The sequence below is a fragment of the Bufo bufo genome, chromosome 1, assembly GCF_905171765.1.
Source record: "Bufo bufo chromosome 1, aBufBuf1.1, whole genome shotgun sequence".
Lineage (NCBI taxonomy): Eukaryota > Metazoa > Chordata > Amphibia > Anura > Bufonidae > Bufo > Bufo bufo.
The window spans coordinates 732651624-732723712 of NC_053389.1; the positions used below are offsets into that span (position 1 = coordinate 732651624).

Genomic DNA, 72089 nt, shown 5'->3' on the forward strand with positions numbered 1-72089 from the left:
CCCCATTCAACCTCTGGGTCTCCAAATTGTCCACGTGGCCAGAACTAGCCTTTTATGCCTTGGAGGTGCTGGCCTGCCCGGCGGCCAGCGTTTTGTCTGAACGTGTATTCAGCACAGCAGGGGGCGTCATTACAGACAAACGCAGCCGCCTGTCTACAGCCAATGTGGACAAGCTGACGTTCATAAAAATGAACCAGGCATGGATCCTACAAGACCTGTCCATCCCTTGTGCAGATTAGACATTAACTACCTCCCCTTAACAATATATTATTGTACTCCAGGGCACTTCCTCATTCAATCCTATTTTTATTTTCATTTTACCATTATATTGCGGGGCAACCCAAAGTTGAATGAACCTCTCCTCTGTCTGGGTGTCGGGGCCTAAAAATATCTGACAGTGGCCTGTTCCAGTGGTGGGTGACATGAAGCCTGATTCTCTGCTATGACATGAAGACTGATTCTCTGCTGACATGAAGCCTGAATCTCTGTTATGGGACCTCTCTCCTCTGTCTGGGTGCCGGGGCCTAAAAATATCTGACAGTGGCCTGTTCCAGTGGTGGGTGACATGAAGCCTGATTCTCTGCTATGACATGAAGACTGATTCTCTGCTGACATGAAGCCTGAATCTCTGTTATGGGACCTCTCTCCTCTGTCTGGGTGCCGGGGCCTAAAAATATCTGACAGTGGCCTGTTCCAGTGGTGGGTGACATGAAGCCTGATTCTCTGCTATGACATGAAGACTGATTCTCTGCTGACATGAAGCCTGAATCTCTGTTATGGGACCTCTCTCCTCTGTCTGGGTGCCGGGGCCTAAAAATATCTGACAGTGGCCTGTTTCAGTGGTGGGTGACATGAAGCCTGATTCTCTGCTATGACATGAAGACTGATTCTCTGCTGACATGAAGCCAGATTTTTCTGCTATGGGACCTCTCTCCTCTGCCTGGGTGCCTGGGCCTAAATATGTGACAATGGACTGTTCCAGTGGTGGGTGACGTGAAGCCTGATTCTCTGCTATGACATTAAGACTGATTATCTGCTGACATGAAGCCTGAATCTCTGTTTTGGGACCTCTCTCCTCTGTCTGGGTGCCTGGGCCTAAATATGTGACAATGGACTGTTCCAGTTGTGGGTGACGTGAAGCCAGATTCTCTGCTATGACATGAAGACTGATTCTCTGCTGACATGAACCATATTCTCTGCTATGGGACCTCTCTCCTCTGCCTGGGTGCCTGGGCCTAAATATGTGACAATGGACTGTTCCAGTGGTGGGTGATGTGAAGCCTGATTCTCTGCTATGACATGAAGACTGATTCTCTGCTGACATGAAGCCTGAATCTCTGTTATGGGACCTCTCTCCTCTGTCTGGGTGCCGGGGCCTAAAAATATCTGACAGTGGCCTGTTCCAGTGGTGGGTGACATGAAGCCTGATTCTCTGCTATGACATGAAGACTGATTCTCTGCTGACATGAAGCCAGATTCTCTGCTATGGGACCTCTCTCCTCTGCCTGGGTGCCTGGGCCTAAATATGTGACAATGGACTGTTCCAGTGGTGGGTGACGTGAAGCCTGATTCTCTGCTATGACATGAAGACTGATTCTCTGCTGACATGAAGCCAGATTCTCTGCTATGGGACCTCTCTCCTCTGTCTGGGTGTCGGGGCCTAAAAATATCTGACAGTGGCCTGTTTCAGTGGTGGGTGACATGAAGCCTGATTCTCTGCTATGACATGAAGACTGATTCTCTGCTGACATGAAGCCAGATTTTTCTGCTATGGGACCTCTCTCCTCTGCCTGGGTGCCTGGGCCTAAATATGTGACAATGGACTGTTCCAGTGGTGGGTGACGTGAAGCCTGATTCTCTGCTATGACATGAAGACTGATTATCTGCTGACATGAAGCCTGAATCTCTGTTTTGGGACCTCTCTCCTCTGTCTGGGTGCCGGGGCCTAAAAATATCTGACAGTGGCCTGTTCCAGTGGTGGGTGACATGAAGCCTGATTCTCTGCTATGACATGAAGACTGATTCTCTGCTGACATGAAGCCTGAATCTCTGTTATGGGACCTCTCTCCTCTGTCTGGGTGCCGGGGCCTAAAAATATCTGACAGTGGCCTGTTCCAGTGGTGGGTGACATGAAGCCTGATTCTCTGCTATGACATGAAGACTGATTCTCTGCTGACATGAAGCCAGATTCTCTGCTATGGGACCTCTCTCCTCTGCCTGGGTGCCTGGGCCTAAATATGTGACAATGGACTGTTCCAGTGGTGGGTGACGTGAAGCCTGATTCTCTGCTATGACATGAAGACTGATTCTCTGCTGACATGAAGCCAGATTCTCTGCTATGGGACCTCTCTCCTCTGTCTGGGTGTCGGGGCCTAAAAATATCTGACAGTGGCCTGTTCCAGTGGTGGGTGACATGAAGCCTGATTCTCTGCTATGACATGAAGACTGATTCTCTGCTGACATGAAGCCAGATTCTCTGCTATGGGACCTCTCTCCTCTGTCTGGGTGCCGGGGCCTAAAAATATCTGACAGTGGCCTGTTCCAGTGGTGGGTGACATGAAGCCTGATTCTCTGCTATGACATGAAGACTGATTCTCTGCTGACATGAAGCCAGATTTTTCTGCTATGGGACCTCTCTCCTCTGCCTGGGTGCCTGGGCCTAAATATGTGACAATGGACTGTTCCAGTGGTGGGTGACGTGAAGCCTGATTCTCTGCTATGACATGAAGACTGATTATCTGCTGACATGAAGCCAGATTCTCTGCTATGGGACCTCTCTCCTCTGTCTGGGTGCCGGGGCCTAAAAATATCTGACAGTGGCCTGTTCCATTGGTGGGTGACATGAAGCCTGATTCTCTGCTATGACATGAAGACTGATTCTCTGCTGACATGAAGCCAGATTTTTCTGCTATGGGACCTCTCTCCTCTGCCTGGGTGCCTGGGCCTAAATATGTGACAATGGACTGTTCCAGTGGTGGGTGACGTGAAGCCTGATTCTCTGCTATGACACGAAGACTGATTCTCTGCTGACATGAAGCCTGAATCTCTGCTATGGGACCTCTCTCCTCTGTCTGGGTGCCGGGGCCTAAATATCTGACAATGGCCTGTTCCAGTGTTGGGTGACGTGAAGCCTGATTCTCTGCTATGACATGAAGCCTGATTCTCTGCCATGAGACCTCTCTCCAATTGATATTGGTTAATTTTAATTTATTTTATTTTTATTTTAATTCATTTCCCTATCCAGATTTGTTTGCAGGGGATTTAACTACATTTTGCTGCCTTTTTGCAGCCCTCTAGCCCTTTCCTGGGCTGTTTTACAGCCTTTTTAGTGCCGAAAAAATTTGGTTACCCATTGACTTCAATGGGGTTCGGGTTCGGGACGAAGTTCGGGTCGTGTTTGGATCCCGAACCCGAACATTTCCGGGAAGTTCGGCCGAACTTCTCGAACCCGAACATCCAGGTGTTCGCTCAACTCTAGTTATTACATTTAGTACAGCCAACAATAAGTGAAAACTACACCAAAACACTGGGCAGTGCTCCAAATTATCTGTGAGTGATAATGTGATATTAAGCATTAGGGTTCAATACGTTTCCATTTCTTTCTTTTTTCACATGTTTGCAATTTATTTGGGGGGTTTATTTAAACCAGCATATAGGTGATTACTACAGTACACCAATACACAGGGTAGCGCATAAAATTATCTGTGTGTGATAACACGATATTAGACGGCAGGCCTAAATACATTTACATTTATTTCTGTGTCCACACGGTTCCAAATCTTTAGGGAAATGTTGAGTTTTTTTAAAACCAGTATACTGTGTATGAGAACACTACACCAATACAAAGGGTAGCACACAACATTTTCTGTAAGTCTCCACATGGTTCCTATTTACTTTTTTTTGTAGGAGGGTTGAATTTATTAAAACCATCTAAAAATAAACTAGCTTCAATTATGAGGGTAATATTAACTGAAGTATTACTTCCAATTTCTGTAGAAATTCATTCCAATGGTTAAAGAGTAACCCTCACTGGAATTTTATTCCATAAATTTCTCCACTAATCAGACGACCCTCTTTTAATGGCTTGTTCACATCACCATTATGTATTCTGTCATTGTTTTCCGTTATAACACGGTTATAACGGAAAATAACAGAATCCATAAGACAGAAGTCAAAATGGAAGCCTTTAAGAGGCATTCTATTTTGATCCTTCATAATACAAGTCTATGGGCAGCATAACTGATCCGTCCTGGTTTCCATTATGCAGTCCAGTCCTGCATAACTTAAAATCAGGATGGATCCGTTATGCTGCCCATAGACTTCTATTATGACAGAATGCAAAACAGAAGCATTTAAAAGGCATTCCATTTTGCTTTCCGTCATAATAGAAGTCTATAGGAATCATAACGGATCCTTCTGGTCTCCGTTATGCAGAACAGAAAAAAAAGTCCTGTCGACAGGACTTTGTTTTCCGTCTTGCATAACGGGAACCAGACAGATCCGTTATGATTCCCATACACTTCTATTATGACGGATCAAAATGGAATACCTCTAAAGGTTTCCTTTTTGATTTCCGTCTTATGGATTTTTTTATTTTCCGTTATAACCATGTTATGATGGAAAGCCATAACGGAATAAATAATGGTGATGTGAACAAGCCCTTAAACACTGTTAAAGTAAAGGATTAGTGTCCAAAGTAAGATGCCACCCCAGGGATCCAGAGTTTAAAGGGGTTCTGCACTTTCATTTAACTGATGATCTATCCTCTGGATAGATCATCAGCTTCTGATCGGCGGGGGTCCAACACCCGGGACCCCCGCCGATCAGCTGTTTCAGAAAGCAGCGGCGCTCCAGTAGCGCCGCGGCCTTCTCACTGTTTACCGCCAGGCCACCGGCCCACTGACGTCACGACTAGTATCAACTAGCGTGGGAGGGGCTAAGTTCCATTCAAGTGAACAGAGCTTAGCCCCGCCCACGCTAGTTGATACTAGTCGTGACGTCAGTGGGCCGGCGGCCCGGTGGTAAACAGTGAGAAGGGCACGGCGCTGCTGGAGCGCCGCTGCCTTCTCAAACAGCTGATCGGCGGGGGTCCCGATTGTCAGACCCCCGCCGATCAGAAGCTGATGATCTATCCAGAGGATCGATCATCAGCTAAATGAAAGTGCAGAACCTCTTTAACCCCTTAAGGACCGGGCTCATTTTCACCTTAAGGACCAGGCCATTTTTTGGAAATCTGACCAGTGTCACTTTAAGTGCTCATAACTTTAAAACGCTTTGACTTACCCAGGCCGTTCTGAGATTGTTTTTTCGTCACATATTGTACTTCATGTCACTGCTAAAATTGGGTCAAAAAATTTAATTTTTTTGCATAAAAAAATACAATTTTTACCAAAAATTTTGAAAAATTAGCAAATTTCAAACTTTCAGTTTCTCTACTTCTGTAATACATAGTAATACCCCCAAAAATTATGATGATTTTACATTCCCCATATGTCTACTTCATGTTTGAATTGTTTTGGGAATGATATTTTATTTTTTGGGGATGTTACAAGGCTTAGAAGTTTAGAAGCAAATTTTGAAATTTTCAGAAATCTTCAAAATCCCACTTTTTATGGACCAGTTCAGGTTTGAAGTCACTTTGTGAGGCTTAGATAATAGAAACCTCCCAAAAATGACCCCATTCTAGAAACTACACCCCTCAAGGTATTCAAAACTGTTTTTTCAAACTTTATTAACCCTTTAGGTCTTCCACAAGAGTTAATGGCAGATGGAGAAACAATTTTGAAATTTCTATTTTTTGGAAAATTTTCCAATATAATCAATTTTTTCCAGGAGTAAAACAAGGGTTAACTGCCAAACAACACTCAAAATGGGTTGCCCTGATTCTGTAGTTTGCAAAAACACCCCATATGTGGTCGTAAACTACTGTTTGGCCGAACGGCAGCACATAGAAGGAGGGGAACACCATATGGGTTTTGGAAGGCAGATTTGGCAGGACTGGTTTTGTTTATACCATGTCCCATTTGAAGCCCCCTGTTGCACCCCTAGAATAGAAATTTCAAAAAAGTGACTCCATCTAAGAAAGTACACCCCTCAAGGTATTCAAAACTGGGTTTACAAACTTTGTTAACCCTTTAGGTGTTCCACAAGAGTTAATGGCAGATGGAGAAACAATTTTGAAATTTCTATTTTTTGGAAAAGTTTCCAATATAATACATTTTTTCCAGGAGTAAAACAAGGGTTAACTGCCAAACAACACTCAAAATGGGTTGCCCTGAATCTGTAGTTTGCAAAAACACCCCATATGTGGTCGTAAACTACTGTTTGGCCGAACGGTAGCACATAGAAGGAGGGGAACGCCATATGGGTTTTGGAAGGCAGATTTGGCAGGACTGGTTTTGTTTATACCATGTCCCATTTGAAGCCCCCTGTTGCACCCCTAGAATAGAAATTTCAAAAAAGTGACTCCATCTAAGAAAGTACACCCCTCAAGGTATTCAAAACTGGGTTTACAAACTTTGTTAACCCTTTAGGTGTTCCACAAGAGTTAATGGCAGATGGAGAAACAATTTTGAAATTTCTATTTTTTGGAAAAGTTTCCAATATAATCAATTTTTTCCAGGAGTAAAACAAGGGTTAACTGCCAAACAACACTCAAAATGGGTTGCCCTGATTCTGTAGTTTGCAAAAACACCCCATATGTGGTCGTAAACTACTGTTTGGCCGAACGGTAGCACATAGAAGGAGGGGAACGCCATATGGGTTTTGGAAGGCAGATTTGGCAGGACTGGTTTTGTTTATACCATGTCCCATTTGAAGCCCCCTGTTGCACCCCTAGAATAGAAATTTCAAAAAAGTGACTCCATCTAAGAAAGTACACCCCTCAAGGTATTCAAAACTGGGTTTACAAACTTTGTTAACCCTTTAGGTGTTCCACAAGAGTTAATGGCAGATGGAGAAACAATTTTGAAATTTCTATTTTTTGGAAAAGTTTCCAATATAATCAATTTTTTCCAGGAGTAAAACAAGGGTTAACTGCCAAACAACACTCAAAATGGGTTGCCCTGATTCTGTAGTTTGCAAAAACACCCCATATGTGGTCGTAAACTACTGTTTGGCCGAACGGTAGCACATAGAAGGAGGGGAACGCCATATGGGTTTTGGAAGGCAGATTTGGCAGGACTGGTTTTGTTTATACCATGTCCCATTTGAAGCCCCCTGTTGCACCCCTAGAATAGAAATTTCAAAAAAGTGACTCCATCTAAGAAAGTACACCCCTCAAGGTATTCAAAACTGGGTTTACAAACTTTGTTAACCCTTTAGGTGTTCCACAAGAGTTAATGGCAGATGGAGAAACAATTTTGAAATTTCTATTTTTTGGAAAAGTTTCCAATATAATACATTTTTTCCAGGAGTAAAACAAGGGTTAACTGCCAAACAACACTCAAAATGGGTTGCCCTGATTCTGTAGTTTGCAAAAACACCCCATATGTGGTCGTAAACTACTGTTTGGCTAAACGGCAGGACATAGAAGAAGGGGAATGTCATATGGTTTTTGGAAGGCAGATTTTGCTGGACTGGTTTATTGACACCATGTACCCTTTCAAGCCCCCTGATGCACCCCTAGAGTAGAAACTCCATAAAAGTGACCCCATCTAGGAAACTATGGGATAAGGTGGTTGTTGTTTTGGGACTATTTTAGGGGTAAATTAGATTTTTGGTTGCTCTATATTACTCTTTTTAAGGCAATGTAACAAAAAAATTAAATTCTAAAATTGTTTCTACATTCGCTATTTAGTTTTGTGGAACACCTAAAGGGTTAACGTAGTTTGTAAAGTAACTTTTGAATACCTTGAGGGGTGTAGTTTCTTAGATGGGGTCACTTTTTTGGAGTTTCTAGTCTAGGCTACATCAGGGGGGGCTTCTAATGGGACATGGTGTCAAAAAAAAAACTGTCCATCAAAATCTGCCTTCCAGAAACCATATGGAGTTCCCTTCGTTCTATGCCCTGCCGTGCGGCTATATAGCCATTTACGACCACATATGGGGTGTTTCTGCAAACTACAGAATCAGGGCCATAAATATTGAGTTTTGTTTGGCTGTTAACCCTAGCTTTATTACCGGCAAAAAGGATTCAAATGGAAATTTTGCCCAAAAATGGGTGTTTTGGCACCGTTTTTATTTTATATTTTTAACACCGTTCATCCGAGGCGTTTGGGCAAAAGTTATTTTTATAGCGACGACTTTTACGCACGCGACGATGCCCAATATGTATGGCTCTCAGACTTTGGAGACACTAAGCAGGCATCCTAAAAACTGCGGCCCTCCAGATGTTGTAAAACTACAATTCCCACCATGCCCTGCTGATGGCTGTAGGTTGTCTGGGCATGCTGGGAGTTATAGTTTTACAACATCTGGAGGGCCGCAGTTTGAGGATGCCTGCACTAAAACTAATATTTTTTTGGGGAAAAAAAAATGTTTCCGTGTCTCCAAAGTCTGAGAGCCATAGTTTTTTATGTTCTCTAGTGGACTGTTGGGGATTATAAAAATTTAGTACTCCATGGAAGTGTGATACTCCCTGAAGCAATCGATAATGCAGAGGCCCGGATGATCGGGGCACGTGTCACACTGAGTGGTGGTGTCCTTCCGTATCCCCCTCTTGTGACACACTCTGCACTTTTTTTGGGTTCGTCCCTTCTTTCCAGTATGGGGGACCACACCTGGAAAGTGTTGGCCAGGGACGATCCGGGCGCCTCCAATTCCCGAGGTACTCCGGCCTGCTCTTTCCCGGTCCGAAAAGATCAGGGCCTTGAGGACTGCCTCATAGAATTGGAGGAATGTCCCTGTGCTGCCAGCGCTTCGGGATAGTACAAAAGAGTTGTACATGGCAACCTGTACCAAGTAGACCGCAACTTTTTTGTACCATGCCCGGGTTTTGCGCATGGCGTTATATGGCTTGAGGACTTGATCAGAGAGATCAACTCCTCCCATATACCGATTGTAGTCGACGATACAATCGGGCTTGAGGACCGTTGCCGCGGTACCTCGCACAGGGACTGGGGTGGTGCTGTTACTGTGGATTGTGGACAGCATAAGGACATCCCTCTTGTCCTTATACCTGACCAGCAACAGGTTTCCACTGGTAAGGGCACAGGTCTCACCCCTGGGGATAGGTACCTGGAGGGGGTAGGCAGGGAGGCCGCGTTGATTTTTCCGCACGGTCCCACAAGCGAACGTGGATCTGGCGGCAAGGGACCTGAACAAGGGGATACTGGTATAAAAGTTGTCCACGTACAAGTGGTAACCGTTATCCAGCAGTGGGTACATAAGGTCCCACACGAGTTTCCCGGTAACACCCAGAGTGGGGGGACATTCTGGGGGTTGAATACGGGAATCTCGCCCCTCGTACACACGAAATTTGTAAGTGTACCCTGAGGTACTCTCACAAATTTTGTATAGCTTCACGCCATACCTCGCCCGCTTTGTGGGAATGTATTGGCGGAAACTGAGTCTCCCCTTGAACGCAACGAGAGACTCATCAACCGCGACCTCCCTTCCAGGTACGTAGGCCTCCATGAATTTGGCCCCAAAGTGATCGATGACCGGCCGTATCTTATACAGCCGGTCATAGGCAGGATCACCTCGGGGTGGACATGCTGCATTATCGGAATAATGCAGACATTTCCGGACGGCCTCAAACCGGGAGCGTGTCATGACCATACTGTACAGTGGGGTCTGGTATAGGACGTCCCCACTCCAGTATTGCCTGACACTGGGTTTTTGGACTAGACCCATATGCAGCACGAGGCCCCAAAATGTCCTCATCTCGGCTGCACTGACCGGCGTCCAGCCACCGGGTCTAGCCAAAAATGAGCCTGGGTTTTGAGCGACAAACTGTTGGGCGTACAGATTCGTCTGCTCCACCATCAGATTCACCAGTGGGTTACTGAAAAAAAAACTAAAATAGTCAATTTCAGTAAACCCCACTGTGGGAATCTGGATTCCAGGATTGCCAGCAAAATCCGGAATCTCAGGCTCAAAGTCCACTGGGGGACACCAACTAAGTTCATCGGCAGGGGGCTCCGGTGGACTTATTTGGTGGGCCGGGAAACCAGTACGAACCCCAGGGCGGCTCGTACTAGGGTGGGCCACAGGATCCCTAGCATGTGGGGCCCCTGGCTCCGCCTGGCGGCGTCTCCGCCGCCTCGGTGGCTCATCATCATCCGATGATGATGAGGAGGATGCGGATGACAAAAGGAACGTGGGGTCATCCTCATCCTCACTGGGGCTCTCAGAGTCGGAGGCAATCTGGGCGTATGCCTCCTCGGCCGAGAACATCCGGCGGGCCATGGGTGTGTGTGCGTGTAAGTGTGCGTGTGTGGAAACCTTTATTATATGTGCGTGTGTGTGGGGGCAACGGGTGTTCACGTACTAAAAAAGGCAAAAAAAGAAAGGGCAAGTGTTAGGAAAAAAAAGTTCAAATTTGCTGATCAGCGGTACAACGGGGGGGGGGCTGGTGGGGGAAGGGGGGCTGGTGGGGGGTGGGGGGCTGGTGGGGGTGGGGGGGGGGTGCGGGGCTGGTGGGGGGGTCTGGGGTCTGATGGATCAAAAAAAGTTTTGAAATAAAAGAACTTTTTTTTTTTTTCTAACTTTTCCCTTCTTTCCCTGCCTAACGGTGCCTCTCCCTCACTGACCCTAACCTACCTGGGTGGCGATGGGTGCAGGAGGGTGATGGATGGCGATTAGGGAGACGCAGGAGCGGGTGCCGAACGGTGCTGCACGGTCAGGGTGCTGGACAGGAAGAGGAGGGGAGAGAGGAGCGCAGGAAGTTTGAATCTCGCGCCTCTCTCCCCTGCTCCAATCAGCACCCTGGACAGCGGCGTTCAGCACCAGGGCCAGCAACGCCTCTCCAAATCCTCGGACTGCGATAGGTGGTGTATAATTACGCCACCGATCGCAGTCTTTTTCCGGTTCATCGGGTCACAGGACACCCGAATGGACCGGAAACGCAGAAAACCGCAGGTCTGAATTGACCCCCCCCTGCATTGTTACGGGATGCCGGCTGAATGATTTCAGCCGGCATCCCGTTCCGATTAACCCCCGCGGCGCCGGAATGCCGATTTTAAGTCAGGACGTACCGGTACGTCCTGTGTCCTTAAGGACTCGGGAAATAGGGCGTACCGGTACGTCCTATGTCCTTAAGGGGTTAACTGTTCTGTTCTAATTGTTTGACTGTAGTAAAAAAATGAATGATTAAAATCTGTGTACACCATTTGGGAATATGTTGGTATTATGTAAGTATTCCAAAGTAAAATTCTTCTTCCAGTGAAGTAACCACTTACAGTTTTCATAGGCGCAATTATTTTTAATGATCTAACCATAAACAATAACCAATTATCACTACCTATATAACATTAATATGATTGGCAACAACAGTCCAGGCGCTTAAAATGTTATCATGCTTTTCTTCACCTTGATTAATTGTTGGTACTTGCAACTAGTACGGTATAATATGTATTTAGGGGGTCAATAGCCATAATTTACTGTGCAGCACATTGAACATACTGGTTAGAGATGAGCGAATTTCCGCTTATGAAATTTGTTCACACTTCGTTTGTTGGTAAAAGGTGAATTGCGTTATGGATTCCGTTACCACGGAATGCATAACAGAATTCTTTTAGAGGCATTCAGTTATTCATTCCGTCATAATAGAAGTCTATGGGCTGCAAAATGGATCCGTCCCGTTTCCGTTATGCAGGAGAGGACTCCCCTGCATAACGAAACGGGACGGATTAGTTTTGCAGCCCATAGACCTCTATTATGACAGAATGAATATTAGAATGCCTCTAAAAGAATTCCGTTATGCATTCCATCATAGAATTGCGTTATGGTCCGTGGTAACGGAATCCATAACGCAATTCATCTTTTACCAACAAAGTGTGAACGAATTTCAAAATGTGAAATTCGCTCATCTCTAATACTGGTCATTGAGTCTGAGCCAGCCTTCAATCAGGTTTAGAATTGTTCATATAGAATGAATAATTGTTTTATTTAGGAGAAATCAGTAAATGCAAAACTTTATCAAAAATACTAATTATTATACAAATTAAGGCCTCTTTCACACTACCGTTTTTTTTTTCCATTTTGCGGGCCGTTTTTTGCGTTCCGTATACGGTCCGTATACGGAACCATTCATTTCAATGGTTCCGCAAAAAAAACTGAATGTACTCTGTATGCATTCCGTTTCCGTATTTCCGTTGAAAGATATAACATGTCCTATATTTGGCCGCAAATCACGTTCCGTGGCTCCATTAAAGTCAATGGGTTTGCAAAAAAAACTAAACACATACAGAAATGCATCCGTATGTCTTCCGTATACGTTCCGTTTTTTGCGGAACCATCTATTGAAAATGTTATGCCCAGACCAATTTTCTCTATGTAATTACTGTATACTGTATATGCCATACGGAAAAACGGAACAGAAAAACGGAAACACAACGGAGACAAAAAAACGGAACAACGGATCCGTGAAAAACGGAACGCAAAACACTGAAATCGACATACTGTAGTGTGAAAGAGGCCTAAATCAGTTTAAGATTAAACTGAATAAACTGCTTGACTCCGTGTCTACTTTTTTGCACTTTTTTGAGTGGATGTTACTATCTACCTCTCTAGAATCTACTCTGGAGTCATCCTAATGGACTCAACTTTATCATTATTGAACAATCTGAATACCCTGAAAAAGTGGTCTCATATATATATATACTGTAAATGTATACATTTATAAATATATATTTTTTAAAAGATGAAGGGGCAGATTTATTAAGACCAGAATTTTAGACACCGGTCTTAATAAAGCCCTAAAGCTGGCGGAGGATCCACCAAAGTTATGAAGAGGCGCAGGTCCAGTTCTAAATGTAAGACAGCTTTTTTGCTGTCTTACATTTAGACTATTTTCTATGCCTTAAACAGCCAGCCAGTCCTCTTTCCCACCAACACCACACCCACAATTTTAGACCTGGTGTGAGTGGGGAGAAGTCGCAGATAGCGGCACAGCTAACCATTGCACCACAATATGCACCTGAAATGCACCTAATTTCAGTATAATAAATGACCCTCTAAGGCTCCATTCACACGTCCGCAAAATGTGTCCGCATCCGTTCCGCAATTTTGCGGAACGGGTGCGGACCCATTCATTCTCTATGGGGTCGGAATGGATGCGGACAGCGCACAGTGTGCTGTCTGCAGCCGCAAATTGTGGAGCGCGGCCCCGATTTTGGGTCCGCAGCTCTGCAAAAAGATAGAGCATGTCCTATTCTTGTCCACAGCTTGCGGACAAGAATAGGCATTTCTATGGGGGTGACGGGCTGGTGTGTTGCGGACCCGCAATTTGCGGGTCCGCAACACACCACGGACGTGTGAATGTAGCCTAAGTCTATGGCTCCCAACAATAGATGGCTATAGTTACAATTAAATTAAAATTAATCTTTCCCTTCCACTACAAAGAGATTGGTATGAATGGAAGGGATTAAACAATTTAGTAAGATATAAACTGATTGATAATGAATTATGTTTAACCCCTTAGTGACCAAGCCTGTTTGGGCCTTTATGACCAAGCGTTTTTCTTCCTTTTTTTATGGTCTCGTTCCAAGAGCTATAACTTTTTTATTTTTTCGTCTATATAGCTTTATGAGGGCTTGTTTTTTACGGGACAAGTTGTAGTTTTTAATGGCGCCATTTTGGGGTACACATAACTTTCTGATTAACTTTTATTAACTCTTTCTGGGAGGGAGATGGGGAAAAATAGCAATACTGCCACTGCGTTTTTACATTATACATTTTTTGGCGTTCATTTTTCGGTGCAAATAACATAATATCTTTATTCTCTGGGTCAGTACGATTACAGTGATACTAAATACTTATAATTTTGTTTACGTTTTACTACTTTTTTTTGCAATAAAACACCTTTTATTAACCCCAAAAATTATTTTGCATTGCCACTTCACAAGACCCATAACTTTTTTTAATTTTTTTATATGGAATTGTGTGAGGGCTTGATTTTTGAAAGACGACTTGTATTTTTCATGGGTATGATTTTGGAGTAAATGCCGCTTTTTGATCGCTTGTTATTACGTTTTTTTTCGGTGGAAACTAAGAATAAATTAGAAATTCTGTCTTTTTTTTTTTTTTTTTTTTATGGCGTTCACCATAGGGGATAATTTATGTAATATTTATGTAGTCCCGGTCGTTACGGACGCGGCAATACCAAACATATGGGGGATATTTTCTTTTTGCAATTTTTTTCATTGAAAAGCGTATTTTCAATGGAAAAAAAGGCATATTTTTTTATTTTATGGAATTTTTTTTATTTAATAAATGTGTATTTTTTTTCTATTTTTTTTTACTACTTAATAGTCCCACAAGGGGACTATAATATACAGTATTTTGATTGCTTTTAAAATGTAATGCATTATCTCTATAATGCATTGCATTTCAATAGCAATGCTATTCGAACATTGACCAGCAGGCTGCGCCAGAGAGGCACAGCCTGCTGGAAGTAACTGAAGACAGGCTCGGGCCCTCATCGGAAGCAAGGTAAGCTTCCCAGCACATCAGCACCCCGCGATCGCATTTTCGGGGTGCTGATGGGAGACAGAGGGAGTCCGCTCCCTCTGTCATCACTTTACATGCAGCGGGCGCCATTGCGCCCGGCATGTAAAGGGTTAAACAGCCCGGATCGGCACTCCTGCCGTTCCGGGCTGTTAGAGCAGGGACCCGGCTCTCATGTGAGAGCCAGGTCCGCGCTCCCCGCTGCACGGGGGAGCTGCGCGGCGCTTAAACTGTGCCGCCATAAAAACGCGGCGGCCCAGCCTAAGGCCCCTTAGTGACCGCCGTAAAAACACGTATGGGTGGTCACTAAGGGGTTAATTATATCAGAATTTTGGAAATAAAATAAAAACATTTTTTTTTTATAATTATTGTTTATATGCATCTTATGAATTTGATCAGGCAGGATAAAAGTCTAGGTTTAATTTCCATTTATTTTCTATAAAACTACTGCTTATAATTTTAATAATATGTCATTAATATATTCTGATTACTTTTAGGCCCCTTTCACACGGGCGAGTATTCCGCGCGGATGCGATGCGTGAGGTGAACGCATTGCACCCGCACTGAATACCAACCCATTCATTTCTATGGGGCTGTTCAGATGAGCGGTGATTTTCACGCATCACTTATGCGTTGCGTGAAAATCGCAGCATGCTCTATATTCTGCGTTTTTCACGCAACGCAGGCCCCATAGAAGTGAATGGGGTTGCGTGAAAATCGCAAGCATCCGCAAGCAAGTGCGGATGCGGTGCGATTTTCACGCATGGTTGCTAGGTGACAGTCTATAAACTGTATTATTTTCCCTTATAACATGGTTATAAGGGAAAACAATAGCATTCTGAATACAGAATGCATAGTAGGTGATCAATTGAGGGTTAAAAAAAATTAAAAAAATTAACTCACCTTCTCCTCTTGTTCGCGTAGCTCCCGTCTCTTCTTTACTTCTCAAAAGATGAACTATCGGCTAAAGGACCTTTGGTGACGTCAGATCACATGCTCCAATCACATGGTACATCACCGTGGTGATGGACCATGTGATTGGAGCATGTGATCTGACGTCACCACAGGTCCTAGCCTGTAGTTCATCTTTTGAGAAGTAAAGAAGAGACGGGAGCTACGCGAACAAGAGGAGAAGGTGAGTTATTTTATTTTTTTTTAACCCTCAATTGATCACCTACTATGCATTCTGTATTCAGAATGCTATTGTTTTCCCTTATAACCATGTTATAAGGGAAAATAATAAAATCTACACAACACCGATCCCAAGCCCGAACTTCTGTAAAGAAGTTCGGGTTTGGGTACCAAACATGCGTGATTTTTCTCACGCGAGTGCAAAACGCATTACAATGTTTTGCACTCGCGCGGAAAAATCGCGGGTGTTCCCGCAACGCACCCGCACATTTTCCCGCAACGCCCGTGTAAAAGAGGCCTTATAAAGCCTATTGGGCAGGATAAACTACTTGTCTCCTCCCTGTTTAAACTCTAGGAGCAGCTTAGCTGAATTTGAGGGGTTCTTATTAAGTACACTGACATTTTGATGAACAGTTATCCTACAGATTAATGCATTGGGTATACAGTTTTATTGGAAATCTATTATTTAAATTATGGTGTCAATTATTTGAAATTAAATCTCTGCCAAAATACAATCAAGTATTAGTTAATTTCCATTGAAGGGGGTCTTTTTATGTAGACATGTATGTAAATACTATATTAATATTAATAATGTCAGTGTGACTTTTTTTTAGGTTATCAAAGAGGAGCAAAACATTACAAAGATTGGTGTGCCACAATGGAAATGCAATTGACAATATATGGCTAAACCCTCACTCTGATTTTAAAAATGAGACTTTCACCAATATATTCTTATGTCAAGAACATACCGGAGCCCGCTCACATCGCCAAGGTCTCTCATAGTGGCACAAGGCCTAACTCTAACGTACATGTGCCAGTGGGCAACTACAGGGGCCGTAAGAGCAATTACAGGGGCATGAGGTCCGACACACAGCAAACAGCTCCCAGGTTACGTCCAGCGTGAAATCACACATACAATTGGAAGATGGATGAGGCTGTGAGTCCCACTGATCACTGACTCAAGCGGTGCAGGGCACACAGGCACACCTAAATAATACAACCTGGACTTCAACACCTCCAGGTACACATATGCAAACAAACTAACTAAATGACATGGTCTTAACTGGCAGAAAAAATGCTCAAATATCCCAAATGCTGTTACATATTTCCAGAGGGGGGGAGCAAATTCCGCACATGTGATCCGTTGCTAGTAGGGCTGAGCGAACCCGAACTGTAAAGTTCGGGTTCGTACCGAACTTTAGGATTTTGGGAACCCGGACCTGAACATTTCAGTAAAAGTTTGGGTTCGGCGCTTTCTTGGCGCTTTTTGAAAGGCTGCACAGCAGCCAATCAACAAGCGTCATACTACTTGCCCCAAGAGGCCATCACAGCCATGCCTACTAATGGTATGGCTGTGATTGGCCAGAGCAGCATGTGACCCAGGCTCCATATAAGCTTGAGTCACGTAGCGCTGCACGTCACTCTGCTGTTACAAGTGTAGGGAGAGGATGCTGCTGGACTGGTGATTTCAGGGAGAGAATAGGAGAGAATCTAACTCAGCGATCTACAGACAAATAGCTGTGTGGGTGCAGGGCACAATCGTTTTACCCTCCCCTGGGCTCATTGACAAAAAAATACTAACTTTTAGAATTCTGTTCGTTAGGTGGGTGGCGGCGTCGGCCATTTTATGCAAGCTCAGTGCACCAGCACTGCATCTGAGCTTTTGGGACATTGCAAATCACCATTTTTTGGGGGCAAACTACAACATCTGTATTAGTCAGTGTGCAATTTAAGGTAGAAATACACCCATCATTTTCTGGGGTTTTAAAAACACACTTTTTCTTCAAAAAACTGAATTTTCCAGATCTGCAAGTGTTAAATTCAAGTTTAGTATATACAGCTTTCATATTCTGTTAGCAAAAAAAGACTTTTTTGGAAATCTACAACATCTGTATTAGTCAGTGTACAATTTAAGGTAGAAATACACCCATCATTTTCTGGGGTTTGAAAAACACACTCTTGACGAAAAACACTATTTTCAGGCCTTGCAGCATCAGCACGTGTGAAATTACAGGCTTATATACTGCTGTCAAATTAAATTTTTAACCAAGCACTCATTTGAGCACAAAAAATTTAGTTGGCAGCCTTTGATGCAGATGTCATTGTGAGATAGACCCTTAATGCATTTGGGTTACATTCAGAGATTTTAAATACGGCCATTTGGTGCACCAATATTGAATTCAGGCCTACACTGGTTCAGGCCCTGTGAAATACCCCCTCTACATACAGGGGTTTGAATTAGGCATTTAAAATACAGCCATTTGAAATACAGCCATTTTGTATATATTTACTGCAGGCCTACACTGATTCACACTAGCGTTCGGGGTTTTTCTGAGCTATGGTGCAGACGGATCCATTTTGAGCGGATCCCAACGTCTGCATTGTGGGAGCGGATCCATCGGTGCAGACACCAGACGGATCCACTCTGAATGCAGGTGTGAAAGCGGCCTTAAATGTGCCACCGCGGTCGTGTGCCGCATCACGTGACTAAGGCTTGCCTGCGTTGCCGGGGTGGGGCATCCACCACTGCTTGTGGTGTTGCAGTGGGGGCGTTGCCTTGGCGGCGCCCGTGACATTGCGGTCACGTACTGTGTCACGCGATCGCCGCATCACTATCCCCCCGCCCCTTGGAGTTTGAGGCCTCATGTTTTGTTGGTGCCGCTGTCACTCAGACGTTTGGCCGCACCTACTGCACTGCCCCCGGTTCCTCCTCCATATGACTACATGGGCTACTGATTGGCTTTCCTGGCATGGTCAGGGCGTGTCTTATGATGCACCTCTGACACTGCGGTCATGTGCTTGCTCGCTCTGTCAGCTTAGTCCTGCCCCCATTAGTACTGGGGCTCCAATTCCATTGGTGCTGACGTCATTCAGGTCCTGCAATCTTAATTATCTTCCACACACCTGTGTGGGCACTATATAGGGCAGATGTTTTTATGTGTTTCCGTATCCCCGGAAGAAGCCAGATCTACTGGTGAAACGGCGTTGGGTCAGGAGTTGGCCGAGAGATCTTTGCACCATTCAGGGTATGTTTAATTGTGTTCCTTTGTGTTCCTTCCATCTTAACCTCAGTCTCCACAATCGCCTCTGTTGCATTGTGTTTGGGGCGTTGCTGCTATGAGACTCTGAGGTATGCTTTTTCAGCTAGTATTCTTTTTCCCTGTATTTTTTTGCACTGATCTCCCGGCCTCTCCTTGGGTCCTGCTCCTCATCTGTGTGTCCCGCCTCGTGCTGCCTGTTTTATAATACATGTATGTACTGTTTACATATATTTACAAAAGCTTTTTGGATTTTCATACATACGAAAGTTAGTTTCATTTTTTTTTGGTGACTATACATACAGGGGTTTGAATTAGGCATTTGAAATACAGCCATTTTAAATACAACCATTTTGTGCAAAGAAATATTTACTTCAGGCCTACAGAGGTTCAGTACCTCTGAGATACCACCTCTACATACAGGGGTTTGAATTAGGCATTTGAAATACAGCCATTTTGTGCAAAGATATATTTTCTGCAGGCCTACACTGATTCAGGGCGTGTGTGTCATCCCCCCTATACATACAGGGGTTTGAATTAGGCATTTGAAATACAGCCATTTGAAATACAGCCTTTTTTGTGCAAAGATATATTTACTTCAGGCCTTCACTGGTTCAGGGCGTGTGTGATCCCCCCTATACATACAGGGGTTTGAATTAGGCATTTGAAATACAGCCATTTAAAATACACCCTTTTTGTGCAATTATATATTTACTGCAGGCGTACAGAGGTTCAGGCCCTCTGATATACTACCTCTACATACAGGGGTTTGAATTAGGCATTTGAAATACAGCCATTTTGGCCAAAAAAATCTTTTTATTAAGGCCTAGTCTGGGTCAGGCCTTGTGAGATACACCCTTTGCATACTGTCGCTCTATTCTACTATTAATTAAACACCCATTTAGGGCATGATCCTAAATTTTAAAAATATGAGGAGAGCGTCAAATAATGGACATGGCCCAGGTTGTGGTGCTGCTGGTGGAGCTTCTGTTGCAGGGAGAGGACGTGGTCGATCTGTGCCAGCTACACGCAAAAGTGAAACCCCTTTCTCAGGTGCGAGTAGGCGACAAAACCTGCAGCGGTATTTGGTCGGGCCTAATGCTGCTCTACGAATGGTGAGGCCTGAACAAGTACAGGCTATAGTAGATTGGGTTGCTGACAGTGGATCTAGTTCCTTCACATTGTCTCCCACCCAGTCTTATGCTGAAAGACCACAGTTGGCACCTGCAGCCGATGTCCATCAGTCTTTCACCTCACCCCCTTGCAAATCAGCCAAGCAGTCTGAGCCCCAAATCATGCAGCAGTCTCTTCTGCTTTTTGATGACTCTGTTAGCAGGGTTTCCCAGGGCCATCCACCTAGCCCTGCCCCAGAAGTGGAAGAGATTGAGTGCACCGATGCCCAACTACTTATTTTTCAAGATGAGTAAATGAGAGGACCATCGCAGCACGTCTCGGATGATGACAAAACACAGGTGCCAACTGCTGGGGCTTTCGAAAGTGTGCAGACCGACAAGGAAGGCAGGGGTGAAGACTGGGTGGAAGATGATGTGGAGGACGATGAGGTCCTCGACCCCCACATGGAATCAAGGTCATGCGAGTGACCGATGTAGTTCGGAGGAATAGGCGGTGGTCGCATAGAGCCACCAGCACAGCAGAAGAGGGAGCAGGGTGCAAAAGCGGAGCGGCCGTCCTCTAGACAGTATGGCTCCTACTGCCCACCGCAGCAAGGGACTGAGCACACCAAAGCCAGCTCCAAGGAGTTCCCTGGCGTGGCAGTTCTTCAGACAATGTGCTGACGACAAGACATGAGTGGTTTACACGCTGTGCAATCAGAGCCTGAAGCGAGGCATAAACGTTCTCAACCTGAGCACAACCTGCATGACCAGGCATTTAAGTGCAAAGCACGAGCTGCAATGGAGTAGACACCTCAAAAACCAAGAAAGGTCTCTGGCTCCTCCTGCTTCCTCTTCTGCTGCAGTCGCGGCCTCTTCATCCACCTCTGGAGTGACAGTGCCACCTGGCACCCCGCAAACAGAGGATCTGCCAGCAACACCAACACCTGGGTCACCAAGCATCTCCACAATGTCCCACGGAAGCGTTCAGCTCTCCATATTACAAACGCTGGAGAGGAAGAGGAAGTACCCCCCTACCCACCCGCGATCCCTAGCCCTGAATGCCAGCATTTCTAAATTACTTGCCTTTGAAATGCTGTCATTCCGTCTGGTGGAGACGGATAGTTAGACCTGACTACGGATACGTGGACCAGTAAGCATGGTCAGGGCCGTTATATCTCCATAACAGCACTCTGGGTAAATGCAGTGGCGGCTGGGCCTGAGGCAGATAGCAGTTTGGTGCATGTCCTTCCACCACTGAAGATTGCAGGGCGCTTCAGTTTGCCTCCTGTTGCTTCCTCCTCCTACTCTGCTTCCTCATCCTCTACCAGCTCCTCATCCGGTCAGCGTAACACCTTCACCACCAACTTCAGCACAGCCAGGGGTAAATGACAGCAGGCCGTTTTAAAACTTATCTGTATGGGGGATAAATCCCACACCGCCCAGGAGCTGTGAACGGGCCTTGAACAACAGACCGATGAGTGGTTTGTGCCAGTCAGCCTTAAGCCCGGCCTGGTGGTGTGCGATAATGGGTGAAATCTCGTAGCAGCTCGGGGACTAGCCGGTTTGACGCACATTCACTGACTGGCGCATGTGCTGAATTTGGTGGTGCAGAGATTCCTTAAAAATTACCCCGACATGTCAGAGCTGCTGCATAAAGTGCTGTGGGCGCTTACGACGTTCTCACCCTGCTGCTGCTCACCTGTCAGCGCTGCAGCGTAACTTCGGCCTTTCCGCTCACCGCCTCATATGCGACGTGCCCACAAGGTGGAACTCCACCTTGCACATGCTGGCCAGACTGTGCGAGCAGCAGCAGGCGATAGTGGAGTTTCAGCTGCAGCACACACGGGTGAGTCGCTCGGCGGAACAGCACCACTTCACCACCAATGACTGGGCCTCCATGCGAGACCTGTGTTCCTTGTTGCGCTGTTTCGAGTACTCCACCAACATGGCCAGTGCCGATAACGCCGTTCTCAGCGTTACTATCCCACTTCTATGCCTCCTTGAAAAAACTCTCATGGCGATGATGGAAGAGGATGTGGCACAAGAGGAGGAGGAGGAGGAAGAGGGATCATTTCGAAGGGTTTCCGGCCAGTCATTCCCAAGTGGCTCCAAGGGTAGGTTCCTGCACCCACAAACCCAAGGTACACAATTGTCCAGCCAGGGCACAGATCTGAAGGATGAGGAGGTAGAGGATGAGGAGGAGGAGATGCAGGAGGAGTAACCATGTTCACAGCATGGCCATCACTGGTGCGTGGATGGGGGGATACAGAGGACACAGACGATACACCTCCCACAGAGGACAGCTTTTCGTTGCCTCTGGGCAGCCTGGCACACATGAGCGATTACATGCTGCAGTGTCTCCGCATCGATCGCCGAGTTGCCCACATTCTAACTTGTGCTGATTACTAGGTGGCCACGCTGCTGGATCCCCGTTACAAGGACAACATACCATCCTTAATTCCGTCACTGGAGCGTGATCGTAAGATGCGCGAGTACAAGCGCACACTGGTAGACGCGCTCCTGGTGGCATTCCCACCTGACAGCGGGAGCACAGTGGAAGCACAAGGTGAAGGCAGAGGACGAGGAAGAGGTCGCCAACGCAGCTGGGGCACTGCCAGCACCTCAGAAGGCAAGGTTAGCATGGCCGAAATGTGGAAAATCTTTGTCAGCACGCCACAACAACCACCGCCACCAGCTGATATGGAACGTCTTAGCAGGAGGTAGGATTTCAGCAACATGGTGGAGCAATATGTGTGCACACGCCTACACGTACTGAATGACGGGTCTGCCCCCTTCAACTTCTGGGTCTCAAAATTGGGCACATGGCATGATTTTGTCCTTTACGCCTTGTAGGTGCTGGCCTACCTTGCAGCCAGTCTATTTTCTGAAAGTGTGTTTAGCACGGCAGGCGGCGTCATCACAGAAAAGCACAGCCGCCTGTCCACAGCCAACGTAGACAAGCTCACGTTCATTAAAATGAACCAGGCTTGGATCCCACAAGACTTGTCTGTACCTTGTGCAGAATAGACATGTATACCACCTGTAAGGCAATTTGGACTCTTTGCCTATGGTGTCCCTGACACCAGACATCGGTGATCAGCTTAGATTAAGCCTGTTCTGGTACCAGGAGAATGAATCAGATTGAACATCAAACACGTGTCTAGTTCTAATTCACTCTGGTTTATTAACTGCTTGCAAACATTTAATATAGGGGAGGGTTGACCTTCCTTTACATTCAATCATATGCTAGCATTTGTCTTACCCTATAGCATGAATACACATGAGCTCTGCATTAACATAATAGATGACTCATAGTAACAACAAAGAAAAAATGTGGGGGATTCAGTCAGCACAACCCTGTATGCAGGTGCACATCGCTATGGCAAAATACACATACAAACGCAAAAACACAAATGCAATAGCACTCTGCAACCAGCACTCTGCCCTGCCTCTATGCTGGATGTTGAATGAGGCATTGGTGTACATTTTGGCCAAAGCGTAATAAGCCACTCACCACGTCAAGGTCGCCTCTATGAGTGGTCCCTAACACTAGTACCTACCTGTTATGGGCCATGATAGCCTCACAAAGTCCAGGGAGCGCAGGTACAGCATGCACGCCAGACACACTCTGCTTTTAACCCCGTCCGGTGCCGTGACAGCTTTCATCGGATCCAGGGATGCAAGTACCAACATGCATGCTGAGCGCACTATATACTTCTCCTGGAGCCAAATGGCTACTGGTAGGCGCTGTAAAAGCAGACTCAGTTTTATACTGACTTTAAAACCAGCCTCCAGGGCAGACTAACTGGTCAGGTGTGCATGACTGCATGGAGATCGCCACGCCTCCAATATATACTACAAAGAAAAAATGTGGGGGATTCAGTCAGCACAACCCTGTATGCAGGTGCACATCGCTTTGGCAAAATACACATACAAACGCAAAAACACTGTGAAGTCTCCGACAAAAATCCTGTCAACTGATTCAGCTGATTCGTATCTTAATGTCTCTCTATACTCTTTGAACCCTTATGGACTATTGTTGTTTCGGACCGCCACTTGCTTTCATATTTTCCGGGTCAACAGATTACTCCTAGCTGAAAAAATGGGGCGTCTTGCAGTCCTCCGCAACACAAACAATTTTACACATTAACAGTAGTTAACCCAAAATACATAAATTTGACAATAACAGTGGGATGTGACCGTACACTTACCACCCGTTCAGTAGCTCACACAAACAGATAATCTTATCACTACTAAAATACTTATACTATATATATATATATATATATATATATACAGGGAGTGCAGAATTATTAGGCAAGTTGTATTTTTGAGGATTAATTTTATTATTGAACAACAACCATGTTCTCAATGAACCCAAAAAACTCATTAATATCAAAGCTGAATATTTTTGGAAGTAGTTTTTAGTTTGTTTTTAGTTTTAGCTATTTTAGGGGGATATCTGTGTGTGCAGGTGACTATTACTGTGCATAATTATTAGGCAACTTAACAAAAAACAAATATATACCCATTTCAATTATTTATTTTTACCAGTGAAACCAATATAACATCTCAACATTCACAAATATACATTTCTGACATTCAAAAACAAAACAAAAACAAATCAGTGACCAATATAGCCACCTTTCTTTGCAAGGACACTCAAAAGCCTGCCATCCATGGATTCTGTCAGTGTTTTGATCTGTTCACCATCAACATTGCGTGCAGCAGCAACCACAGCCTCCCAGACACTGTTCAGAGAGGTGTACTGTTTTCCCTCCTTGTAAATCTCACATTTGATGATGGACCACAGGTTCTCAATGGGGTTCAGATCAGGTGAACAAGGAGGCCATGTCATTAGATTTTCTTCTTTTATACCCTTTCTTGCCAGCCACGCTGTGGAGTACTTGGACGCGTGTGATGGAGCATTGTCCTGCATGAAAATCATGTTTTTCTTGAAGGATGCAGACTTCTTCCTGTACCACTGCTTGAAGAAGGTGTCTTCCAGAAACTGGCAGTAGGACTGGGAGTTGAGCTTGACTCCATCCTCAACCCGAAAAGGCCCCACAAGCTCATCTTTGATGATACCAGCCCAAACCAGTACTCCACCTCCACCTTGCTTGCGTCTGAGTCAGACTGGAACTCTCTGCCCTTTACCAATCCAGCCACGGGCCCATCCATCTGGCCCATCAAGACTCACTCTCATTTCATCAGTCCATAAAACCTTAGAAAAATCAGTCTTGAGATATTTCTTGGCCCAGTCTTGACGTTTCAGCTTGTGTGTCTTGTTCAGTGGTGGTCGTCTTTCAGCCTTTCTTACCTTGGCCATGTCTCTGAGTATTGCACACCTTGTGCTTTTGGGCACTCCAGTGATGTTGCAGCTCTGAAATATGGCCAAACTGGTGGCAAGTGGCATCTTGGCAGCTGCATGCTTGACTTTTCTCAGTTCATGGGCAGGTTTTTTGCGCCTTGGTTTTTCCACACGCTTCTTGCGACCCTGTTGACTATTTTGAATGAAACGCTTGATTGTTCGATGATCACGCTTCAGAAGCTTTGCAATTTTAAGAGTGCTGCATCCCTCTGCAAGATATCTCACTATTTTTGACTTTTCTGAGCCTGTCAAGTCCTTCTTTTGACCCATTTTGCCAAAGGAAAGGAAGTTGCCTAATAATTATGCACACCTAATATAGGGTGTTGATGTCATTAGACCACACCCCTTCTCATTACAGAGATGCACATCACCTAATATGCTTAATTGGTAGTAGGCTTTCGAGCCTATACAGCTTGGAGTAAGACAACATGCATAAAGAGGATGATGTGGTCAAAATACTCATTTGCCTAATAATTCTGCACGCAGTGTATAAGAGTTAATCCAAGCTTGTAACCTTCTGTTCCCTGAACAGTATTCCTTTAGTGCACTTTATATCTACCTGCGGTGACATGGATTCCCAGAATCCCTTTGTAATCACCTTTTAGCTCCCTGAGCTTTTGCCTGTGTCCCTGACACAGCAACCTACCGAAATCATAAAATAGATGGTTCAACTTAGTGGGGTCGAAACGTGTCCAGTGCCCTCAGATCAGACGGAGGACAAGAATTGATGTCTTTCACAGCAGACCCGAGGATGACCCTCTCGATCCCGGACAGAGCCCCCAAAGCTGTAAGGCAATTTGGACTCTTTGCCTATGGTTTCCCTGACACCAGACATCGGTGATCAGCTTGGATTAAGCCTTTCTGGTACCAGGAGAATGAATCAGATTGAACATCAAACACGTGTCTAGTTCTAATTCACTCTGGTTTATTAACTGCTTGCAAACATTTACTATAGGGGAGGGTTGACCTTCCTTTACATCCAATCATAAGTTAGCATTTGTCTTAACCTATAGCATGAATACACATGAGCTCTGCATTAACATAATAGATGACTCATAGTAACAACAGTTAACCAATCAGGTATAAACACATGGGCTAGTATGTGCTGAGCCAAGATGACCTTGTAAGGTAAGACTGTTTAAACAAAGGCATGTATGGGCCTCTTCTAAACTGCACAGGAAGTTTCTCAAATTCCACAAAAGGGGGAACTTGAAACTTGTACATAAACTAGATGTAATCGTAATACACACTGTTAAAACAAACAAAATGGAGTTACATATGTCCCTTCACCACCATCAAACATACATTCTTGTACTCAAGTCAAGTGCAATGATTCTTTGTTTTCTTTTTTTTATTTGTCCCAAAATTTTGGGGGCTACCTATCCCAATAATAAAAATAAAAAAAAAACAGTGTTGGCTACCTCCTCCTCCTCCATTGCTGCCTCCACCTACAACACCACATTCACCGCCTCCTCAACCTCAGACTCCATATCACCTCCTTCTCTGAGTTGCAGGTTAATAATTTGTAATTTTTAGTTATTTTATCTTAAGTTATTTCCCTATTCACATTTGTTTGCAGAGCAGTTGCCATGCTCTTAAGCACATTTTACTGCCTTTTACATCCTCTAGCCTTTTCAAGGACTATTTTAGAGCAATTTTAATGCAAAAAAGTGCCAATTTTAGTGCCCTAAATTGAAAAAAATCTTATTTTCAATTGTCGGGTGACATATTACCATTTTTGGCGTATACAAACCTCTGCTGTGCCTGGGTGACATGGGCTTCGTTCTCTCAAAATCCTCTGTTCTATTGTTGGGTGACATGAACCCCCTTTTGCCGTGATTGAACCCCTGCTGTGCCTGGGTGACAGGGGCCTAAATCTCTCCAAATCCTCTGATCTATTGCTAGGTGACATGAACCACCTTTTGCCGTGAATGAACCCCTGCTATGCCTGGGTGACAGGGGCCTAAACCTCTCAAAATCCTCTGTTCTATTGCTGGGTGACATGAACCCCCTTTTGCCGTGAAAGAACCCCTGCTGTGCCTGGGTGACATGGGCCTAAATCTCTCAAAATCCTCTGTTCTATTGCTGGGTGACATGAACCCCCTTTTGCCGTGAAAGAACCCCTGCTGTGCCTGGGTGACATGGGCCTAAATCTCTCAAAATCCTCTGTTCTATTGCTGGGTGACATGAACCCCCTTTTGCTGTGAATGAACCCCTGCTGTGCCTGGGTGACAGGGGCCTAAATCTCAAAATCCTCTGTTCTATTGCTGGGTGACATGAACCCCCTTTTGCCGTGAAAGAACCCCTGCTGTGCCTGGGTGACATGGGCCTAAATCTCTCAAAATCCTCTGTTCTATTGCTGGGTGACATGAACCCCCTTTTGCCATGAATGAACCCCTGCTGTGCCTGGGTGACAGGGGCCTAAATCTCTCAAAATCCTCTGTTCTAGTGCTGGGTGACATGAACACCCTTTTGCCGTGAATGAACCCCTGCTGTGCCTGGGTGATAGGGGCCTAAATCTCTCAAAATCCTCTGTTCTATTGCTGGGTGACATGAACCACCTTTTGCCTTGAATGAACCCCTGCTGTGCCTGGGTGACAGGGGCCTAAATCTCTCAAAATCCTCTGTTCTATTGCTGGGTGACATGAACCCCCTTTTGCCATGAATGAACCCCTGCTGTGCCTGGTTGACAGGGGCCTAAATCTCTCAAAATCCTCTGTTCTATTGCTGGGTGACATGAACCCCCTTTTGCCGTGAATGAACCCCTGCTGTGCCTGGGTGACAGGGGCCTATAAATCTCTCAAAATCCTCTATTCTATTGCTGGGTGACATGAACCACATTTTGCCGTAAATGAACCCCTGCTGTGCCTGGGTGACAGGGGCCTAAATCTCTCAAAATCCTCTGTTCTATTGCTGGGTGACAAGAACCCACTTTTGCCGTGAATGAACCTCTGCTGTGCCTGGGTGACATTAGCTTCGTTCTCTCAAAATCCTCTGTTCTATTGTTGGGTGACATGAACCCCCTTTTGCTGTGAATGAACCCCTGCTTTGCCTGGGTGACAGGGGCCTAAATCTCTCAAAATCCTCTGTTCTATTGCTGTGTGACATGATTCCCCTTTTGCCATGAATGAACCCCTGCTGTGCCTGGGTGACAGGGGCCTAAATCTCTCAAAATCCTCTGTTCTATTGCTGGGTGACATGAACCTCCTTTTGCCGTGAAGGAACCCCTGCTCTGCATTGCTGACAGGGAACTTAATTTAGTGAAAACATCTGTTACTGATCGGAAGATGCGCGACTACAAGCGCACGCTAATGATGGTATTCCCACCTGACAGTGGGGGCACAGTGGAAGCACAAGGCGAAGGCAGAGGAGGAGGAAGAGGTTGCCAACGCAGCTGGGGCACCTCCAGCACCTGAGAAGGCAGGGTTAGCATGGTCAAAATGTGGAAAAGCTTTGTCAGCCTTGGAGGTGCTGACCTGCCCTGCAGCCAGTGTATAGTGTGAACGTGTGTTTAGCACGGCAGAGAGCCAATGTGGACAAGCTTACGTTTATTAAAATGAACCAGGCATGGATCCCACAGGACTTGTCCGTACCTTGTGCAGAATAGACATTTATACCAGCCTTAACCATCCATTCTTGTACTCAAGTGCCCTTATTCTTTGTTTTATTTAGTTATATGTCCCAATATTTTGGGGGATACCCCAATTTAAAAATAAAAAATAACAGAAATCAGTGTTGGCTACCTATTCCTCCTTCACCGCCGCTTCCACCTACACCGCCACGTCAACCTACACCGCCACATCCACCCATCCACCGCCTCCTCAACCTCCTACTCCTAGATCCAGATTGTTATTTTAAATTTTTCTGTATTTTATATTATTTTAAGTCATTTCCCTATCCACATTTGTTTGCAGAACAGTTGCCATGCTCTTAAAGGGAACCTGTCACCAGGATTTTGTGCATAGAGCTGGGGACATGGGCTGCTAGATGGCCACTAGCACATCTGCAATACCCAGTCCCCATAGCTTTCTGTGCTTTTATTGTGTTAAAAAAAACGTTTTGATCAATATGCAAATGAACCTGATATGAGTCCTGTTTCCGGAGATGAGTCCAATTTTCTGAGCGCAGCACCGCCCCGCGTCCTCCGAATCTCCTCCTTGCTGGCTGATGTCACAGAGCTGGAGCGCCGAAACTCGCGATGCGCGAGCTAGCGCATGCGCAGTGTCGGCATCATGTTCATTCCCTATGGTGGCATCAGCACAGGGAACGAACTACGCATGCGCTAGCTCACGCATCGAGATTTCGGCGCTCCAGCTCTGTGACGTCAGCCAGCAAGGAGGAGATTCGGAGGATGCGGGGCGGTGCTGGGCTCCTTTCCGTTGGACTCATCTCCGGACACAGGACTCATATCAGGTTCATTTGCATATGGATCAAAATGTTTTTTTAACACAATAAAAGCACAGAGAGCTATGGGGACTGGGTATTGCAGATTTGCTAGCGGCCATCTAGCAGCCCATGTCCCCAGCTCTATGCACAAAATCCTGGTGACAGGTTCCCTTTAAGCACATTTGAGGTCTAAAAAAACAGTTCAGTGAACTCTACTGGGTATGGGGCTCCAAAGAAGACATATATTTAATACACTTCTGTTAACAAAGTTGCATTGGCAGAAAAAGGCTTAATCTTTTGCGGCAATATTGTAATTGGAACTCGGCTGATTGGCACATGGTTGCCTTCTCCGATGATTTGTGTTTTCTGCTTCATCAAATGGACTTTATCATGTCAGGTGACAGAGGACAAACACCCTACAACCATTTCTGGAAGAACTCAAGCTGGTGGTGGCAGTGTTATGGTCTGGGGAATGTTTTTGTGTCATTTTCTGGGATCACTCATTCATGTGGAAGGCACTCTAAACCAGTTTGGGAAATAATCCATCCTTGCAAATGAATGTACATCCATATATGCGTATTGTTTTTCCTGGGGTGGCTGAGATCACAAGATAATGCAACATGTCACACGGCTAGAAATGGCTGACATTGTTTGGAAGAGCATGACCAAGGCTTCCAAGTACTACCCTGGCACTCTAATTCCCCAGATTTTAACCCAATTAAACATCTGTGGGACCACCTTGATTATCTTGTTCACCCTATGGATCTTCCCTCATGCAACCTCCAGCAGCTGAGGGATGCACTATAGACAGCATGGTTCCAGATACCTGTGACAACATACCTGGACCTTTTTGAGTCACTACATGTCTAGCTTGTTTCCATGCTGCACATGGTGGTTACTCTGGATATTAGCCGGTGGTCATATTAATGTGACTCAATTGTGTATATTGTAGTAGGGATATATGTCCTTCCACCATTGTATAAGGGGCTTTTAGACAAAGTATTGATGAAGGTTATGCTGTTTCCAGTTACTTCTTGTCTGCTGGTGGGTGACTTTAATTCGACTCTAGATCATATGATGGATTGTCTTCATCCCTCCACCCCACATTACCCTGCATATTATAAATGGGCTCAAGAGAACAAGAGAACAATCTGGTGGATGTGTGGAGATGGCTTCATCCGAACCTCAAACAACATTGTGGTCACTCAGTTTCTGTTAAATCTATGTAACACATTTTTTTGGCCTTTGATTGTCCAGATTGTCTTCTTCAAGTATCAGCTGCTGAGTATCTTCTGAGAACCTTCTCGGATCATTCCCCTCTTAAAATTATTTTAATCCAACATATAGAGCATCCTGTTTGACATTGCAGGCTTAACCCAATGTGGCTAAGTGTAATTCCCGTTGATAGTAAATGAATGTAGAAGTTGGCAGACTATTGGTAGAGGAACACAGATCTTTAAATCCTCTTACAGAATGGAAGGCTGGGAAGGTGGTCTTGCAGGGAATGCTTATTTCTGCCATAGAAGCTTATAGGGCCAAGCAATTACAGGTCCGTAGGTCTCTTAATTATGATAATATATAATACTAATAAAGGTCACATGTACTGCTGCAACCCAAAATGTGCAAACTATTAAAATTCTAATGTATTTATCACATATGGTGAATGCCGTAAAAGAAAAAAATCAAAATGGCCAATTTGCCAGTTTCTTTTTACCGCTTCACCTTCCCCCCCAAAATTTAATAAAAAGTGATCAAAAAGACATACACCAAAATGGTATCACTGAAAACTACTAGATTACCTCGCCAAAAGATGGCACACAATTACTTAGAAACAAATATATATATAATAATAATTGCTTTTCAATGGCTTTTGTCTTAAGATAATGCGATGAGTTAAGAAATTTGAGTTAAGAGCTGGAGTGCTAACCCTGCTACATCTGTATCAGCGCAATACGTGCAACTTCACATTTTAGCAGGTCTGACTACATATTACTGATTGGTGCACTAAGTATTTTTGTGAACTTGTGACATCACAGCACTAGACAGCAGAACCTATCAGCTACACTATATCACTATCTAACCTACACTGACTATCTCCCACTAACTATATGTATTATATATATAAGCCAACTAACTATCTAATGTAATGACTTTAACGGGGAGCCGGTGGTGCGCTCTCTCCCTTCAGCGCCGCCGGCATCCCATTCATGAGGAGGAGCGAGGATGTGGCCGGCGTCCTCGTCTCCATGGTAACAAAGGGGGCGGAGAGGACCTGGCTGGCGTCCTTCGTCCCCTAGACAACAAGGGGGCAGGGGGGAACTGAGCGTCTATGTCAATAAGTCGGCGCTCAGGTGTATTGATGTGCTGGACATGGGTCACGTGACGCTGGTCACATCATGTGACCCATCAATTTGACAAATTTAAACAGGTAATCTGCTGGCCACAGGTTGCCTGTGATTGGTCTTGTTACCTCACTAGCGTTCTCTGCATGTGTGGCTACTTTTGTTTGACCTCGACTTTGTATTTGACTTCAATCTTGTGTTACCCCTTGTACTGACGTGACCTTTTGGCTCCTGACCTCGGCTTGTATTGACGTCGATCTTGAATTATCCCTTTGTGTCCTTCTTACCTCCTGGGTCTAGACCTTGGCTTCCATTGGTTTCAGTTGTGGTTATACCATGCCTGGGAAGCTTGTTGCTTCTGTGTTTTCTGTCCTTGTCTTTTGTTTTCTCCCCTTGTTGTTTCCTCCCTTTAGGCCCCTGCATGTACGTTAGCTAGGAACTGCCCCCAAGTTGTACCCCGTCCGTTAGGACTAGTGTTGGGCGCGAATATTTGAATCGTGAATTTTAATTGCGAATATTTAAAATATAGTGCAATATATTCGTAATCTTGAATATTCTTTTTTTTTTTTTAAACAGTACACATGATCCCTTCCTGCTTCTAGCTTGTGGTCCAATGAGAAGGCTGCAATATCTTTGTCAGAATTTAGCAACATGCCTAGTAACCAATAGGAAAGTTGCCTACTCCTTACTTTATAAGAAACGTCCCCAGCTGCTATTTTCTGCTGTTTCATTCAGTTTTGAGAGAGAGAGGAGTGTGATGAATTGCTGTGTCAAATTACATTTTATACCGCATATACACTGCTCAAAAAAATAAAGGGAACACTTAAACAACACAATGTAACTCCAAGTCAATCACACTTCTGTGAAATCAAACGGTCCACTTAGGAAGCAACACTGAGTGACAATAAATTTCACATGCTGTTGTGCAAATGGGATAGACAACAGGTGGAAATTATAGGCAATTAGCAAGACACCCCCAATAAAGGAGTGGTTCTGCAGGTGGTGATCACAGACCACTTCTCAGTTCCTATGCTTCCTGGCTGATGTTTTGGTCACTTTTGAATGCTGGCGGTGCTTTCACTCTAGTGGTAGCATGAGACTGAGTCTACAACCCACACAAGTGGCTCAGGTAGTGCAACTTATCCAGGATGGCACATCAATGCGAGCTGTGGCAAGAAGGTTTGCTGTGTCTGTCAGCGTAGTGTCCAGAGCATGGAGGCGCTACCAGGAGACAGGCCAGTACATCGGGAGACGTGGAGGAGCCCAGCCCGTAGGAGGGCAACAACCCAGCAGCAGGACCGCTACCTCCGCCTTTGTGCAAGGAGGAACAGGAGGAGCACTGCCAGAGCCCTGCAAAATGACCTCTAGCAGGCCACAAATGTGCATGTGTCTGCTCAAACGGTCAGAAACAGACTCCATGAGGGTGATATGAGGGCCCGACGTCCACAGGTGGGGGTTGTGCTTACAGCCCAACACCGTGCAGGACGTTTGGCATTTGCCAGAGAACACCAAGATTGGCAAATTCACCATTGGCGCCCTGTGCTCTTCACAGATGAAAGCAGGTTCACACTGAGCACATGTGACAGACGTGACAGAGTCTTGAGACGCCGTGGAGAACGTTCTGCTGCCTGCAACATCCTCCAGAATGACCGGTTTGGCATTGGGTCAGTAATGGTGTGGGGTGGCATTTCTTTGGAGGGCCGCACAGCCCTCCATGTGCTCGCCAGAGGTAGCCTGACTGCCATTAGGTACCGAGATGAGATCCTCAGACCCCTTGTGAGACCATATGCTGGTGCTGTTGGCCCTGGGTTCCTCCTAATGCAAGACAATGCTAGACCTCATGTGGCTGGAGTGTGTCAGCAGTTCCTGCAAGACAAAGGCATTGATGCTATGGACTGGCCCGCCCGTTCCCCAGACCTGAATCTAATTGAGCACATCTGGGACATCATGTCTCGCTCTATCCACCAACGTCACGTTGCACCACAGACTGTCCAGGAGTTGGCAGATGCTTTAGTCCAGGTCTGGGAGGAGATCCCTCAGGAGACCGTCTGCCACCTCATCAGGAGCATGCACAGGCATTGTAGGGAGGTCATACAGGCACGTGGAGGCCACACACACTACTGAGCCTCATTTTGACTTGTTTTAAGGACATTACATGAAAGTTGGATCAGCCTGTAGTGTGTTTTTCCACTTTAATTTTGAAGGTGACTCCAAATCCAGACCTCCATGGGTTGAAAAATTAGATTTCCATTTTTTTATTTTTGTGTGATTTTGTTGTCAGCACATTCAACTATGTAAAGAACAAAGTATTTCAGAAGAATATTTAATTAATTCAGATCTAGGATGTGTTATTTTTGTGTTCCCTTTATTTTTTTGAGCAGTGTATATAATCCAGATAGTTAGTGGTATATAGTGTAGGTTTGTTAGTGAATAGTGTAGCTGGTAGGTTCCAGTGCACGGTGTAGTGTAGGTTAGAGAGTTAGTTAGCTCAAATATATAATCCAGATATTTAGTGGGAGATAGTGTAGATTAGTTAGTAAATAGTGTAGCTGATAGGTTCCAGTGCAGGGTGTAGTGTAGGTTAGATACAGATATGCTAGGATTATTGTCAGCGTCTTTTGTCTGTGAAAAAAAATAAAAATAAAGTCTTTGGCTTTGTTTTAGTGTTACTGTTTTAGGGTTTTGTGTGCTAGGATTATTGTCAGCGTCTTTTGTCTGTGAAAAAAAAAAAAAAAGTCTTTGGCTTTGTCTTAGTGTTACTGTTTTAGGGTTTTGTGTGCTAGGGAGGAATTATTGTCAGCATCTTTTGTCTGTGAAAAAAAAGGCTTTTCCTGTCTGTTTTTGTGTCATTGTGTTAGGGTTTCATGTCAATTTATTTCATTTTTGCCCCATTGTCCCCAACCCAATAAAGTTAGCCCAAACTCCCTCATTATTTTCTTTCCCCATTTTTTTTGGTGTTTAAAAACATTGTGGGCAAATCATGAGTGGATGTGGGTGTGCCATCAGCCGTGGTCGTGGTAGGGGAGTTGGTTCCAGTGCTGGGCTGTCACGGATGATGTTGCGGATAGCTGGAACTTATGAATAAACGTCCAACTGGCTTGATCCCAAACTAAGGAGCATATAGGTGAGCCCTATAAAACCCTAAGAGCTCTCCCTGACTGCTATGCCCATGCAAGGGTCTCAATGGTAGACGATTGCATGCCCATGTACCTAAGACTGTGTGACACCTGAAAACCCTATAATAGTGAGGGGACACGACCACCGGCTCCCTGCACTTAATACGGACGGAGTCAGGGTCACCTAGAATCAAGCCAGCAAGGAAACACAATACATGAAAAGACTTATCTGAGTAAGCAGCAGCTTCCAGCAGTGAACACTTCATCCAGGAAGTAATATAAACCGCAAAGTAAGGCAGTATGGGAGGGAATATAAAGGGAGGCAATTAGTCTAAATAGGTGACACCTAGGAGAAGGAAAGGAGATGACAAAGTGAAACCAAAACAAAGAACATCATGCAAGAGGTAGAGAAGAACGTCTGCCAGACCTTCTCACAGAACTGGCGGTGACATGGGCGCTGCCAGCACGGGGCCGCTCCTCTACCCATGGAGGGACGGGCACAGGCGGCAGGGGCATCCGCCTCATCCGTGATTTTTTTGGGCGTGGCAGCCTCCCCATTTCATTTCAAGACACCAAGGCAGTTGTGTCATTCGGACATAAGCCAGTGGCACAGAGTCCTCTGCCCCAGCTCTGAGCCGCAGCAGCTCTCCGCCTCCTGCAGGACCAGCCCCCAAGACTCGTCCCTGATGCTGTTTGATAGCGACAGCGAGAGGGACATCTTGGGGGAGGTAATGCAGGAGACTGAGCTAGAACATGGTCCGGATGCTCAGGGCCTTTTAGAAGGGATGACAGAGGAGGAGGAGGGGGTACCACCTGTCAGTTCCCCAGTGGCATCCCTTCTAACTGGTGTGGGTGGTTTCAGCCACAGAACCCCCGCACCTAGTCAGACCCAGGCGTCAGCAAGGGGACAGCAGAGCCAGGTCAGGGGCTCAACGTCTGCTATTCCCCTCAGTCAACCACTGGTCGACCTTGGGTCTGGGATGAAAAGAAGGGTGACCTAGAATTGGTGCCACCCTACCTTGTCAGGTGACAGCAGCACAGATGAGGATGGTATGCACCCAAGGCAAACGGTGTGCCAGGTCACCAGGGAGCCCAGTGGCAGGGGCTCCACTGGTAATGGCAGCAGGAGGAGGCGGCAGCGGGAACAGCAGCAGCAGGAACCGGCTATACCTGTATGCAACAAGCCCGAACAGGCGCAAGCCAGCACCACCTCATCTGACAGGAGGTCGGTGCGTAAGTCGCCAGTTTGGGCTTACTTCACCTTTGCAGCAGACGATCAGACAATTGCCATCTGTCAGCTATGCCATGCCAGGGTGAGGAGAGGGAGTTCTACTGCTCGGCTGGGTACTACTACCCTTACCCAGCACCTGAGAGTCAACCACTGGCGGGATTGGTACCAGATACAGGTTGGTCGCAGCAGCGCCAGCAGCAGTGCGCAGTGCACCAGCAGCTCCTGCCACTGTCCTGCAGCCACCCCACAGCCTTCCAACAATGCATTCCCACTCCCCCACTCCTTCTCTTAGAGGTACTGGTACCGGCTGCCAGACCTCTGGCTTTTCTGCACCCTCCTCTATCGCCTCCACTGCCGTAAGGCGCCAGCCATTGGTCACCGAGGCATTTGAACGCACCGTAGTCTACGCCGCCGGGGAACGAAGGGTGTGTTCACTCAATGGGTTCCTGGCAAGTGTTATCGCCCAACATCTTCTGCCCTTCAATATTGTGGACTGCAATCCATTCCGGCAGATGTTGGAGCAGGCCCAACCCAGATGGCGTGTCCCCAGCCGCCATTTCTTTGTCAAGACCGGCGTCCCTGCCCTACACCAGCACATTGTTCAGAATGTATCCCTGTTGCTAGATCATGCTGTCAGCAAAAGGGTGCATCTGACAATGGATGCCTTGACCAGCAGACATGGGCAGGGACGATACATCAGCCTCACAGCCCATTGGGGCCCCTCCGAGGCGCCGGGGAGGGATCATCAGATGTGGCGGCATCTCAGTTTGTGGTGCCGCCCCAGGGTGTACAGGGAATAAATGCTGCTCTCCCTCAAGCCAATGTCCCCACCGATGCTGAGCCCCCCAGCAAGCATCCCCGTAGCTACACAAATGTGGGGCACATCCGCTGCCAGGCCGTGCTCCAGCTTGTGAGCTTAGGGTAATGGAGACACTCTGGACCTTATGTTCTGGCTCAGGTCCACAAGTGGCTGACACCTGAAGGCTCCAGGCAGGTATGGTTGTCTGTGACACTGGCAGCAACCTCCTCACCGCCCTCCATGCCCGCAGTCTAACACATGTGCCCTGTTGGCACATGTCCTCAACCTTGTGGTACAGAAGTTCCTACGCACATACCTAAGGTTGAGCGACATTGTCCAAAGGGTACTTAGGAATGCCAGCCAGTTCTGACGCTCCCCAACAGCCACCGCGTCCCTGTCCAAACTGCAGCAGGACAACAGCCTGCCACCTCACAGGCTGATTGTGGACAGTGTGACGCTGTGGAACTCCACCCTCCACATGCTGGAAAGGTTGTGGGAGTATCGACGGGTGGTGAAAGAGTATCTGCTGGACCAAGGCACTTCCGGGCCATCACACCAACTCCCCTACACCACCAATGCAGAGTGGGGGCAGACCACCAGGTCTGCCACGTGTTGGCCCCATTCAAGCAGGCAACCAAGATGGTCAGCAGGGAGCATGTTGTCCTCAATGAAGTGCTCCCCATAGTGTTCATGCTGGACAGGACATTAGAACGCCTGCTCGATGCTGGGGAGAGTGCCTTGGTGGAGCAAGAAGAGGCAACACTGCTCCACCAACACTAGGCCCAGGACAAGGAGTAAGAATTTGTTGAGGAGTTTGTTGACGTCCAGGAGTCTGGGCCTGGTCATGAGAGAGAGCCTGTGCTGGGGGCACCGTTAGTCCGGGGGTTGGCTGATTCCCACAGGGAGCAGCAGCAGCAGGAGGACCAATATGTCATGGTCCCAGGCAGCAAAGAAGAGCCACAGCGGGTGTCCTCTTTCTCATGGCTGCCCACATGCTGCTCTGCCTCCGGAGGGACCCCCAGATCAGGAAAATTTAAGGAGAGGGATGATTTTTGGTTGGACACCCTTTTAGACCCTCGTTGCAAGGGGAAACTGGAGCAGTTCATCTGAGCCAGCCGGAGGGATGCCCATATGCAAAACCTGCTGGCCTGTCTGCTCCTCCGGCTGGAGCAGGCAAACCCTCTGCCTCATGCTACAGTTGTCCCCGTTCATCTCCCCCAGCAGGTGGCTTTCCCAGGCAGCTCCAGCCGAGAAGGTTATCTTATGGGTGAGATGAGGTTGTTCTACCAGTCTGCGTGATCTAGTAGCAGAAGCAGAATTCACCACCAGCGGCTGGACCACATGGTGGCAGACTACATAGGGTCCGTCGATGCTTCCAACAGCATGAGCGCCGACGACCCCATGGAGTACTGGGTTGCCAGGCTGGACACCTGCCGTGAGCTTGCTCAGTATGCGCAGGAATTACAGTCTTCTCCCCCTCCAGCGTACTGTCTGAGCGGACATTCAGTGCGGCAGGTGGGCTGGTCACTGACAAGCAGACCCGTCTGTCCGCAAACTCCGTGGATAGACTGACATTTATCAAAATGAATGAGTCCTGGATCGGCAGCGACTTCTTGGCCCCCGCCATTGGTTTAGGGCGCTGAAAGGTCCCTTGTCAATCCCTCTCCTAGGCTCTCCCTCCCAAACATCGTTGTTTTTTTACTTCTGTATATATTTCTGGATGAAATAATTTATTTATTTAGGGATGAATCTTTTTATATATTTATTGATGACTTTATTTATATATTTCTGTATTGATGAATTTCTTTATGTATTTATTCCTGAATTTCTTTATGTATTTATTTATTGATAAATATATATATATATATATATATATATATATAAATAATGAAAATACGCAGCACTCCTTAAAAATAAAAATGTGCTCTTTTATTCACACATATCAAGTGACAACGTTTCGGTTCTCTCACAGAACCTTTCTCAAGTCAAAAAATATGGAACGCTTCACGAATTTGCGTGTCATCCTTGCGCAGGGGCCATGCTAATCTTCTCTGTATCGTTCCAATTTTAGTATATGTGCTGTATATATTATACATTAAGCCCATTAGAATAACGGACGCTAGAACAGTAGTGCATAAGCATAAGTAGGAACAGTCTATCTTAAATGGCAAGGGAACTTGACCACAATTCAATTATAAATCGTTTCAGCCCTAGTATAGTAACCCATAGTCCTCGGTGTCATCTCTGGACACTGTCCTCCATACATAAACCATACTGGAAAATAGACCTCTCAGATACCAATTGACACACAGCGCTCCACACGCACCGGTCTGCTCACAGTTTCCATATCGCGCACATCGAGTCTGGAGAAGAACACTGCGGTAACGCAGCCTTCCGTGCCGCATGCTGATTCCTCCAAGCCAGAGGGCAGCAGGACTGGTGGGGTTTTGCAGCGGCTCTCTAATCCTCCTTTTGTCTGTGAGGAGGCATGGTTACCGCCGCTTGCACGACCCATACATGATCAGCACCACACACATGCTGGGCTCCGGGCCATCGGCAGCACCCAGCCGTCCTCTGCCCATCTGAGAACAGAAGCCAGCGAGGAGCCAGCTTGCCTCAGCCCGAGTGTGGAAGTGTCCCCGGCTCTGCCGCCTGGATCAGTTCCCCTACCCTCAGTGAATAATTAGTCATGGTCCCCGGCTGCTGGTTTGATCCTCGGCGGCTGCTTACAAAAAGGACATATTAGACCCACGGTATCTCCTATGGGGGTGGGATTTTTCTTAGTTGGAAAAAGGTTGATGGACTGAGACCATGTATTGACTATAGAGAATTAAATAAGATTACCGCTAAGAACCAGTACTCTTTGCCTTTAATCCCAGATCTGTTTAAGTTCTTGGAGCTCACTGGTTTACTAAACTTGATCTCAGTGTGGCCTATAATGTGGCCTATAATGTTATTCGAATTAAGGAGGGGGATGAGTGGAAAACAGCCTTTAATACCCCTGAGGGTCATTATGAATATTTGGTGATGCTGTTTGGGTTAAGTAATGCTCCAGCAGTTTTCCAAAATTTTGTCAATTACATTTTTGGACAATTTATTGGAAAATTTGCGATTGTGTATTTAGATGATAATCTGATTTATTTACCGAACTGGGATTCTCACGTTAATCACACTAGACAGGTACTGGAGGTTCTTCGGGAGAACCAATTACAGTCCTGATCAAAAGTTCTGATAAAAAAAAATCATATTTAGCATGGCTGGATCTTAACAAGGTTCCAAGTAGAGCTTCAACATGCAACAAGAAGAAATGGGAGTGAGACAAAATATTTTTAAGGGCATTCAATTTAATAAAAACAACAAATAAACTGAAACAGGCTGTTTTTCAGCTGATCAAAAGTTTAGGACCACACCTCCAAAAAAAACTAACCCCCCCCCAAAACAGAAATCCAACTTCCAAACATGAACTCAGTAATGAGTAGCTCTGCCGTTATTGTTTATCACTTTGTTTAACAAAAATTTGTTTCGGCATGCTTGATGCAAGCGTTTCCATGAGGTGAGAGGGAACATTTCTCCAAGTGGTGAGGACGGCCGCACGAAGGCCATCTACTGTCTGGAACTGTTTTCCATTTTTGTAAACTTCCCTTGCCATCCATCCCCAAAGGTTCTCAATTGGATTTAGATCAGGGGAACACGCAGGATGGGCCAAAAGAGTGATGTTATTCTCCTGGAAGAAGTCCCTTGTCCTGCGGGCATTGTGTACTGTAGCGTTGTCCTGTTGAAAAACCCAGTCGTTACCACACAGACGAGGGCCCTCAGTCATGAGGAATGCTCTCTGCAACATCTGGACATAGCCAGCGGCCGTTTGACGCCCCTGCACTTCCTGAAGCTCCATTGTTCCACTGAAGGAAAAAGCACCCCAGACCATTATCGCGCCCCCTCCACTGTGGCGCGTAGAAAACATCTCAGGTGGGATCTGCTTGTAATGCCAGTAACGTTGAAAACCACCAGGACCATCAAGGTTAAATTTTTTCTCATCAGAGAATAAAACTTTCTTCCACCTTTGAATATCCCATGTTTGGTGCTCTCTTGCAAAGTCCAAAAGAGCAGTTCTGTGGCGTTCAAGGAGAAGTGGTCTTTGAAGACGTTTTTTTATTTTTTTAAGCCCTTCAGTCTCAGATGCCGTCTGATGGTTATGGGGCTGCAGTCAGCACCAGTAAGGGCCTTAATTTGGGTCGAGGATCGTCCAGTGTCCTGACGGACAGCCAATTGGATCATCCGGCTCAGTGCTGATGAAATTTTTTTGGGTCTTCCACTTAACTTTTTTGTTCCATAACCCTCAGGATCATTTAAGAATTTAAGAAAATCCAAATGACTGTCTTACTGCGTCCCACCTCAGCAGCGATGGCACGCTGTGAGAGACCCTGCTTATGTAGTTCAACAACCCAACCACGTTCAAAAAGGGAGAGTTTTTTTGCCTTTGCCATCACAACGTGTGACTACCTGACAGAAAATGACAATGAATCCACATCTTTGCACAGATTTGGCCTTTTAAAGGCATGTGGTCCTAAACTTTTGATCAGCTTAAAAACAGCCTGTTTCAGTTTATTCGTTGTTTTCATTAAATTGAATGCTCAAAAAATGTTTTGTCTCACTCCCATTTCTTCTTGTTGCATGTTGAAGCTCTACTTGGAACCTTGTTAAGATTCAGCCATGCTAAATATGATTTTTTGTCATTTTTCAAGTGGTCTTAAACTTTTGATCAGGACTGTATTTGCGAAAAGTGAGAAGTGTATATTTGAAGTGCAGGAGATTTCATTTCTGGGATATATTGCTACACCCCAATCGTTTAAGATGGATCTGGAAAAGGTGCAGGCTATTTTGGAATGGGTGAGACCCTCCTCTTTTAAAGCGTTACAACACTTTCTGGGTTTTTCTAATTATTACCGGAAGTTTATAAAAAAAATGTCTATTATTGCAAAGCATCTCACTGTTCTAACCAAGAAGGTGGCGGATCTAGTGAATTGGTTGCCTGAGGCCATAGAGGCTTTTGAAACACTTAAGAGGTGTTTCGTTAATGCCCCAGTATTGGTTAAACCAGACCAAGAGAGGCCTTTTGTGGTTGAGGTTGATGCCTCCAAGGATGGGGTAGGGGCAGTACTCTCCCAGGGGTCATCAATTCTCACCAACTTGAGGCCTAGCGCTTTATTTTCTCAAAAGTTCTCTTCAACTGATAGAAATTATGATATTGGTAATCGAGAGTTACTTGTGATTAAATGGGCCTTTGAGGAATGGCGTCATTTTTTGGAGCAGGCTCAACATTGTGTTACGGTACTTACTTATCATAAGAATTAAATGTTTTAGCAATCTGCTAAACGTTCTCTACATGCTTTAACTTTTGCATTACTTTCAGGCCAGGAAGTAAAAATGTCAAAGCTGATGCCCTATCCCGGAGTTTTTGTGCCTTTCAGTCTCCTGATACTCCATCAGAACCTATTTTGCCGGCAGGTATCATTGTGTCTGCGGCCGATTTGATGACCGAGATTACTGCAGGACAACACTTGGCTCCGGTACAATCCCCTAAAGATAAGTTGTTTGTCCCTGGTCATTTGCGTCTGTTAGGTGAGTGCCACAATTCTGTTTTTAGTGGGCATCCTGCCATTAATGCCACCAAGGAACCAGTTCCCAGGTTTTACTGGGGGCCCACCTTGTCTAGAGATATCCAGTCATATGTATCCTCTTGTGAGGTTTGTGCCAGGTCCAAGACTCCTAGGTCCTGTCCGGTGGGTGAGTTGTGACTGCTGCCTATCCCTAGTAGACCTTTGTCCCATATTTCCATGGATTTTATTACCGACCTACCGGTTTCGGAGGGTAAGTCGTTTGTGTGGGTAATCGTTGACAGGTTTAGCAAAATGGTTCATTTTATCCCTCTGTCAAAATTGCCTAATGCTAAAACTTTAGCTTCCCTTTTCGTGGACCATGTAATACGTCTACACGGAATTCCAGAAAATGTGGTTTCGAATAGAGTCTTTCAATTCGTCTCAAAATTTTGGAGGGCCTTTTGTCATAAATGTAATATTTCTCTGTCTTTTTCTTCGGCCTTTCATCCTGAAACCAACTGTCAAACTAAACGTTTAAACCAGTCCCTGGAACAGTATTTGAGGTGTCACGTCTCCGACAATCAACATCTTTGGGCGAAACATTTGTCCTTGGCTGAATTCGCCATTAATAATCAAGTGAACTCATCTACTGGTATGCCTCACTTCTTTTGTAATCTTGGATTTCATCCGCGATTTAGCTCATTCCCGCCGTCTTCTCAGATTCCTGAAGCTGATGTAGTAGTTAAAGAACTGTGCACAGTCTGGGCCCAGGTTCAATTGAACCTGAAAAAAGCCCAGAAGTTTCAAAAGGTTAATGCTGACAAAAGGCGCTCTAGAGGGGTGGATTTTGGGTTGGGAGACAAGGTGTGGTTATCCACCAAGAATTTGCGTCTTAAGATACCTTCGGGTAAATTTGCGCCTCGATTGACATCATTAACCCTGTGTCTTTTAAGTTACTGTTACCTGACTCCTTTCGCATTCATAATGTTTTTCACAAAGCTTTACTTAAAAAGTATGTGTCGCCTGTGTCTCCTGCACAGAAATCTCCGCCGCCAGTAGAAGTTGCCGGTCAACTAGAATACATGGTTTCTAGAATCCTTGATGTGAGGAAAGTTCGTAATTATTTGCAATATCTAGTTCACTGGAAAGGTTTTGGTCCGGGAAAGAGGTCTTGGGTGCCAGTGAGTAAAATGCATGCTACGAGGTTGGTGAGGAGATTCCATTTAGCCCACCCGGAAAAAAAACTACTCCAGTGATAATGGGTCCAGTGGTCCCTCATGGAAGGGGGGTACTGTCATGGGGAGCCGGCGACGCGCTCTCTCCCTTCAGCGCCACCGTCATCCCATTCGTGAGGAGGAGCGAGGATGCAGCCGGCGTCCTCGTCTCCATGGTATCAAGGGGGCGGAGAGGACCCGGCCGCGCACACCTCTTCAGCGTGGCCGGCATCCTTCGTCCCCTAGACAACGAGCAGGGGGGGGAACTGAGCGCCGATGTCAATGAGTCGGCGCTCAGGTGTTTTGACGTGCTGGACATGGGTCACGTGATGCTGGCCACGTCACGTGACCAATCAATTTGACCAATTTAAACAGGTAACCTGCTGGCCACAGGTTGCCTGTGATTGGTCTAGTTACCTCACTAGCGTTCTCTGCATATGTGACTACTTTTGTTTGACCTCGGCTTGTATTTGACTTCGATCTTGTGTTATCCCTTGTACTGACGTGACCTCTTGGCTCCTGACCTCGGCTTGCATTGACTTCAATCTTGAATTACCCCTTTGTGTCCTTCTTACCGCCTGGATCTAGACCTTGGCTTCCATTGGTTTCAGTTGTGGTTTTACCTAGCTTGGGAAGCTTGCTGTTTCTGTGTTTTCTGTTCTTGTCTTTTGTTTTCTCCACTCGCTGTTTCCTCCCTTTAGACCCCTGCACGTACGTAAGCTAGGGACTGCTGCCCAGTTGTACCCCGTTGGTTAGGACTAGGGTTGAGCGAACCCGAACTGTAAAGTTAGTGTTCGTACCGAACTTTACGGTGTTCGGCACCCGAACCCGAACATTTCAGTAAAAGTTCGGGTTCGGTGTTCGGGTAATATTAATATACCATCAGATCGGAGTTTTCTCCAATCCGATGGTATATTTTAACTTGAAGCGTCCCCATCACCATGGGAACGCATCTATGTTAGAATATACCCTCGGATTTGAGTTAGATCGTGAAAACTCTGATCCAACAGTATATTCTAACACAGAGGCGTTCCCATAGTGATGGGGATGCTTCAAGTTAGAATATACTGAGAACTGTGGACATAACGGCCCCCTGCTGCCTGGCAGCACCTGATCTCTTACAGGGGACTGTGATCCGCACAATTAACCCCTCAGGTGCCGCACCTGAGGGGTTAATTGTGCGGATCAAAGCCCCCTGTAAGAGATCAGGTGCTTCCAGGCAGCAGGGGGCCAGACCCCCCCTCCCTCCTCAGTATTAAAATCATTGGTGGCCAGTGCGGCCCCCCCTCCCTCCCTCCCCAGTATTAAAATCATTGGTGGCCAGTGCGGCCCTCCCACCCCCTCCCTATTAAAATCATTGGTGGCTAGTGCGGCCCCCCCACCCCTTATTAAAATCATTGGTGGCTAGTGCGGCCCCCCCACCACCACCCACCCCCTATTAAAATCATTGGTGTCCAGTGCGGCCTCCCCTTCCCCCCCTAATTAAAATCATTGGTTAACAACCCCCCTCCCCCCTCATCATTGGTGGCAGCGGAGCGGCAGTTCCGATCGGAGTCCCAGTTTAATCGCTGGGGCTCCGATTGGTTACCATGGCAGCCAGGACGCTGCTGCAGTCCTGGCTGCCATGGTTACTTAGCACTTTTAGCAGCATTATGCTTACATGCGCTGTCTGTGGCCGGCCGGCGCTCCTCCTACTGGTAAGTGAAAGGTCTGTGCGGCGCATTGCTTATAGCACAGACCTGTCACTTACCAGTAGGAGGAGCGCCCTCTCCAATACGATGGTATATTTTAACTTGAAGCGTCCCCATCACCATGGGAACACCTCTATGTTAGAATATACCATCGGATTTGAGTTAGATCGTGAAAACTCAGATCCGATAGTATATTCTAACACAGAGGCGTTCCCATAGTGATGGGGACGCTTCAAGTTAGAATATACTGAGAACTGTGGACATAACGGCCCCCTCCTGCCTGGTAGCACCTGATCTCTTACAGGGGGTTGTGATCCGCACAATTAACCCCTCAGGTGCCGCACCTGAGGGGCTAATTGTGCGGATCACAACCGCACAATTCTCAAAGTGGCGATATTCGCGATTAAAATTCACGATTCGAATATTTGCACCCAACACTAGTTGGGAAGTGGTTAAATAAGAAAAATTATGGATCCTGGAAGACCGGTAGTAAAAAAAAAAAACACATGGAAAATCCCTGGCTCTTGAAGGAGTTAATAGTTGTAGCTCATTTCACGCCAGCTCAAGATAAATTTAGAGCGGTGTACACAATGACGGTGTTAAAAAAAAAACATTAGCAAATACTGTATATGTGCTGATTTTTGTTATTTTATTGAATTTTATTTTTTAGATTTAATGTAGTTGACTATTGAAATGTTAATTCCCTTGTAAGAGACGGCATGAGCCTCGAACCTTATTCTCTCCACATTAGCTGCCTGAGCTGGTCTGTGAATAGATTATATATTTATAGCGTGGGTCAATCTGACAGTAAAGAGTGACATATCTGACACGTGCTCCAACCGTGACCTGTCCAGGGCATTGTACTTCACATACATGTCTTATGAGTCTGCCTCTGCTGCCTGTCGAGCTCTGTGGACTGTCAGTAAGCTGGAACTGACAATGTGGCAGAGAAAAATAATCAACTAATACATGAAAAGATTTGCGCATTGTTTTCCTCTGCAAATCTTCTGCTTCTCGGCTGTATCTACACAGTTCTGCTATTTCACTTCCTCTCACTGCAATCCAGGGTTGCCAACTGTCAAGAAATTCCTGGACAGTCCATAAAAATAGATGACTATTTTCTTGTGCCTGTGAAAAAAATAGACGTGTCTGGGATTTTTTTTAGGCGGTGGTGCTTGACTAGATTTTTTTGCTGGTAATTATTATCATTTAACAGTCCACAGTAAACATTGAGCTATAGACAGAGTATATTGAGCTATAGACATGTATTAATTATAATCTTTATCATTAATTATGGGTTTTCTGTAAAAAATGCCAGAATACCAGTTATCAGAAGGTGCACAAAACTGCGTGACAGCTAAACAATATCCAGAATAAAAAGGGTTTTGAAAATAGTACTGTGTGCATAACAAAGAGAAATAAAAAAAATAAGAAAAATAAGAAAAAAATGAAAAGAAAAAAATAGATATCTTATTTTCCCACAATTTTTCAAAAATCTATATAAGAATGAAATAGTACAGTAAATTGTCTGTATTCCATTACTGCAAAGAGAAAGGACATTGCAATACATGGAAAGGGATGAATTTCCAGTCAGATCTGCATTAGGTTTTAAAGGGATTCTGTCACCTCCTTTTACGATTTTAAGCTGGCACCATCGCTATGTTAACTAAAGTAGCTTATTTCCAGGACTCTTCTTTTTACTTTATTTTGTTTAGTAGTTTTGATGTAAAAGCGATTTTTATGTTATGCTAATTAGGGTCCAAGGTGCCCAGAGGGGCGTTTTTCTCACTCTCTGGTGCCCAGTGATGCCCCCCTGCAGTGCCCAAGACAGCCTCCTGATAATCAAAACACCTCCCACAGCCCGGCAAACGGTTCCGCCCCCTCCGCACATCATAATCTACCTTATAGATATGCCCCGTCCTCCTTCCTGTCTGCGGCCAGAAAACTCGCGCAGGCGCAGTACCGCCTGCGGCCTGCGCCTGCGCGATCATCAACCTCCTGAGGGCAACAGCCTCAAAAGTCTCACTGGGCATGCGCCGAGCCCAGTGATGTGACCTGAGCGCTGTTGCCCTCAGGACGTTGATGATCGCGCAGGCCGCAGGCGGTACTGCGCCTGCGCGGGTTTTCTGGCTGCAGACAGGAAGGAGGACGGGGCATATCTATAAGGTAGATTATGACGTGCGGAGGGGGCGTAACTGTTTGCCGGGCTGTGGGAGGTGTTTTGATTATCAGGAGGCTGTCTTGGGCACTGCAGGGGGGCGTCACTGGGTACCGGAGAGTGAGAAAAACGCCCCTCTGGGCACCTTGGACCCTAATTAGCATAACATACAAATCGCTTTTACATCAAAACTACTAAACGAAATAAAGTAAAAAGAAGAGTCCTGGAAATAAGCTACTTTAGTTAACATAGCGATGGTGCCAGCTTAAAATGGTAAAAGGAGGTAACAGACTATAAGTCTGAATTGTGGGGACTCGTTCTGGTAGACAGGATTAGCGGACGCAGTATAGAGGCAACAACAAGTTCTTTGGATCAAAAAGTTCAGTGTTTTATTCACACTTTAGGCAATTGGCAAAACAAACAGTCATATTCAAACTAAAAGTCACCTTGCGGTGTTGGTGGTAATTCACACCATGCAGTTTTCAAACAGGTAGCAAGCCTTCATCCAGACACAAGGCTGCCAGATCCCAACACAGAGACATGGCTTCTGAGCCCAGCTGCCTATTAAAGGACAGCCAGGTGCTGCCAAAACCCAGACCGGCACTTAAAATCCGATCCGGTATTTGACCTCATCTGGCTGTAAATCAGCCCATGCAGCTCAGCACATGCTGGGAGGAAAATACCTGTTTTCCCAGATGAAACCTCTCACTGTGTCATATTACCACCCTCCCCTTTGGTCAACCCTGAGGGGGTGAACACATGCCAGACAGTGTACCCGGGACAGAGCATCCGCCCTTCCCTGCCCTGTGTTCCACCGAAAACTCAAAGTTTTGTAGGGAGAGAAACCATTGGGTGACCCGGGCATTTCTGTCCTTGGCCTGGCTCACCCACTTGAGAGGGGAGTGGTCAGTCATCAGGCGGAAATTTCTCCACATTAAACTACAGCGGAGAGATTCTAGTGCCCACTTGATAGCCAGGCACTCTCTCCACTATACTATACTGGGTCTCGGCTGGGGTGAGCTTATGGCTGAGGAAGACAATGGGATGCTCCTCCCCGTTGACTTCCAGAGACCGTACAGAACCGAGGCCTACTTCGGAGGCATCGGTCTGTACCAAAAACTCCCTTTTGAAGTCGGGCATCACCAAAAATGGGGACCCGCACAGGGCCTACTTCAAAGCGGAGAAAGCTTCTTCCACCCCATCATCCCAGCAAAGCATCATTGACTTGTGTCCCTTCAAGAGACCTGTCAAGGGCGCGGCTAGAGTAGCAAAGTGGGGAACAAACCTCATGTAATAGCCCACAATTCCAGGAATTACTTTATTTGCCTAGTGGTGATAGGTCAGGGTTAATTCAGTATCGCCTCTATTTTGTTCACTTAGGATTTGATGACTCCGCACCCAATGACATACCCCAGGTACTTAGTCTCTTCTAACCCTATCGCACATTTTTTGGGTTAGCGGTTAGGCCAGCTTTCCGAACTTTGCACTTTGGTTAGGTGACTTTCCCAGTCGGTACTGTGGATGACAATATCGTCCAGGTAAGCCAAAGTGTACCGATGATGTGGACAAAGCACAATGTCCATTAGTCACTGAAAAGTGGCGGAGGCGCTATGCAGACCAGAGGGTAAGACTTTATATTGATACAGCCCCTCAGGCGTGATGAAGGCAGTTTTCTCTTTGGCAGCCTCCGTTAAGGGCACCTGCCAGTACCCTTTCGTAAAGTCCAAAACATAAAAATACTGGGCTTGTCATAACCTCTCAATGAGCTCATCCACCCGGGGCTTGGGATACGCATTGAATTGGGAAACCTCGTTAAGTTTTTGAAAGTCGTTACAAAACCGCAACATCCTGTCCGGCTTAGCTATCAATACGATAGAACTGGCCCACTCACTTTTTGAGTCCTCTAGCTGCAACATTAGCTGCACCTCTTCTTATAAGGCTTGTCGCCAAGCATCGGGCACCCGGTATGATTTTAATCAGACTTTTGCCTGAGTCTCAGTGACAATGTCATGCTGGATTATGGAAATGCGTCAAGGGAGGTCTGAGAACACATCTGTGTTCCGACTAACAAACTCCCTGGCCTCCTTAGTCTGTCTGTTTAGAGGAGAGGCTGTCAGCAATTTTTGCTGTGGCAGTGGCCTCTCTTGCATCAGACAGAGGGGCCGGTACCTATTCTCCTAGAAAACCCGGCAGCGGGCTGTCTTCTGTATAGGTTTCCCTATCTTTCCACGGTTTGAGTAAATTCACATCATTAACCTGCTCCGGCTTTCGCCTCCCTGGCTGGCGTACCTTGTAGTTTACATCTCCAATTTTCTCGAGTACCTCATAGGGCCCCTGCCACCTAGCCAGGAACTTACTGTCCATGGTCAGCACCAGAACCCCATCACCTGGGTTAAAGATCTGGACCCGAGCCAGCCGATTATAGACCCGACTCGGGGCTCTCTGAGCTACCTCCATATGCTCCCTAACAAGAGGCAACACTGTCTCTATCCGATCTTGCATCTGGGTAAGGTACTCAATGACACTTTAATGTGAAGAGGGTTGTTGTTCCCACGCCTCTTTGGCCACGTCCAAGAGACCACGAGGGTGTCTGCCATATAGCAGTTCGAAGGGCAAGAACCCAGTAAAGGCCTGGGGTACCTCTCGCACTGTGAACATGAGATAGGGAAGAAGGAGATCCCAGTCCTTCCCATCTTTAGGCACTACCTTTTTCAACATATTTTTTAATGTTTGGTTAAACCGTTCTACCAGACCGTCCATTTGCGGATTGTAAGTTCCCTCATCACCTTGGACATAAAAGGGGTCCCTTGGTTGGCCAGAACCTCTTTAGGTATTCCTACTCGGGAAAACATCTCCATTAACTCCTTAGCTATGAGTTTGGCCGAGGGATGTCGCAGTGGCACGCCTCCAGGTACCGAGTGGCGTAGTCTAGAATGACTAAGATGTGTGGATGCCCTCTGGCAGACTTCAGTACTGGTCCCATGAGGTCCATAGCTATTCTGTGAAACGGTACTTCGATAATTGGAAAAGGTACTAGGGAACTACGGAAATGTGGCTGGGGGCTAGTTATCTGGCAGGTCAGGCAACACTTACAAAACTCTTCCACTTCTTTGAATATGCTGGGCCAGTAAAATCGCTGTAGAATACGATCCTGAGTTTTCTGCAACCCCAGGTGACCCCGAGAACGTGTTGGTGGGCTAGATCTAATACAAGCTTGCCATAAGCCTTGGGGACCACCAACTGTACAATAGGCTTACCCCGTGGTTGGTTTACCCGATACAACATATCTTGATGAACCACAAAACGGGGAAACACTGACTCTGCCCTAGGTTCTTGTGGTTCACCATCTACCATTAACATATTATCCCAGGCGTGGGATAGGGTCTGGTCCCGACGTTGGGCGGTACCAAAATTATCCCTGGAGACATTGAGGTCTGCCAATTCAGGACCTGGCGGCAAGTCCTCCACGTCTCCAACCTTCACACTTAGCGGGGTTGTCTCAACCCCTACCGCTGGCCCTTCAGTCTCAGTATCCCAGGGTTCTGGTCTCCCGCCTGAGCCGGGCCACTCTGCTCGGGTTACCCCTGTCTCATGTGTATCAGTCACTCTTATAGCAGGCCACAGTGCAGGAAAGCCCGGGAAGTCTCTCCCTATTATGAGTTGAAAATGTAGATTTGTGGCGACAGCCACCTCGTGGGTCCAGCTACCAGCCACCGCGGTTAGATACACCAGTACGGTGGGGTAGTCTTTTAAGTCTCAGTGGATGCACATCACCCCGACTTTCCGGCCAGTATACTCAGTGGACCGCACCAGGGTAGCCCATACTCGGCTCACCAGACTCCCTGAGTCCAGTAGAGCCTCCGCCATAGTGTCTCCCACTTACACCTGGAACAAGTGATCTAGAGACTCTGGGGTACCTGTTGCACACAGCCTCCTGGCAAATAACGACTGATGGTAGCCATAGTTAGTGTCCATGGGCTCAACCCGATAGGGATATTCAGCCCTTACATGGGCAGATTTCTGACACCGCCAGCAGACTATTGGAGCCAAGTCCGCCATGGGTACACGGCTCAAATCTCCGGGCCTGGGGTGGAGATTTCAGGGGTTTGCCAATCCCCCTCCTGACAGAACCCTTCTTTAGATTCCTGGTAGCTTCATATCGTTCCACTAGGGCATTGCCAGGAGACACCTAACCGATACAGTGCTGGAGAGGGTATGGCAAAGCCCACCAGAACATATCTGCTAATAATCTATCCATCATAGCCGGGGGACTCAGCACATCAGGCTGTAGCCACTTTTGCAAGAGGTGAAGTAAGTCATAACACTGGGTAGTCGCAGGCTCAGCCGGCCTAAACCCCTTCTGGCGCGGACCAACACATTCCCCCCAGTCTTGGCAAAATCTCACCCTTTACTTTTTGGTAGTCGGCCACTTGATCGTCTGGCAAGTTGAAATACACCCGCTGGTAATTGGATGCCAGGAATGGAACGATGACCTTAGCCCACTGGTCACGGGTTATGTAGCTTTTCCCTGATTGCCACTTTCTCGTACATTGCCAGGTAGGTTTCGATGTCGTCTGCAGGGGTCATCTTAGGAATTGAGGCACGGACTGCTTTCCGGGCATCGTGGACATGTAGCGGTCAGAGGAGGAAGAGACCGCAGGGCAGGGTTCAAATACAGTACAGCAGACGAGGAGGCTGAAGCAGATACCGGCTTTATTAAATAATAAAGTATAATGGCCGAAAAATCGGATTAACAGTATTGTGACGATACACAAGGGGAGCAATCGACAAATGACAGGAACAGTGTTAACAAGTTTACATAAATTTACAGGAAGGATAACTGTCCTATGGTGTAAGGGATACCGCATCCAAGGGAGGTCAATGGATGAAATTAAATGTAATCAAGCGGAAATGTGGGACAAAGTATTGAAGCATAAGCTTCCAAGTTAAAGAGGGGGCGCGCGGCAATTAACCATTCCCGACTCGAGGAGGTAGTGACGATAAATAACAATACAGGACTCTTAAGATGCTATTGGAATGATTAATAAAAAATTATAAGAAATGTCACTGGGGTATTTTGGATTTGGAAAAGTAAGCCAGGAGAGGCCCTGCTGCCGCTTTGTTGACTCTAGATAACTTCTGCCTGATCACAAGTCCCTGTGACGTCCACCATCCATTGGATATCTTCTCTATCAACTTTCAATGTTCTTTTCTGAGCATACCATGTTGATCACGGTTATCGGCGAATCAGGGTTCCACACCGGAGAAGGGAGGTCCAAGGGAGGTGAATGGCTGCAATGGGATGAAACCGGAAATGTGGGACAAGTTATTAAAGCAGAAGGATCGAATGAAAGAGCCAATTAAAGACGAATTTTTGAAATTTAAGTCCCTGTCACCTGTGCAGAGCAGGGGTTTTTCATCGCCAGAAATGGGTTAATGTCACCCACCAATGGAACAAATAATTTTTAAAAATTTCGGTCCCTGTCACCTATGCAGAGCAGGGTTTTTTTTCACTGCAAAAATTGTAAAATGTCAACCCAAGAATGTAACAGAAAAATTAGTGAAATTTATTAAGCTGTCAACTAGGTAGAGCAGGGGTATATCACAGCCAAAAATTGGTGAATTTCACCAGAAAATGTAACAGACAAATTAGTGATTTTTTTTTTTACCTGTCTACTATGTATAGCAGTGGTATATCAAACCCAAAAATTGGTGAATTTTACCCCAAAATGTAACAGACAAATTAGTGATTTTTTTTTACCTGTCTACTAGGTATAGAAGTGGTATATCACACCCAAAAATTTGTGAATTTCACTCGAAAATGTAACAGACAAATTAGTGAATTTTTTTAATCTGTCAGGTGGGAATACCACCAGCAAAACATCTACCAGCGTGCGCTTGTACTTGCGCATCTTATGATCACGCTCCAGTGAGGGAATTGCAGCAGGCCTCGATGGTAAGGTGTGTCTTTTTGCTGATGACACAAAGATTTGTAACAGGGTTGATGTTCCTGGAGGGATACACCAAATGGAAAAGGACTTAGGAAAACTAGAGGAATGGTCAAAAATCTGGCAACTAAAATTGAATGTTGATAAGTGCAAGATAATGCACCTGGAACGTAAAAACCCAAGAGCAGAGTATAAAATCAGTGATACAGTCCTAACCTCAGTATCTGAGGAAAGGGATTTAGGGGTCATTATTTCAGAAGACTTAAAGGTAGGCAGACAATGTCATAGAGCAGCAGGAAATGCTAGCAGAATGCTTGGGTGTATAGGGAGAGGCATTACCAGTAGAAAGAGGGAGGTGCTCATGCCGCTCTACAGAGCACTAGTGAGACCTCATTTGGAGTATTGTGCTCAGTACTGGAGACCATATCTCCAGAAGGATATTGATACTTTGGAGAGAGTTCAAAGAGCTACTAAACTGGTACATGGATTACAGGATAAAAATTACCAGGAAAGATTAAAGGACCTTAACATGTATAGCTTGGAAGAAAGACGAGACAGAGGGGATATGATAGAAATTTTTAAATACATAAAGGGAATCAACAAGGTAAAAGAGGAGAGAATATTTAAAAGAAGAAAAACTGCTACAAGAGGACATAGTTTTAAATTAGAGGGCAAAGGTTTAAAAGTAATATCAGGAAGTATTACTTTACTGAGAGAGTAGTGGATGCATGGAATAGCCTTCCTGCAGAAGTGGTAGCTGCAAATACAGTGGAGGAGTTTAAGCATGCATGGGATAGGCATAAGGCCATCCTTCATATAAGATAGGGCCAGGGGCTACCCATAGTATTTAGTATATTGGGCAGACTTGATGGGCCAAATGGTTCTTATCTGCCGACACCTTCTATGTTTCTATGTTTCTATGAATTAAGGACGGTATGTTGTCCTTGTAACGGGGATCCAGCAGCGTGGCCACCCAGTAATCAGCACAAGTTAAAATGAGGGCAACTCGGCCGTCGTTGCCGAGACACTGCAGCATGCAATTTCTCATGTGTGCCAGGCTGCCCAGAGGCAACGAAAAGCTGTCCTCTGTGGGAGGTGTAACGTCTGGGACCTCTGTATCCCCCCAGCCACGCACCAGTGATGGCCATGAGCTGGTTTGGGTGCCACACTGCTGTGAACATGGTTCTTCCTCCTCCATCTCCTCCTCCTCATCCTCCACCTCCTCATCCTCCAGAACTGTGCCCTGGCTGGACAATTGTGTACCTGGCGTTTGTGGGTGCAGGATCCCACCCTCGGAGCCACTTGTGAATGACTGGCCGGAAACCTTATGAAATGATCCCTCTTCCTCCTCCTCCTCCTGTACCACATCCTCTTCTATCATTGCCACCAGTGTTTTTTCAAGGAGGCATAGAAGTGGGATAGTAACGCTGAGAACGGCGTTGTCAGCACTGGCCATGTTGGTGGAGTACTCGAAACAGCGCAACAAGGAACACAGGTCTCGCATGGAGGACCAGTCAATGGTGGTGAAGTGGTGCTGTTCCCGTGCGTGCTGCAGCTAAAACTCCATTATCGCCTGCTGCTCGCACAGTCTGGGCACGTCGCATATGAGTCGGTGATGTGCGTCAAATAGGCTAGTCCCAGAGCTGCTACGAGATTTCGCCCATTATCGCACACCACCAGGCCGGGCTTGAGACTCACTGGCACCAACCACTCATCGGTCTGTTGTTCAAGGCCCGTCCACAGCTCCTGCGCGGTGTGGGGTTTGTCCCCCAAACAGATACGTTTTAAAACTGCCTACTGTCGTTTACCCCTGGCTGTGCTGAAGTTAAACATAGAAACAAAGAATGTGTCGGCAGATAAGAACCATTTGGCCCATCTAGTCTGCCCATCTAGCCCATCTAGTCTGCCCAATATATTGAATACTATGAATAGCACTTGGTCCTATCTTATATGAAGGAAGACCTTATGCCTATCCCATGCATGCTTAAACTCCTTCACTGTATTTGCAGCTACCACTTCTGCAGGAGGGCTATTCCATGCATCCACTGCTCTCTCAGTAAAGTAATACTTCCTAATATTACTTTTAAACCTTTGCCCCTCTAATTTAAAACTATGTCCTCTTGTAGAAGTTTTTCTATGTACTAGTTTAGTAGCTCTTCTCTGAACTCTCTCCAAAGTATCAATATCCTTCTGGAGATATGGTCTCCAGTACTGAGCACAATACTCCAAATTAGGTCTCACTAGTGCGCTGTAGAGCAGCATGAGCACCTCCTTCTTTCTATTGGTAATGCCTCTCCATATACACCCAAGCATTCTGCTAGCATTTCCTGCTGCTCTATGACATTGTCTGCCTACCTTTAAGTCTTCTGAAATAATGACGCCTAAATCCCTTTCCTCAGATTCTCAGGTTAGGACTGTATCACTGATTTTATATTCTGCTCTTGAGTTTTTGCGCCCCAGGTGCATTAAGTTGGTGGTGAAGGTGTTACGCTGACCGGATGAGGAGCCGGTAGAGGATGAGGAAGTGGAGTAGGAAAAGGAAGCAACAGGAGGCAAACTGAAGCGCCCTGAAATCCTCGGTGGTGGAAGGACATGCGCCAAACTGCTATCTGCCTTAGGCCCAGCCGCCACTGCATTTACCCAGTGTGCTATTTGGGAGATATAACGTCCTTGACCGTGCTTACTGGTCCACGTATCCTTAGTGAGGTGCACCTTGCCACAGATGGCGTTGCGCAGTGCACATCTGATTTTGTCCCCCACTTGGTTGTGCAGGGAAGGGATGGCATGCCTGGAAAAGTAGTGGAGGCTGGGCACGGCGTACTGTGGGACAGCCACCGCCATAAGGCTTTGATAGCTTTCTGTCTCCACCAGATGGAATAACAGCATTTAAAGGCCAGTAATTTTGAAATGCTGGCATTCAGGGCCAGGGATCGCGGGTGGGTAGGGGGGTACTTCCTCTTCCGCTCCAGTTTTTGGGAGATGGAGAGCTGAATGCTTCCATGGGACATTGTGGAGATGCTTGGTGACCCAGGTGGTGGTGTTGCTGGCAGATCCTCTGTTTGCGGGGTGGCAGGTGGCACTGTCACTCCAGAGGTGGATGAAGAGGCCGAGACTGCAGCAGAAGAGAAAGCAGGAGGAGCCAGGGACCTTTCTTGGTTTTTGAGGTGTCTACTCCACTGCAGCTCGTGCTTTGCTTTTAGATGCCTGGTCATGCAGGTTGTGCTCAGGTTGAGAACGTTTATGCCTCGCTTCAGGCTCTGATTGCACAGCGTGCAAACCACTCGTGTCTTGTTGTCATCACATTGTCTGAAGAACTGCCACGCCAGGGAACTCCTTGGAGCTGGCTTTGGTGTGCTCGGTCCTTTGCAGCGGTGAGCAGTAGCAGGTGTAGTGTCTAGGGGAAGGCGGCTCCGCTTTTGCACCCTGCTCCCTCTTCTGCTGTGCTGGTGGCTCTGTGTGACCACCGCCTCTTCCTCCGAACTACACAGGTCACTCGCATGACCTTGATTCCATGTGGGGGTCGAGGACCTCATCGTCCTCCACATGATCTTCCATCCAGTCTTCACCCCTGCCCTCCTTGTCGGTCTGCACACTTTCAAAAGCCCCAGCAGTTGGCACCTGTTTTTTGTCATCATCCGAGATGTTCTGCGATGGTCCTCCTATGTACTCATCTTGAAACATAAGTGATTGGGCATCGGTGCACTCAATCTATTCCACTTCTGGGGCATGGCTAGGTGGATGGCCTTGGGAAACCCTGCTAACAGAGTCATCAAAAAGCAGAAGAGACTTCTGCATGACTTGGGGCTCAAACTGCTTGGCTGATTTGCAAGTGAGTGAGGTGAAAGACTGATGGACATCGGCTGCAGGTGCCAACTCTGATCTTTCAGCAGGAGACTGGGTGGGAAACAATGTGAAGGACCTGGAGGCACTGTCAGCAACCCAATCTACTATCGCCTGTACTTATTCTGGCCTCACCATTCGTAGAGCCGCATTAGGCCCGACCAAATACTGCTGAAGGTTTTGTCGCCTACTCTCACCTGAGGAAGGTGTTTCACTTGTGCGTGTAGCTGGCACAGATCGACCACATGCTCTCCCTGCAACAGGAGCTGCACCAGCAGCACCACGACCGGGGCCACGTCCCTTATTTGATGCTCTCCTCGTATTTCTCAAATTTAGGATCTTACCCAAAATGGAACAACAGTATCTTACACATGTATCTCACAATGACAGATGCAGCAAAAGTTTTATGCCCTAAATAGGTGTTTTTTTAATAGCAGAATAGAACAACAGTATCTAAAGGGTGTATCTCACACGTACAGATGCAGACAAGGCCACAAATTAAGATTCTTGCCCAAAATAGGTGTTTATTTAATACCAGAATAGCACAGCAGTATGTAAAGGGTGTATCTCACAATGACAGATGCAGCAAAGGCTGCAAAATTTAGTTTTTTGCCAAAAATGGGTGTTTTTTTTTATAGCGGAATAGAACAACAGTATCTAAAGGGTGTATCTCACACGTACAGATGCAGACAAGGCCACAATTCAAGATTTTTGCCCAAAATGGGTCTTTATTTAATACCAGAATAGCACAGCAGTATGTAAAGGGTGTATCTCACAATGACAGATGCAGCAAAGGCTGTAAAATTAAGATTTTTGCCCTGAATGGGTGTTTTTTTAATACCAGAATATGACAGCAATATATAAAGCGTGTATCTAACACTGACAGATGCAGACAAGGCCACAAATTAAGTATTTTGCCCTAAAGCTGCATTTCTGGCAAGCGCCCGACTGTATAGGGAGGGTGCTTATGGACTGATGGTCCTCCCCCATCCCCCCATTCCCCCTTTAGGTCATTCTGGGAGCTGGCCCCGTCATGTAAGGTTTAAGTAGGTGGTAGATCAGGACGGCCGTTATGGGGTTAATTCTCTGGTGGAACCTCCTTGGACAGGATGGGGGCGGTGCTGGAATCCTGAAGGTACATATACCCCTCCCCCTGTTCCAGCACTTCCTCTTGCAAGTGGAAGCAGAAATTGGAGAGGTATGTCTCCCTCTTTGCTCTGTCCACTCCAAGCTTCCGCGGGATTTGCGGCCTCGTGGTCCTCCTGGCGAGTTTGTATGTGGAGGGTGAGGGTTTGCTGGCGTTCCGGCTTTCCCTGCTACCCTCCCCCCCCCCCCCCCAGCTCCTATTCACAGAACTGGCCGGGAGCTGCCGCATCATGCGTGCAGCCCCGGCACTTAAGCAACAAGGTCAGCGGTAACTCTCGCTCCCTCCCTGCTCCCCTCTCCCCGCTCTCGGCTCCATTTACAGGTCAGGAGCTGCCGCACCATGCAAGCAGCCTCACCGCCTAAGAGAGGGACCTGTGATCCGCACGGCAGCCCCCTCCCCCCCTCTCCATTACAACCCATTATCTTACCTGCGTCCCTCTATTGAATGACCCGCAGGGACTTGCAGCGCCGCACCGTGGCCCTGCTCTTTCCCCTTATAGCCCCTACATGGCACCTGTGTGGCTAGCAATTATGTTCGGTGGTGTGGGCATGTGGAAATGTTTTCACCCCAACAACAGAGCTTCCTCTACCGCCCCCCCCCCCCCCCTTTTTTCCCTCTTACTAGCAGTACTCATGGGGTTCTTTGTTCATGCTGCTTTTTATGTGACCCCCTCCTTCCCCCTCCCCCCCCCCCCAGGCACCAGGGACCGGCTCCAGCACCACTGTGGCCCTAGCACCATCCTCTTATTGTAGCCATATGGGTTTTTTACTGTGCAGCTTCTCTCTCCGCACTTTCCATGAGAAATGCATATAAGCCCCTGCTGCCACCTACTGTGCCACACATATAATATTGCCTGTACAGCGGATTACTGGTGCCTTGTTTATTAATCCGTCCCCTCCTAACCATGGGGCACTATGGGTCTCAGTTTTGCCTGTTTTCATCTCCCTCCCTCCCCTCCCAATTTAGGAGCAGGGGTGGCTTTGTGTTTTTTCCTCCTTCTCGCAGGTGCCAGACGGCAAGGCCAAAGTGGGTCCCGCAAGCGCCGGGCCCGTCGCCGCTTCTGGTGGAAGTAGGCGCCCCAGTTCCTCCAGGCGGCGCTCACCATCGTCTTTTGATGGTATGTCGGGTGCGTCTGAGGAGTCTGGTCTGATGTTGCAATCAAAACCGTAAGAGGCAGGTGCCTACCATCCATTCAGCCTGGTCACTGTAGTGGCCCTTTGGGTTGCAGTTCCTGTACCTGCTACTTCGGTGGCGCCGTTCCTGATTACGCTATGCCTGGTGAGTACCGATGCACCGGGGCTGGGTAAATTTCTTGTATAGTGATATAGTAATTATGGCACTCTTGGATGCGTGCACCCTTAAAAAAAAACAAAAAAAAACTTCCAACGTTTTTTGGGTCTATAACTCTTAAATTTCTTTTAGCTTGCTGCTTTATGGAAGGTAAATGTTTTGCCTCTCATGTGTGTTCGGATCTCTGGAGAAACTTTCAATACAGTATATAAAAAAAAATTAAAAAAATAATAATAATAATAATCATTTTAAATTACATATAGTTAAAATTTTGTTCATTGCCTAAGGGACGGGGTTGTGAGTTCATATCACTGTTTGAACTTTAGTGCTATATCCGCTTGTGTATCTCGTATGCTATATGCTCATTTGTGGGTTCGGATCCCAGCCGAAACTTTTCAGGAAGGAAAAAAAAATAAAAAATAAAAAAAAAAAATTAAAAAAAATAAAGAATAAATTAAATAAATAAATAAAAATAGTGTCGCCGTATGCTGTACTCCAGGCAGCTCTTATGGCTGCGTGGGTAAATGCTTAAGGCAAGCTGGTAGCTCAAACGTCCAGGCTTTCTGAGTTCAAACCCCTTTCAGCCTTTAAAAAAATATATAGAAATACAAAATAAAATGTTTACTTGTTTTCACGTAAGTTCACCAACCTCACAGCTTTCATAGCTGTGTGGGTGAATGCCTTGCTTCTGATGTAAAAGGTTGTGAGTTCAAGTCCCAGGAGAAACTTTTATCTCAATAAAATGAAAAAAAATAAATAAATAAATAAAAGGGTTTTATTTTGCAGGAGCATGGCGAGTTACAGCTTTAGCCATTGGTATAGTGACCCTCTTTGAGTATATCTCCCACTGGTTCATTCCCTGTAGTAGGATAAAAAAAACAAAATAATAATAATAAAAAAATAATAATAATAAAAAATAAATTTATATATATATATATATATATATATATATATATATATTAGAGTATGTTATAGATATACAAGTTATGACATAATATGCCGTGGTTATTTTCTCATATTCTGTAATAATATAATAAACTTAGTAGAGTATGGGTAGTGGTATATTCGGGTTCTTTCCTGTGTAAAGTAGTACTTCCTGTTGGGCTCCTACCTTTGGCACTATGCTGTGTGTATTTAATAAAAAATAAAAAAGTAATCATAATCATTTAATATGTTCTATTTGTGCTTTCAATACTGTCATATATTGCGGGATTTTATTCATCATAGGGGGCCGGACAAAAAAAAAAAAAAGAAAAGGAACATGAAAAGATATCCCTCTTGTGTAGTGGTTGCCATACTTGCTTCTAGTATACAAGGTTGTAGTTTGAATCCTGGCAGAAACATTCAGTAATAGAGATAACTTTGTATATTTACTTTTTTCTAAGCCCTGGGCTATGATACAGAAGCTGTGAGTTCGGACTCCCTCACAAATTTTTCTTGTTTATATTTCAATTGCCTCATGTCCAGTGTTACAGGAGTCGCAGTTCGGTGGGTTTCATTAGGGACGAATCCAAGGGGTATACCCGCGATGTGTGCAGCACAAGAGGCCTTATTCTAGCGCAGCTGGGTTGTTCGGCTCGGTGGTATTGGGCGCAGCGGTTGCAGGGTTTGTACGTGCCCCCGCCGCCTCTAGTTGGGTGTATATTTCAGGATCCGTGTCTCAGGTATTTCGGAAGTTAAGACGGAAGCGGATATCCGGGTCCGTTCATTTGTCACTCAGGGTAGAGCTTTTAAAAGATGCAAGCACAATTCATGTAATTTCACTTTAACCTGCAGCCTTTCAATCCCCGTTCTTATCGGTTTTGGAGCGGATCAGACACGCTGATTGGTCCTCTTATGCCTTCAGGCCGTCATTCTGACCCTCCAAAATATAATTTTCATGCATCGTTTCATTGTACGGTAGGCGATGCGGCTGTAATAAGTGAGTATTTTCTTTGGTAAGTTATGTTTCGTCTCCTTCAGCCTTCTGTTTTGTCTTATTTATATTTCATTAAAGGTGTTTGTCTCTACATTCTAGGCCGCACTGGGGTTTTATCCAAGGTTTTGTATGGGGTAATAGTTCTATTGGGCTTAGGGCCCGTCTATACATTACGATCCAGTGAATCTAAGTGGTGTGTACCTCCGGCCTTTAATTCCTTTTCCTCAGCGTGGTTTTTTCCTCTGTGGTTTTGCATTTCACCAAAAAAAAAAAAATAATAAATTTATAAAATTGAAATATGTAACTAATTTAATACATAATTAAAAGATAAGAATAAAATTTGTAAAATGTCATTTGTATGGAATAGAGGTATTCTGTGGCTTGTTATATGATCGATCATCTATGTGGTCTGCTCGGGCTAATTGTTTTTTCTTTCAGGTCGTGGCGTTCGGCGGTTTGCTGGTTGGCCTTTCAGATATCTTCGAGGGTTCGGAGAGAGGACCACGGCTCGGTGGGCACTTTTGGTTGTCGAGAGGTGGAAGTTTTGGAATGGGATCCGGGATTCCAGGTGGTTGGTATAGAGTTGTGCCAGGGGCGCGGTGATGCTGGAGACCCAGCTGAGATAATTCCCTGGCCTATTCCGTAGCTTTGGACCTCATGGTTCTTACGTATGTTTATCTCGGTTAATTTTAGGAGGTTGGTGATAATCTCCCAGGTGGGTTGTTTCTGGGCTATATTTGGGGATGCGTTAGGGATACAAAACAAAGGTATAGATCAAGGGGTGGTAGTTTGTCACCGTTATTGGATGTTTCAGCTATATAGTGTAGTGCTTACAGCTGGATCAACGACCTCTCTAACCTTTCTCCGGACGCAGGAGATTTCCTCTTTTCGTAAATCAGTCCTGTGGGTAGATTTATGGGATTTGTGTTGCCTTCTTCTGAACCCTCTCCAGCTCCGGTATGTCTGCTTGTTTACGGGGCACCAGAACTGTACACTGTCCTTCATGGTGTTTTGACTAGTATTTTAAATGGGGATTGGGGTATGTTCTCCTCACGGGTTTCTATCCCCCGTTTTCATCAACCGGTTTTCTTATTGGCATTGGTTTTTGATGGTACATGTTGGCGTTTTGTATGCTAGTCAGTAATTCCTTTTCCGGCTTGTAAGAAGGTTTTAAATAGACTCTGTTCCGCTGGGTGGTGGTCGGAGCCCCGTTTGAAGAACGGATCTCCTCCGTGGCGGCATTTGAGTACAGCGGAGATATGGTGGGAGCAGATGGCGTGCTTGCCCGCTGGGAGTCCAGCTGCGGGCATACTGCTCTGATGATTACGGTTTAACTTGCCTGCTGGGAGTCCAGCGGTGGGCATACCGCTCTGATGATTACGGTTTAACTTGCCCGCTGGGAGTCCAGCGTTTGGCATACTGCTCTGATATTATGGTTTATTAAGGTTTGCCGCTTTAATAAAGAAGCTGTGGCCGATCACCATCCAGCAATAAAATGATACAGTTGTCTGTGTTGTTTGTTATGGGTCAAGGTTGGGTAAAGGGGCCAGAGGTGATTAAAGGTGTTTTCCCCCTTCCCATGTTTCCCTGAATACCGGCAGTCTGGCAAGCGCCCGATTGTATAGGGAGGGTGCTTAGGGACTAATGGTCCCCCCCCCCCCCCATTCCCCCTTTAAGTCATTCTGGGAGCTGGCCCCGTCATGTAAGGTTTAAGTAGGTGGTAGATCAGGACGGCCGTTATGGGGTTAATTCTCTGGTGGAACCTCCTTGGACAGGATGGGGGTGGTGCTGGAATCCTGAAGGTACATATACCCCTCCCCCTGTTCCAGCACTTTCTCTTGCAAGTGGAAGCAGAAATTGGCCCTCCCTCCCTCCCTTTTGCGGTTATCATTGAGAGGCGGGTCGAGGTGCGCGGTTATGATCAGTTATGGATACTTGGTTATTCTGTGTTGTTTTTCTATTTCTTCAGATGCCCCGCTGGGAGTCTAGCAGTTTGGATATCGCTCCGATGATTTTGGCTTTGGAGAGCTGCAAATTCTGGTTGAGTTTATGAAGTCACAGCTGGCGGCATTTGAGTACAGCGGAGATATGGTGGGAGCAGATGGCGTGCTTGCCCGCTGGGAGTCCAGCTGTGGGCATACTGCTCTGATGATTACGGTTTAACTTGCCTGCTGGGAGTCCAGCGGTGGGCATACCGCTCTGATGATAACGGTTTAACTTGCCCACTGGGAGTCCAGCGTTTGGCATACTGCTCTGATATTATGGTTTATTAAGGTTTGCCGCTTTAATAAAGAAGCTGTGGCCGATCACCATCCAGCAATAAAATGATACAGTTGTCTGTGTTGTTTGTTATGGGTCAAGGTTGGGTAAAGGGGCCAGAGGTGATTAAAGGTGTTTTTCCCCTTCCCATGTTTCCCTGAATACCGGCAGTCGAGCTTAAATTGCACACTGACTAATGCGGCAGAGGCCCAAGATGAAGGGTATTGCAAAAAATGGGTGTTTTTTAAAACCCATAAAATTTTTGAAGTATTTAAAGCTTAATTTAACAATAACAGATGAAGCAAAGGCTGCAATATTAAGTACTTTGCCCAAAAAGGGTGTTTTTTTAATAACAGAATATGACAGCAGTATATAGCGCTTGAATTTCACACTGACAGATGCAGACAAGGCCGCAAATTAAGTATTTTGCCCAACATGGGTGTTTTTTTTACTAACAGAATATGACAGCAGTATATAATGCTTGAATTTCACACGTACAGATGCAGCAAAGACTGTAAAATTGAGTATTTTGCACAAAAAGGGTGTTTTTTAACCACCTCAGCCCCCAGTGCTTAAACACCCTGAAAGACCAGGCCACTTTTTACACTTCTGACCTACACTACTTTCACCGTTTATTGCTCGGTCATGCAACTTACCACCCAAATAAATTTTACCTCCTTTTCTTCTCACTAATAGAGATTTCATTTGGTGGTATTTCATTGCTGCTGACATTTTTACTTTTTTTGTTATTAATCGAAATTTAACGATTTTTTTGCAAAAAAATGACATTTTTCACTTTCAGTTGTAAAATTTTGCAAAAAAAACGAGATCTATATATAAATTTTGCTCTAAATTTATTGTTCTACATGTCTTTGATAAAAAAAAAATGTTTGGGTAAAAAAAAATATGCTTTGGGTAAAAGTTATAGCGTTTACAAACTATGGTACAAAAATGTGAATTTCCGCTTTTTGAAGCAGCTCTGACTTTCTGAGCACCTGTCATGTTTCCTGAGGTTCTACAATGGCCAGACAGTACAAACACCCCACAAATGACCCCATTTCGGAAAGTACACACCCTAAGGTATTCGCTGATGGGCATAGTGAGTTCATAGAACTTTTTATTTTTTGTCACAAGTTAGCGGAAAATGATGATGATTTTATTTTTATTTTTTTTTCTTACAAAGTCTCATATTCCACTAACTTGTGACAAAAAAAAAAAACTTCTATGAAGTCACTATGCCCATCATGAAATACCTTGGGGTCTCTTCTTTCCAAAATGGGGTCACTTGTGGGGTAGTTATACTGCCCTGGCATTCTAGGGGCCTAAATGTGTGGTAAGGAGTTTGAAATCAAATTCTGTAAAAAATGACCTGTGAAATCCGAAAGGTGCTCTTTGGAATATGGGCCCCTTTGCCCACCTAGGCTGCAAAAAAGTGTCACACATCTGGTATCTCTGTATTCAGGAGAAGTTGAGGAATGTGTTTTGGGGTGTCATTTTACATATACCCATGCTGGGTGAGATAAATATCTTGGTCAAATGCCAACTTTGTATAAAAAAATGGGAAAAGTTGTCTTTTGCCAAGATATTTCTCTCACCCAGCATGGGTATATGTAAAATGACACCCCAAAACACATTCCCCAACTTCTCCTGAGTACGGAGATACCAGATGTGTGACACTTTTTTGCAGCCTAGGTGGGCAAAGGGGCCCACATTCCAAAGAGCACCTTTCGGATTTCACAGGTCATTTTTTACAGAATTTGATTTCAAACTCCTTAACACACATTTGGGCCCCTAGAATGCCAGGGCAGTATAACTACCCCACAAGTGACCCCATTTTAGAAAGAAGAGACCACAAGGTATTCGCTGATGGGCATAGTGAGTTCATGGAAGTTTTTATTTTTTGTCACAAGTTAGTGGAATATGAGACTTTGTATGAAAAAAAAAAAATCAGCATTTTCCACTAACTTGTGACAAAAAATAAAAAATTCTAGGAACTCGCCATGCCCCTCACGGAATACCTTGGGGTGTCTTCTTTCCCAAATAGGGTCACTTGTGGGGTAGTTATACTGCCCTGGCATTTTCCAGGGGCCCTAATGTGTGGTAAGTAGGTAAATGACCTGTGAAATCCTAAAGGTGCTCTTTGGAATATGGGCCCCTTTGCCCACCTAGGCTGCAAAAAAGTGTCACACATGTGGTATCGCCGTATTCAGGAGAAGTTGGGGAATGTGTTTTGGGGTGTCATTTTACATATACCCTTGCTGGGTGAGAGAAATATCTTGGCAAAAGACAACTTTTCCCATTTTTTTTATACAAAGTTGGCATTTGACCAAGATATTTCTCTCACCCAGCATGGGTATATGTAAAATGACACCCCAAAACACATTCCCCAACTTCTCCTGAGTACGGCGATACCAGATGTGTGACACTTTTTTGCAGCCTAGATGCGCAAAGGTGCCCAAATTCCTTTTAGGAGGGCATTTTTAGACATTTGGATACCAGACTTCTTCTCACGCTTTGGGGCCCCTAGAATGCCAGGGCAGTATAAATACCCCACATGTGACCCCATTTTGGAAAGAAGACACCCCAAGGTATTCAATGAGGGGCATGGCGAGTTCATAAAAAAAATTTTTTTTTGGCACAAGTTAGCGGAAATTGATATTTTTTATTTTTTTCTCACAAAGTCTCCCGTTCCGCTAACTTGGGACAAAAATTTCAATCTTTCATGGACTCAATATGCCCCTCACAGAATACCTGGGGGTGTCTTCTTTCCGAAATGGGGTCACATGTGGGGTATTTATACTGCCCTGGCATTCTAGGGGCCCTAAAGCGTGAGAAGAAGTCTGGAATATAAATGTCTAAAAAATTTTACGCATTTGGATTCCGTGAGGGGCATGGTGAGTTCATGTGAGATTTTATTTTTTGACACAAGTTAGTGGAATATGAGACTTTGTAAGAAAAAAAAAAAATAATTCCGCTAACTTGGGCCAAAAAAATGTCTGAATGGAGCCTTACAGAGGGTGATCAATGACAGGGGGAGTGATCAATGACAGGGGGAGTGATCAATGACAGGGGGGTGATCAATGACAGGGGGGTGATCAGGGAGTCTATATGGGGTGATCACCACAGTCATTGATCACCCCCCCTGGAAGGCTCCAGGGAGACGCCTGTATGTGTTTTGCGGATCCGATCCATCTATCAGTGGATCCGTAAAAATCATGCAAACATCTGAATGGAGCTTTACAGGGGGTTGATCAATGACAGGGGTGTAATCAATGACAGGGGGGTGATCAGGGAGTCTATATGGGGTGATAACCACAGTCATTGATCACGCCCCTGTAAGGCTTCATTCAGACGTCCGTATGCGTTTTGCGGATCCGATCCATCTATCAGTGGATCCGTAAAAATCATGCAAACATCTTAATGGAGCTTTACAGGGGGGTGATCAATGACAGGGGGGTAATCAATGACAGGGGGGTGATTAGGGAATCTATATTGGGTGATAACCACAGTCATTGATCATGCCCCTGTAAGGCTTCATTCAGACGTCCGGATGCGTTTTGCGGATCCGATCCATCTATCAGTGCATCCGTAAAAATCATGCGGACATCTGAATGGAGCTTTACAGGGGGGTGATCAATGACAGGGGGGTAATCAATGACAGGGGGGTGATCAGGGAGTCTATATGGGGTGATCAGGGGCTAATAAGGGGTTAATAAGTGACGGGGGGGGGTGTAGTGTAGTGTAGTGGTGCTTGGTGCTACTTTACTGAGCTACCTGTGTCCTCTGGTGGTCGATCCAAACAAAGGGGACCACCAGAGGACCAGGTAGCAGGTATATTAGACGCTGTTATCAAAACAGCGTCTAATATACCTGTTAGGGGTTAAAAAAAACACATCTCCAGCCTGCCAGCGAACGATCGCCGCTGGCAGGCTGGAGATCAACTCTCTTACCTTCCGTTCCTGTGAGCGCGCGCGCCTGTGTGCGCGCGTTCACAGGAAGTCTCGCGTCTCGCGAGATGACGCATATATGCGTGACTGTGCGCAGCGCTGCCACCTCCGGAACGCGATCCTGCGTTAGGCGGTCCGGAGGTGGTTAAAACCCATAAAACCCCGAAAAATAAAATGGTATTTCTAGCTTAAATTGCACACTGACTAATGCGGCAGAGGCCCAATATGGAGGGTATTGCCGAAAATTGGTGTTTTTTCAAAGCCAGAAAATTATTGAAGTATTTCAAGCTTGTTTTAAAAATAACAGATGCAGGAAAGACTGCAATATTAAGTAATTTGCCCAAAATGGGTGTTTTTTTTACTAACAGAATATGACAGCAGTATATAATGCTTGAATTTCACATGTACAGATGCAGCAGGGGCTGTCAAATTGAGTATTTTTCCAAAAAAGGGTGTTTTTTAAAACCCAGAAAAATAAAACTGTATTTCTAGCTTAAATTGCACACTGACTTATGCGGCAGAGGCCCAAGATGGAGGGTATTGCCAAAAATGTGTGTTTTTTCAAAGCCAGAAAATTATTCAAGTATTTCAAGCTTGTTTTAACAATAACAGATGCAGCAAAGACTGAAATATTAAGCACTTTGCCCAAAATGGGTGTTTATTTTACTAACAGAATATGACAGCAGTATATAATGCTTGAATTTTTCACGTACAGATGCAGAGGGCTGTAAAATTGAGTATTTTGCCCCAAAAAAGTGTTTTTTAAAACCCAGAAAATTATAGCTGTATTTCTAGATTAAATTACACACTGACTAATGTGGCAGAGGCCCAAGATGGAGGTTATTGGCAAAAATTTATGTTTTTTTTAAACCCAGATCATTATTGCAGTACAGTCCTGATCAAAAGTTTAAGACCACTTGAAAAATGGCAAAAAAATCATATTTAGCATGGCTGGATCTTAACAAGGTTCCAAGTAGAACTTCAACATGCAACAAGAAGAAATGGGAGTTAGACAAAACATTTTTTGAGCATTCAATTTAATGAAAACAACGAATAATCTAAAACAGGCTGTTTTTCAGCTGATCAAAAGTTTAGGACCACACCTCCAAAAAAAAAACTAAACCCCCCCAAAACAGAAATCTAACTTCCAAACATGAACTCAGTAATGAGTAGCTCTGCCGTTATTGTTTATCACTTCAAAAATTCATTTCGGCATGCTTGATACAAGCGTTTCCATGAGGTGAGTGGGAACATTTCTCCAAGTGGTGAAGACAGCCGCACGAAGGCCATCTATTGTCTGGAACTGTTGTCCACTTTTGTAAACTTCCCTTGCCATCCATCCCCAAAGGTTCTCAATTGGATTTAGATCAGGGGAACACGCAGGATGGGCCAAAAGAGTGATGTTATTCTCCTGGAAGAAGTCCCCTGTACTGCGGGCATTGTGTACTGTAGCATTGTCCTGTTGAAAAACCCAGTCGTTACCAAACAGACGAGGGCCCTCAGTCATGAGGAATGCTCTCTGCAACATCTGGACATAGCCAGCGGCCGTTTGACGCCCCTGCACTTCCTGAAGCTCCATTGTTCCACTGAAGGAAAAAGCACCCCAGACCATTATGGCGCCCCCTCCACTGTGGCACGTAGAAAACATCTCAGGTGGGATCTGCTTGTCATGCAAGTAACATTGGAGACCATCAGGACCATCAAGGTAAAAAAAATTCTCATCAGAGAATAAAACTTTCTTCCACCTTTGAATGGGTGGAATGGGTGCTCTCTTGCAAAGTCCAAACGAGCAGTTCTGTGGCGTTCAAGGAGACGAGGTCTTTGAAGACGTTTTTTGTTTTTGAAGCCCTTCAGTCTCAGATGCCGTCTGGTGGTTATGGGCCTGCAATCAGCACCAGTAAGGGACTTAATTTGGGTCGAGGATCATCCAGTGTCTTGACGGACAGCCAATTGGATCCTCCGGCTCAGTGCTGGTCTTACTGCGTCCCACCTGAGCAGCGATGGCGCGCTGTGAGAGACCCTGCTTTTGCAGTTCAACAACCCGACCACGTTAAAAAAAGGAAGATTTTTTTTGCCTTTGCCATCACAACATGTGACTACCTGACAGAAAATGACAATGAATCCACATCTTTGCACAGATTTGGCCTTTTAAAGGCATGTGGTCCTAAAATTTGGATCAGCCGAAAAACAGCCTGTTTCAGTTTAATCGTTATTTTCAATTAATTGAATGCTCAAAAAATGTTTTGTCTCACTCTCATTTCTTCTTGTTGCATGTTGAAGCTCTACTTGGAACCTTGTTAAGATCCAGCCATGCTAAATATGATTTTTTTGCCATTTTTCAAGTGGTCTTAAACTTTTGATCAGGACTGTATTTCAAGCTTGGATTTGAATGTCACAAAAGCACATATGCAGTGCTGGTGCACTGAACTTGCATTAAAATGGCCGCCGCCGCCCACCTAACTAACGGATAAAAGTTATTTTTCTCTGTCACTGGGCTCAGGGCAGGGTAAAAAGATTGTGCACTGCACCCACACAACAAAATCTATGTAGATCACTGAGTTCAATTGCAGTTCTGATTAAAGTTTATTTCCTATTCTCTCCCTCACAGCAGCAGCATCCTATCCCTACACTAGTAACAGCAGAGTGATGTGCTACGTGACTCCAGCTTATATAGAGGCTGAGTCACATGCTTCACTGGACAATCACAGCCATGCCTTTAGTAGGCATGGCTGTGATAGCTTCTAAGTGCACACAGTTAAACTCTTGTTGATTGGCTGCTCTGCAGCCTTTCAAAAAGCGCCAAGAAATCACCGAACACCGAACCCGAACTTTTACTGAAATGTTCGGGTTCGGGTCCGGGGTCCAAAAATCCTAAAGTTCGGTACCAACCAGAAATTTACAGTTCGGGTTCGCTCAACCCTAGTCATATTTAAACAAAAAGTCACCTTTCGGTGTTGGTGGTAATTCACAACATGCTGCAATTTTGCCAAAAAGAGTCCTTGCTGATAGCAGCACCAACCCTGTTTTCACGCCAAACAGGTAGCAAGCCTTCATCCAGACACAAGGCTTCCAGATCCCAACACAGAGACCTTGCTTATGAGCCCAGCTGCCTATTTAAGGACAGCCAGGTGCTGCCAAAATCCGCTCCAGCATTTAAAATCCGGTCCGGTATTTGACCTCACCTGGCTGTAAATCAGCCCAGCAGCACATGCTGGGAGGAAAATACCTGTTTTCCCAGATAAATTTTCTCACTGTGTCATAGAATGAAAATAATACGTGACCCCAAAGTTACTATTACACATCTTAATAACAAATTACATAGTTCAATTCTAAACATTCTTAAATGGAGTCTGTCATCTCCAAAATCAATTTCAAAGTAAGTATATTGCCATGTAGGGTAAATTTCCCGAAACAAAACTGTAACCTTCTTGTGAAAATCTGGTCTTCTAAAGCTGAGAAATGCTTCTGCAGTGGGGGGCCGACGGCGGCCCATGGTCTTGGTTAAAGGAATATGTTTTTGTCGCGAACGCCAGTTGCATTGAGGCAATAAGGGACAGAGTCCCCCTAAGTAGATGGTGTTAGTGGTACCCAGGTGTAGGAATGCCAGAGTGGTGTATGGGTAGCCTATAATGTCCCTTTAGATGTGGCTGTGCACGTGTCACTGTGCTTCTACCTGGATATCCTGGACCCCAGGCGTTGTCGTCCGTTGCAGAGGAAACAGGGTGAACAGTTGAAGGATTTGTAGAACAAATTGAGTCCAGACCTTGTATACAGTTGATAACAGCTTCACTTGAATAAACGTTCATCAGGAAACAATCTTCCAACTTTATCTTGGTTACCAGCAGGCGTTGGCATAAATTCTGGCAGGCAAACACATTCGGCTCTGCTACATCTGCAAATCTCTAGCTCTGCTGTTCTATCAGGATTAAATAGAATCTTGT

At 45.7% G+C, this 72089-nt stretch overlaps 1 non-coding gene across 1 annotated transcript; it reads right to left on the reverse strand.

Moving 5' to 3' along the window:
• Positions 1-39127: 39127 nt before the first annotated feature.
• LOC120987424 lies at positions 39128-39233 on the reverse strand. Its single transcript, XR_005776030.1, has one exon. It is a non-coding gene; the product is annotated as a U6 spliceosomal RNA (small nuclear RNA).
• Positions 39234-72089: the final 32856 nt, after the last annotated feature.